Consider the following 70,632-nt stretch of genomic DNA (forward strand, 5'->3'; position numbering starts at 1 on the left):
TCATCACCTGCTAGACCTACCATAACCGAAACTGAATTTAGTGTTCATGAGCCAGGAGAATGTATTTTCTAAGACTCAAAACACCAACCTGATTGTTCATTACTTGTACATCTTCTGTATACAACTTCCCCCTTGCTGATTGCCACCACATCTGTGCTTGGAGGCAATTTCTTAGCACAGTATTTCGCCGTAGAATCCTTAAACCTACAAATGTCATATGTTTAGAGTAATCAGAGAAAAATAAAAACAAATCACATGCACTAAAAACCAATGCAACTTCATTCCTCCGGAGTTTCACATCTCTCCCTTACCCTTGGCTTGGCTTGCTTGTGCCTACAACTACAGCCATAGTTTCATGGTTCTTTGCCTCTTTCACTAGCGCCTTTCGGATTGAGCTTCCTGTCAATACCTGACTGATGAGGTCTACCTGAAATTTAAGTGTGACAATTTATAATCAAAGCTCAAATTTCAACTATATTACAGGAATAGTGAAAGAGTAGTGAAGATGAACAAACCTTTTTTATATTACATAACCCTTCAAAAGCCTCTACATAACTATCCACTATTGGCTTGTCCTTCACGGATTGATCTATACATATTAACACAAGGAGTATGTTATCTTACCAAATAGTCTGGCATGTTACGTTGCGGAACTGTTAATCTACACCACGAAAATCCTCAGAATATAACTAATTACTTAATAAAGATTTCAAGACTGGCTAAAGCATAGCAATCTTATAAACAGTATAACTAGATAAAACATAAGAGTATATCTGCAAAACTTACCAGAACTTCGGCAGACATGAACCGCAATAACGCAGTCTCCGGCTTCAGCAGCTTTCGCGAGAGCCCATCCAAGAAGCTCTCTGCTTTGGTCATCAATTTTAATCCCAACCAAGACCACATTCTTCTTATTATTATTCTTCTTGTTCTTCTTGAAATCCTTGAATACCTCCTCAAGTATCATTTTAGTTTATGCCTCTAATCTCTCTCTGTTTCAAAATCTCCAAATGTAAGTCTATAACTTCAAATCTTTGCTCAACTTGTTGTGCAAATCTCTTCTGATTTTGGACCTTCTCACTTCTTGAACTTAACATTCCAATTCCTGAAACTGAAATCCGTCATGATCACTCAGGCTAGAAGAAGAAGAAGGATGAATGAATGAATGAAACGCCAGTATATATGGAGCTGCCACTTGTGGACATACATGGCGCCCATCAACGAGTTTCAATTAAATATTGCAGTTTTATATATTCAAACAAAACCCATTTGACCCAAAGGAGAGAGAACTAAACCCAAATGGAAAATTCAAATACTATAAGCAAATCCACAAGATCAAAAGGAAAAGAATAAAAGAATAAAAAAATAAAGAAAACCTGATCAAAAAGGAAAAGATAAATATGAGGAGACAAATAACATGTACCTAAATCTTGTACCCACTCGTGTCTCGATTCAACTCCAACTTGTTATTAAAAGGAAAAGTCGCCAAATAACATGAGCCTACCAACTGCAACTAAATTCAACACCCAGAAATTGTATTCAACATTGAAAAGCATCTTACTTTGTTCAAACAGAAAAACTATGTTCAAATATGGGTGTTTTGTGAAGAAGAATATCAGAAATGATAAAGAAAGATGCTTTTCTTTTTGCTGGGTTTGAGAATTGTGTCGGCGAGAAGAGTGAAATTCCCGCCAAAAGAGGACGAAGTGTGTCTGGTATTTTTATGTTGCTCTCTTTAGGCTTTTTTTTTGTTTTGGTTGCAAACAGTAAAAGTAGAAATTAATTTGTTTCATTTAAGGCCGTTAAAAACCGGCAAATTTCGCGGGAAATCTCAGGAACCCGGTAATTTTGCTTCGGCCGATAAAACAGGGCAGGCATACGACTTTCGACCGGCTATAAAGGGTTAACAAACAGGAGGCTCTAGACGGCCGTGGCCTAAAAATCTAAAATTATATAGGGTGGTAAATAGTAAATAAAATCAATATATAGAAAAAAATGTAGTTGTGCACATTCATTCGCTTTTAACTTGTAATGTGGTTGTTGATCAATGCTAGAGAGTTACATATACCATAATTTACAATCCCCTAAACGAAAAATATGGATTGTCTGAATGTTATCATAAAACTTTCACACGCATATTTTTCCTTCGTGCAACGTTATATAGAATTCATGAGATAAATGTGCTTCCTCAATTTAGGAGCTGAAGTTTTTACCATCTAAAACCAGACACGGTTTTTTACTCACACTTCTTATATTTTTAGGGATAGTCAAAGTGGTGAGAAAATGAGAAACTAAGATTGGACTAGATAAGATTGAACTACTTAATAGCAAAAAAAAATATGTGGCCTATGATACATTTATACTTTTTCAAAGATAGCCATATATAGGATTAGTTGATAGTTGAGAGTCTCATATTAGAAAAGCGTCAAATTAAATTATAATTTGGTGGGTGGTCTATCGCTAATTGCCCGGGATACTTTTTGGATGAATCTCATACTTAATTAGTTTATTAGTGTAGTGTCAATCAATAATGGAAATTCATATAAAGTAATGTTTGTCAATTGTTTAGCATTATATCATGACGGATTATCATTTCCAATCACATTGGTAGCCCTATCTATTGAGTTCAAACTTCGTTCCTTAAATTAGGCTATCAAAAAGGGCCCTAGTTTGAATTCGAGGGTATTAAATGAATAATGAAAGTAATTTTGTAAAGATATGTTCGCTCCAATGAACAAATGATGCACGAGAAGAACAAGTTTTAAAGGTGGAGATTGATGGGAGATCGCGTGTCCTCTTGCATAAAATTCTACATTTGATGGGTGGTTTAGTTGAGTACAATAATCATGCAAATTCTACATTTGATGGGTGGTTAAGTTGAGTACAGTAATCCTCTTGCATAAATTCCTACATTTGATGGGTGGTTTAGTTGAGTACAGTAATCCTCTTGCATAAATTCCTACATTTGATGGGTGGTTTAGTTGAGTACAATAATCAATTATACTACAATTGGCACTAAATTACAAGTGATCGAATATGAGCAATACTTGTAATACATTTTGCATGTTAATTAGTAGAGAAATTTTAAATACATGTCCCAAACTACTTAATACACATCCCTATTATTTACAAATCAAATTTTATAAGTAGATTAAATGACCAACATAGACATTTATGTATTAAAAGAAAAAAAATAATAATAATCATATGTTCCTTATATTATTCTATAATTATAAACACAATGAATTTCTATACATGGCATCCTCATTTAAAACAAGAATAAAGTTAGAAACCATCTAATTTAAATTTTTCTTAAATGAATTGTAATTAAATGGGGTAAGATACCAAGTAATTTAGAATTTCGAAATCAATAGCATTAAATGTTTTTAAAACATATCGCTTTACTCCCGCTTTTTAGTTCTTCTTTTTTTTTTATCTAAAAGTGATGATTAGACAATTTCTTATCTAATATAAAACATCACATGTATAAAACTTTGTAATTGTTAATGTGTTTGACCATCCAATGACAACTTTGTAGTTTCGTCATTGTGGAGAAAGTACTTATACAGTTTTGGTTGAATATTCGACTCAAAATTTTATACTTGATCAATATGGTGTTTGGTGGATGAGAACTCAAATAATACAAAACCTGTTTCTAAGCATCTATTTGAACTTTGAATGGAACAATAATGAATCCTTACGGATTTCCCAATAACTAACACAAGTAATTAATATGGTCAATTATATATACTAATCAAATCTTAAATAATAGTGTATTTCATGATTTTAAGTTTAAGGATATTTTAGGTTATTTGGGTTGTGTATTTAGTAAAATGTTAGAATGAGAAATTAAATGGTATGTGTATTGAGTAAGGAGTGTGTATTAAGTTATTAGGGGTTTGTATTTAATAATTTAAATCTTCTCGTTAGTATAGGTCTTACGATTTCAAAAAGAAAATAGAATGTGATCCGAATATCACAAGAGAAGAGAGAGTATGTAGAAAAGTAGAGAAGATAAATATTTTATTTTTTAATTCTCATTCTTTGTTTTTTTTTTTTTTGAAAAGAAGAGGTCAACTTTTATTAAGAATAATAAGAATTACATATGGTCTTGCTCAGCTGCAATAACAGCAAGCAGAAAGGGAGGAGGAGAAAAATAAAAACATTCTCGAGATAACGAACTAATAGATGCAGCCATCAGATGAGCTGCTTTATTAGCACCTCTTCTGGTATAAACGACCTTCAAATTAGAGTGAGCTCTCAAAATGGAGCCCAAATCATCATAAAGCCGCCCAAGCTGTGAGAAATTACTCCCCCCAGACCTGCACAATTGCTGCTGCACAAGCTGAGAGTCAGTCTCCACTATGGCCGGTACCAAAACCTGATCCAAGACAAAGTGAAAAGCTAGTTTACATGCCAATGCTTCTGCATGTTCAGCTGAAAGCAACCCACTCAGCGGTTTCCCTCCTCCTGCTATCATGGTGCCATTGCAATCACGCACCACAAAGCCAGCGCTACCTTTTCTTGAAACATGATCAAAACTGCCATCCACATTAATTTTATAGAACCCCACTGATGGAGCCCGCCACCGAGCCAATCTTGAGCTGCTAGGCTCCCTCAATGTCGGCCTAGTATTATGAAAACGAAAATCCTGTAATCTTGTAGTAGCCTTAAGTAGAACATCCCAAGGCTGACCTTTCTTATCATCCCATACTCTACTATTTCTTTCCTTCCACACACTCCACAAAAGAAACAGAAGATCCCCCAAATCCTTTAACGATAAATCCTGAACACAGATGCTCAACCACCCTAGCAAGTCACAATTCAAAGCTCGTGGACTGAAACAAGTGTGAACCAACACACCATTACCCTGTAAAACCTGTTTTGTAAAAGGACAATCACGACAAATGTGCAAAGATGTCTCAGTTTCACTTTCACAAAGAACACAAACCTGTGTTTCCAAAGGCACTCTTCTAGACAGTAACCTTTCCTTTGAAGGGAGAATGTTATGACAAACCCTCCAAATATGAATCTTCGCTGAACTAGGCATCACAACCTTCCATAATTTCTTCCAAAAATCGACACCAACGAAGAGTTCAAATGGACTTCTAGAATTAGAATGAGAAAGAGAGAATCGATAAGCAGTTTTTACCGAATACTTACCATCCCTCTCTAACCTCCATACCAATCTATCTTCTACATTCCTTGAGCTTAGTGGTATGCTCAATATCGCTTCTGCTTCCTCCACAGAAAAAAGCCTATTTATTAGCTCAACATTCCAACTTCCAGTAGTGGAGATCAGATCTTGTACCCCGGCCACCTCCTCCAAGGCCGTTACATTCACATTGGGTTTCCCACTTGGTAAACTAGGCACCCACGAGTCTGACCAAATGTTTACCTGCGTCCCATTACCAATTTGCCAATAAACACTTTCTTGTAACAGTTCCCTTATATAGAAGATATTTCTCCATGAATAAGAAGGAGAGGTATGTAATTCTGCTGTCCAAAAGGACTCTGTAGGGTAGTACTTTGCTTTATAAAGACGAGCAATAAGAGAGTTGGGGTTAGAAATCACCCTCCACGCCTGCTTAGCAAGCATTGCTGAATTGAAGTTCGAAAGGCTACGAAAGCCAAGACCCCCCTCTTCCTTCGGATTACACAATGCATTCCATGTTTTCCAATGTATTTTCCTCTTGTCATTAGTGCTTCCCCACCAAAATCGGGCACACATCTGCTCAAGATCCAGACAAAAGTTCTGTGTTAACTGGAAAACACTCATTGCATAGGTAGGTAAAGCTTGCGCCACTACTCTGATCAATATATCTTTTCCTGCTCCGCTCAACATCTTCCCTTGCCAACAAGAAAGCTTCTTAGCTAGATTGTCCTTAATAAACTGAAAGGTAGCTGTTTTCTTCCTCCCCACATAAGTAGGCAGCCCTAGATATCGTTCATGAGATTCAACCACCTCAACACCTAATAGACTCGACACTTCATCTTGCATAAAGCCTGACACATTCTTACTGAAAACCACTAAACTCTTATCGAAATTAACAAGTTGTCCAGAAGCTCTCCCATAAGTTTCAATAACATCCTGAATCTGGTAACAGTCCTCCAATGAAGCCTGAGCATATAACATACTATCATCCGCGAACAAAAGATGATTTACGGCAGGAGCATCATGACATACCTCAATACCTGGAAGTAAACCCATCTCCTGTTTCTGTCTTAGCAAAGCAGAAAAACCTTCAACGCCAAGCAGAAATAGATAAGGGGATAATGGATCTCCTTGTCTCAATCCTCTACTTGGAATAACTAAACCTCGGGGTTTTCCACGCACCAAAAAAGAGTATCTCACTGAACTAATGCACTGCATCACCATCTCAATCCAATCAGGATTAAAACCAAACCGGTCCAGAACCTTTCTTAGAAAAGTCCATTCGATTCGATCATATGCTTTACTTAGATCGAGCTTCAATGCCATAAAACCTTCCCCTCCCTCTCTCTTATTATGAACAAAGTGGGCAATCTCATTAGCTACCAGAATGTTATCAGTGATCAACCTTCCAGGAACAAAAGCACTTTGATAAGGGGAAATCAGAGAGGGTAGAACCTGCTTCAACCTATTAGCAATTACCTTTGAACAAATTTTGTAAATCACGTTACAGAGAGCAATTGGCCTCAAATCCGACATGTGTTCCGGATTATTTACTTTGGGAATCAAACAAATATGAGTAAAATTGATTTGAGGAAGTAGTTGACCTGAATGCAGAAAATCCTGAACTGCCTCTGTAACGTCTGCTCCAATAGTTTCCCAATAGTGTTGGAAAAAAATGGGAGGCATTCCATCCGGTCCCGGAGATTTAGTAGGATACATCTAGAATAATGCATCCTTCACTTCCTCTTGAGAATACGACGCACAAAGTTGCGCATTCATACCATGCGTGACACAAGGCTGTATAGCTGCAAGAGTAGTCGCTACAGCGTCCAGATCAATGTTTGATGCAGTAAACATTTTTGTGAAGTAGTCAGTGACAACCTTTTCCATTCCATCATCATCATCACACCATTGACCTTGTTCATCATACAAACCCTGAATCGAATTCTTCCTCCTTCGATTTGAAGCTTTTCGGTGGAAATAGCTAGTATTCCTATCCCCCTCCGTTAACCAAGAGACCTTTGATCTTTGTCTCCAAAACAACTCTTCTTGTGACAGAAGTGACTGTAGACGACCCATCAAATCTTTCTTCTCATTTTGAGCACCCATCGAAAAAGGTACCCCTAATAGCTCCTCCAGACGTTCCCTTATGCCTAGCATCTCCTGCTGACGAGCCTTAAAAGTCTGTCTCTGCCAGACATTAAGTCACAGACGAGTGTGCTCAATTTTCTTAACAACAGAATACATAGGGCTGCCAGCAATGTCAGTAGCCCATGCACTCTTCACTACCCCATCACACTCACCATGCTGAAGCCAAAACGCTTCGAATTTGAAGCGATGCCGACGTGCTTTATGTGGCAACTGAACTGCACTAGCCTGCAGCAATATTGGGACATGATCTGAATCACTCGGAGACAAATGTCAGACTCGAGCACACCAAAGATATCGTACCAACAAGGGGTGCAGACCGCACGATCCAGCCTGAGTCTTGTCTCAGAATTCCACCATGTAGACATCACTCCTTGAAACCCTAGATCAAGAAGATCCCCATATCCTAGGGCTTCACGAAACCCACGCATTTGTCTCTCTGCTCTTGGAGGTCCATCCAACTTCTCGCTATTATTAAGAATTTCATTGAAATCCCCAATAACAACCCAAGGCAAAGAATCCAGATCACGGAGGTCTCTGAGCAATTGCCAAGACTTATCTCTCTCCGCCGTTGTAGGATACCCGTAAAACCCAGTAAGCCTCCACCTCGGATCTCCCGGACCACCACCAATCTCCAGATCAATATGGTGGGCCGAAAAAGTTCGAACCTGCACATTAACTTCATCATTCCAGAACATCCCTAACCCTCCTGATTGCCCAACACTCAACACCTCCTTTGAGTGTGGAAATCCTAGCGCACGATGCAGATCACGGAAGCCAGCAACGCTACTAATTTTTGTCTCACAAAGAAAGACGATCTGAGTACGATTCTGAACGATTAAATCCTTCAAAGCCCTCCTTGTTATAATAGGAAAGAAACATGGGAAGTTTTGAAGACAATGACGATTTCACTTTGAAGAAAAAAAAAATTGAGAACACTTTTATATATCACAAGGTCAAACAACATAGGAACATCATACACCAAATATATCTCCTTCACAAAAAAAGCTCCTGAAAACTCGGAGCTCCGTATACCGAAACCTAGGGTTTCGTGCAGCAGAGTGTCAGGGTCGATTTCGATCACTGCCTACTAGAGAACATCTTCTGACGTCGGTCTCGTCTGGTGTGCGTTGGGCGTGTGCAGCGGCAAGGGTTCTTCCGGTGTCGGTTTTAAGGTAAGGCGGGTCAGATCTGGAACTGCGGATCCGGGGCAGAGATTTGACACGCGGTGTTTCGTGGTGTGCGTGCAGTCGTCGCAGATGTGGGTTGGCGGTGGTGATCGGATCCGTGCAACGGCTTTGGGAGTGAATCGGGTCGAGGCTTGGAGGCGGACTTGCTTTCCGGTGAGGTTTGGGGACACCCACACCAGGCTCCGTCGCGTTTTTCCAATGGTTGAAGGGAGAGGCCGACCGCCGGAAGTGCTGGAATGGCAGAGGTCGGTTGTGTCGGGATAGTAGCTTATCCGGCAAGCCTACCAGGGATCCGGTGCTCTCCGGTCCAAACTTCAGAGTGAGGGCAATGGGAGTTGGGCTGGGCTTTTAGACTTAAGCCCACTTTCCCTCCTCTTTCTGATTTGGGCAGAAGATGGGTCGAGCCTTTTGATAGGTTTGCTGCGGGCTGGGCTCAACATGACCCTATATCAAGGCTGTTCGCTACATTGACGGGTGGAAGGGTACACCAAAATGGTCTTAGGCCCCAAACTAATCAAGGCAGATGTGGAGAAACTTGGGTTATGTTAGAATAAATTTAGTTAGTCTTGGCATTTTCTTTTTGGTTTTTAGTTTTGCATTTTCCTTCTGGGTTGTTAGTTCTTGCATTCCCTTTCGGGTTTTAGTCTGACTGCTTATGCAGTTAGTTGAGCAATAAATGTAATGGGTGATCTTCGGATCCCCTAAATTGACCATGTACGGTTGTTATGATCTTTTCGATCATTGGAATATATTCCATTTTCCTCGGAAAAAAAAAAAAAAAAAACATAGGAACATCATTTTCTATCTATTTGCGCTCAATGTCTCGAGTCTTGATGTTCCTTCCAATCAACCTCTTATTATGCAAGCATGGTACCTGCAGATCAGGCAACAACTTTTTAAATGTTATTTGGTCTAAACTTGCATTATTCCCTTTGGCAACCTGCAGAAGGCAACACTTTCTTATTATTTCTTTCTTGATTCGACAGCACTAATTATCTTATACGTATATAGGTGATATAATTATATAAACATTCCTACTAATCGTAATGGAAAAAACATTCCTACTAGTAACAATGGTAAATTGTTAAATTAAATAACGGAAATCTATCCCTCACATTCTCCTGCAACATACAAGGGTAAAATTATCTAATTACTATTTATTTAATAAATAAATTATGGGGTGCTAGGGTTCTTCCCCTCATCTCGTTTCATCAAAAAAAAAAAAACTATTTATTTAATAGTAATGAATGATGGTTTAGAATTTGCCTTTTAGTATAGAGTATAATATATAATTCATTCCTATCAAAAAAGAAAAACAAAATTTGTTAAATTACCCTTAAGTTTGTATGGTAATTGTTTACCGAGTGAAATTATGTCTTAAAAGCAACTAATCAGAACTATAGTGGGTGGAAGAACTATAGTGGGTTGGAATGGAAGAACTATAGTGGGTGGAAGAACTATAGTGGGTTGGAATGGAAGAACTATAGTGGGTGGAAGAACTATAGTGGGTTGGAATGGAAGAACTATAGTGGGTGGAAGAACTATAGTGGGTTGGAATGGAAGAACTATAGTGGGTTGGAAGAGTGGTACATTGGCATTTGGCAGGTCATAATTTATATTAAAAAGAAAATAAAAAGAACAAAAACGCAAAAAATTGGGTTTGAATATACGGTCAATTTGATTGGTCCGATGTCTTCTTCATCCACGTGGCACCACAATATACCATCCGACAAAATGATGGTATAGGGTACGGGTCTAGAAGTTAGCTGATACGACACATTGAGAGAGAGAGAGAGAGAGAGAGAGAGAGAGAGCAATCAATCAACTAATTGATTCACAGAATTTGGAATGAGTTTTTCTGTGGATCAATTTCAAATTTGAGTAACACAAACCTAATCCCATTTAAGTGAATTAATCTCATCTTGAAGCTTAATTTGCATCGATCCTCTATGGTTGTAGACCTGTAGTGAGATTTTTAACTATCAAATTGTTATATTGTTCATGATTTTGTTCGATAATCTCAATCTCCGATAAATTAAGATATTAAAAGTAGGGTTAGTTTCTGCTCTCCACCGACGGTTTATGGGTCACTTACGATGGACCATGGTGCCTGCAATCAACTTTTTCTTGTTTTGGAGCAATGCATGGAAATTATTTGTAAGGAGAATCAATGGTATGTCAAGTTATGCCCCACTAATCTTCTTTTTTAATGATTATAATGTCAACGTACCATACTACCATATATATGCTTATAAACAACTAATCAACTATATACTAATTACACTTTGTCCAAAAAAAAAAAACTATACACTAATTACAAACACGTACACATGTACATAATTAAACACTTCTTATGGCATGAATGACATCATTTAGATTTCGTGTCAAATGTGCGCAATTAGTAAAATGCATTATCAGGTTGTTTATATATAGTATATTGCAAAGACCTAGCTACTAATGTGATTCGATTAGTAAGTGACAAGCTAATGGGTGCTAATGAAGAATGACGACTTTGATTCTTAGTGGAACAGGTAGTGACAGTGAATGGTAGCTGGCATTTTTGGAAAATTAAGGGCTTAATTAGGTGATGTTGCTGAGTTAGACGCAATTCATGTATTAAATAAGTAATTAACTGTTCATTCTCTTTGTATGATAGGCCTTGGAATTAGGTTAACAGAAGCTCCTAATTAGATGCACTGGTAATTTTGTTCAGTACACCCAAAAGCCTTGAGGTTTCTTGGGGATGGATATATTAACTTGATTCCGATCCAATGTTGAATGTCCCAGGAAAACAAGCCCACTCTCAGAGTGATTACAACTCATGGTTAAGAGATCTTATGAGATAATTAGGCCATAACATTGTACTATTACAACTTTGATGAAGTCCCAACCATTTAAAGGGTTTGGTCATTTAGTTAGGGTTCTGAGTTCTGACCGACTCTATGAGTTCTGAACTTCTATAGGGTTTTGGGCCTTTTGGCCATATGCTTGAACAATTTATTTATTTGGGTAACTCAACTTCATCATGTTGATGAGATGATTAAAGTACGAGTACTGGGATTGTATTCTCTGGAACCATATATCAGGGCCTTCTGGAGTAGCCATGGTGTTCTTGGCATATTAAAACAAGAATTAAGAATGCTGATGGGATATTAATTCATTCACCAGACAGAGAATTTATTTCCAGTAGATATGTCTATATGATCATAATTCATAAAAGGTACAAGACGGAGCAGGATTTGCCATTTCTCATCCATAAAAAATTCTTTCTTGCAAGCAAGAAAGCAACACTCATGTTGAAATTTTACTCCAAAAGGAGTTCCCAGCCATTTATTTAGAAAAAGAGAAGCTGGGTGTATTAATAATAATGGTAATTAAGAAAGGAGTCACTTATATAAATGAGTCACTTATCCCATGGCATACTTATGGGTCCAGCTCCGAGCCGTTGACTCATATTTGACTTTGTCACTCTTGCACATATGAGCAATCTCAGGAACAAGTGGGTCATCAGGGTTCGGATCTGTCAGAAGTGAACATATCGACAGCAAAACCTGCAGTTGCATGCACTCCAAATTATAAGTTTCAATTGGTTTTACTCATCATTTGGCTATGAGTCCGGAACTCCGGATCATGTATTTTGTGTTAGTGTCTAAAAGAACGTAATTTTAAGCTTCTTGTTAACTTTTGACAATACAAAACTCAAATGTATTTCACCTTGGATATGGTGAGTGCTGGACTCCATTGCTCCTTGAGAATGTCCAAGCAGATGTTACCATTGCTGTTTATATTTGGGTGGAACACTTTGGTCCTGAAGGCAACCTGAAAACAAACATTTTTGTTAGTATCCCAAAAGAAAGCAACATGCCAGAACATATTAAAAATGGAATTAGATGGTAGAAGAGATTAATTTGCTCTATATACCTTTGGAGGTTTGAAGGGATAATCAGGTGGAAAATGGATAGTCACAACAAATACACCACCTGAGTAAGGACTATCATTTGGACCAATGATTGTTGCTTGCCAATGAAACATATCCTCGGCCACAGGACCTGAATAATTACTGTTAGCAATCACTTGCAAAATAACACAAAAATAACAATAAGTAGCAAATCAATTACCAAAAACATAATTCTAATTTCTTCAATACCTGCACTACATGAAGTTGGTGGATCTCTCTGCAAATCCCTGAGCTCCTTCAATATTCTCTTCGAAGCCATTCGAGCAAATCCGAAATCAAGTTTCTAGGGTTCAGTAAAAATTGAAGAGAATTAGAATGGATTTCCAAAAGGATTACAATCTATTGACACCCTGCAAAATGGAATGTGGTGGTGGGTGTATTTAAAGAGTTGATGAAGATGCAGAGAGGTGTATGAATTGAACTCATGATTTGGGCTGATGAAAGTGGGCATAGTATCAAATTCCCAGAACAAAGTTTGCTGTCACATTTAGTACCCATCTCCTTCTCTTTTATGTAAACAGCTGTTGACCAGATATGTATTCCATTACAAATTTGATTACTACTTAAACAAAAATTGATGCTATAACAAAGTGCTGGAAGTGATCATTTTGGCAATAACAAGCTGAGTTAACAGATTCTAATTTTGATGGCATGCTTTAGTTTCACTAAAAGGTCAGAATTTTTAGTGAAAAAGATCTTTTAGGCCAATCATATGTCATGAGAACGACTCCTATACCAACCAGTGGGTGCTACAACTTCCCCACCTTCCAAAAGAAAAGATATTCGTGTTCAGCTCAAATGGGTCGGTTCTTGATAATCTGGGATAGTTTTGAAGTCGATGGGTGTATAAGAAGATATAGAAAATCTTCTCAAACGAAACACAAACACATCTTTTGGTTCACCGGAAAGATGTTTCCACACGAAGTATATTCACGACTACTCTTGAACCATTCAAAATACACACGTCACTAGCTAGTTACAGAGATGTTATGTCGTTCAACTATTATTCATAAGCACACTACTGAACATGATCAACCTAATTAGCAATTTTTTTAAATAATTTTGCAGCAAAACATGTCAAATTGATTGATAAGAGAGTTGTTCTTTCTAAATTCTGACAACATACGATTGACAATAGTAGGAGTCAATAATGAGAACTTTTAAAATGAGGACTGCAATAGTATATTACCATTTATATAGAATCTTGAATTTGATTAAAAAAAAATGTATCAGTACTATATATAGAGTACATTAGGGAAATCTAATCCAAAGAAAATAAAGAATTCACCAAACAGGTAGTTCAAATCACTAATATACAATCAGAACACAGCCAGATAGCGCAAACGAACTTGATGTGAAAAAGGAGCTCCTACATCTATCAGTCGAAACTACCATGCTCAGCTGCTGCTTCCTTGAGGTGGAAAAGATAACACTCATAACAGTGACTGCAGTCTGTAAGAGATTAATGGATAAATGACTAATTAGTCACACTGTTCTGAACACAGCAATTACAATATGGCGCAGGCATTATTTGCCTTTCTCTTCTTTTTCTTCTTCTGCTTTGGTGGCTGCAGAACCACTTTGATGGCGGCATCAAAGACTGCTTTCACATTCTGCATTCACACAAGGGGGTATTCAGCACAAACATCATTAGTGATGAGACCATGGCATAATTCCCAAGTAGGTTTAAAGCAATTTGATTTATAGATACAAAGTACAAACCTGCTGTGTTTTCGAGCTACATTCTATGTAAATCGGAGCTCCAATCAGCTTTTTTAATTCCTCTCCCTTCAAAAAGAACCCAACAAATAAATGGAGAAAATTAGGACTTCATCCTACTAGTGGGGCTGACTCTATGAGACTAGATTCACGACAAAGTAACAATGTAATTATAAACTTAGGTTGAACTAGAAAATACCTGCGCTGTGGTAATTGGCACTGCACCAGGGTGATCAGTTAAGAACTGCTTGTCATCGCGAAGATCTATATGAAACAAATTTAGCGGTCATTAAAAGCGAAGGACAGACAGATACAGGTGAACATTTCTTTGAGTATGTACAAGCAAATCCAACACAGAAACTTCTAGAATGCTATCCATATGGTTGAACAGTTATCTATCCAACTCCAACAAAGATGTACACTGAAAGAATATCATGCCTATGCATCCTTTAGGCACAAAACAGGTATTACAATGCCTTGAATCACACAGCAAGTGCTTCAATCAGATAAAGCTTATACGCACACTGTTTCACAAAATCCAATGTGAAGTTTATTACAAGTTCTGCTAATCTTTACCATAATAATCAATATGAACCATTGCAGTTTGCAAAAGCTGATTGGCAAGTACAAGAGAAAGCAACCCAGAAAGCCAAATAACTAATAGGTGGAAGTGAACAGTACTACATTATGGAGCAATTGGACCATGCAACTAATGGGTTCCAACCAACCTTCTTAGATAAGCATAACGAGACAGGAAGCAACAAGCCAAGAAAATAAAATCATAATGGAAACGAAAGTACTACAATTTGGAGCAATTAAAGTATAAACAACTATTGGTAATCACAAGTAACTTAATACGAAGCAAAAGTAAAGCAAGGGAGTGGAGATCTAACCAAGCTTCGTTCCAACAAGAATAATTGGAACACCAGGTGCATAATGCTTCAATTCAGGAATCCACTGAACATTGAAACATAGAAAGAAGTAAGTAAAATAATACACAATGAAAAACTTGATCCTAGGTATCAAACTCTAAACACTAGCAGAAACACTGCAGATGGAGGTAGAGAGGCAATAGATTCTCTGTGATTGATGCCAGTTTTACCTTCTTGGCAACATTTTCATAGCTGGCCTTGCTGATTAGAGAGAATGCAAGTAAGAACACATCTGCCCCACGGTAGCTCAATGGTCTTAGTCTATTGTAATCCTCCTGCCCTGTTCCATAAACATAAGACATCAAGCCTAGGTTTAGAAAAGACAATAAATAGCTATGAGGATGGAATATATTGGGGTTTTGAACTTGCCAGCAGTATCCCACAACCCCAAGTTCACTGTGCTCCCATCCACAACCACATTTGCACTGAAATTGTCAAACACAGTCGGCACATAATCCTGCTCACATGTGGCAACAAAAGAAAGACAATCACAATCATTCTCTATAAATTCAACCTCGTATATCAACAAACTTACAAAAACAAACAGACAGCTTTTGATTAGAAAATGGTCAAAGTTAAAGACATAATTTTTTGAAATTGCAATAAGTTCATCATGTCGAATAACCACATAGTCTAGGTACTATCCAGAAAAGTTTACTATTGAGCACATATGATCTGTTAAGGACTTCTGTACACTGGAGCCAAAGGTTAAAACGAAAATGTAAAAGAAAAAAATGTAAAAGTAATATTTTCTGAGTTTAATGTCTTAGTTGAGACACAAATCAGCACAAGATCAGGAACAGAATGGGTCAAAGTCAAATGAACAAACCCAAATAATTTTTTTTTTTTTTAAAAAAAAACCCTTTTAATAAATTGTCCACTAGATTAAAATTAAAGGGCTCTGATAAACGCAATTCAAACATAAAGGATCAAATTTCATCAAGAACTGAAGGTTTGCTTATTCTATCTATTCGCCAATTGAAGGGTATATTCAAATTGTACAAGTTTTGAAAAGACATGATCTAATAAAAACAAATCTTTAAACTGCTCATGTCAAAATCAAAGTTCAAATTTAGCATCAATTACACACACAATATCCCTCCCCACAGTCCCACCCCTACAATTGTCATTTCCAGAATTTGTTTCTTTCCTCAAAGCATGAAGCATAATCGAAAATAGCAAGCCATTTCTTTCTCCAAATTTTCTTGACAACCAAACAAAAGCAAGTAAATTGCAACAAGAACCGTCACACTAAACCCATATTGAGCAAAACCCAATTACAGAAAAACCTCAAAGACTCAAACTTTCACAGTTTCTTTCCTCAAAGACTCAAACTTTCACAGTTGCTAATACTAAAGAACAAGAAGGAAAAAAGAAGAGGCCTTTACCGTTGGGAAAGTGTTGCTGGTGTAAGAGATGAGCATACAAGTCTTGCCCACCGCTCCATCCCCAACAGTGACACACTTTATGAACCTGGACGCACTCATCTCCTCCACCCAATTTTGCCTCTTCCTTCTTCAACTACAAAAACCCTTTTTCAGATTGGAAGGGTTTCTTAACCCCCACAACCCAACCACGTTTAGAGAGAACTAGAGAGAGAGAGAGAGAGAGAAATGGACAGAGAGAAACAGAGGGATTTGAAAGGAAAGAATGGGGAGGCTAGGCCTAAAAAAAGCCAGCTCTTGCCAGCTATAATAATAGAGTATTATGATACATTGCTACACCGTGTGACCAAAATGACTCAATTCAAGGCCCCATACCAAAGTTTTTCAAACCTTTTTCTTTCTGCAATAAAAACCCTTTTTGGGTTTCTTTTATTTCAAGATATCCTTCTAAAAATTCAAAGATCACAGCCAGTGGTCCTTTTTAATTTGAATTTCTTTTACTGTCTTGGGAATAAAATTCTACCCTATTGGGGGATGGAGAGGGGATATTTTGGGCAATTAAATTTGGTGCCATGCTGCGTTTTAATGTGGGGGGTGTCTTACACGTCCCTATCAATGTGCAAAATGCAACGTAATTGGAGGGTAGCTGTACTATAGGTTGCGGGCGTATGATGCAAACTGGTGACAGATTTTGCATGTGAGTTTGTAAATCATAAAAAGCTGTTCTTGGTGTATTCCTAAATTGGCAACTTACGCTTTTGTGTTTTCTCTTCAGATTTTTACCCTGTAACACCGTCCACCATTTGCTAGTTGGTTTGTTTCTCACTTTGTCTTCTTCCTTATTGTCTAAAGAACTAATTTTACTTCAATCCTAAGGTAATGCACCATAAAAAAAATGAAATGTATTCACAAATACTGGGTTCTCACTAAATATCTAATATGTAATATTTAAAATATATATATATATATATATATATATTTCTGTGTATTACATTTCATATTGTAAATGATTCAATGTATAATAAAATAATATGTTAAAACATATGTTTGACGGATGTCAAATAGTGAATATAGCAGACTATATGACAGGAGAATTTTTGATTGCATCGTGAATATATGGTAACTTAATATAGTAAATTGTTTCAGAAGATAAATTTTTTGATAAACAAAGAATCAGGACCACAACTCCAAATGTGGTAACATATATGGCCCGTTATTCAAGAGATATATTTTTGCGCATAGAAATATTCTTTTGCTCGATAATATGGTATGTTCCAGTAATTCTTCACAGCCATCTCATGCCTATGAGGTTGCGTTGCTAGGTTCATGTTATAGAGAGAAGCTTGCGTAGGGCACCCGCACGGGACACGTGGTGGGGAGGACCAATCACTGCCCAGCAGGGGGGGTGTTTTGAGTATTACACTTTAGGGAGCAGGCGCAGTTTCGGAAAAAATGGAAAATTTGCTTTCTTTTGATTGGGTGGCCGTAAGGCCACGTGGTGGGGAAACCCTCACCTAAGTATTTTTTCCATTATTCCCATGTCACTGTGACTCATCAATTTTCAATATGAGTTGAACGATTAAAAATTTGAATGCTACGAAAATATTTGGATGGACAAATTTTGAGTTGTACTAATTTGAATGCTACGAAAATATTTGGATGGACAAAACCAGCTGGAGTTTTTTTTTTTTTTTGAAACTAATGAGGAATAGGCAATATTAGCTCTTCTACAATAGTCTGAAAGAGGTGTCGAAGCACCCACACAACCTCGAAGGGGACCACTACAACCGGAGGCCCACCGCTAGTCCCTCACTAATTAATAAAGTACATGAGGTAGGGGATTAGACCAAAACCACCTCCGAAAGGAAAAGATACATCATGTAAGGTACTGCACTAGTGGACTCGCTAGCTTGAACACAAAAGTAACAAACCTTTTAAGCAAACCGGTAATCTGTTCTAGTAGAAAAATCATGACCAAAAGAACTAATTAAAAATTGTGGGATTAAATTCCACCAATGTGTACCAATATTCATGGCACCATAATTTGCTAGCTTGTCAGCCACGCGATTTCCTTCCCTATATATTTGAAAGATATGAACCTACAGCTGGTGAAGGGACTTCATGCAATTCTTCCAATGGGTGCGAAGACGCCACGGGATCCTGCTAGGATGCGTGCAATAATGCACTACACATCAAATCTGTCTCAATCCACAAAGGAAACCAATTCTTCTCACGAGCCACCTTAATTACCTCAATAACTGTCAGTATCTCAGCATCAATAGCCCAAGAGATAGCTGCCTTACAAAAGAAGGCACCCAAACCAGCTGGAGGTTAATTAAACTCCGATTAGATAGATGTTGACAAGTTTTAGTACAAGTTTATTGCATAAATTTTTTTTTTTTTTTTTTTTACATATATCAGAAGTCAACTAACGTCCTCTAGCAGCCAGGCACATGCATGATAAATCAATGACTAATAACCCAAATTTATGAGTTGAAACTTAAGCTCAAATCCATTTAATGGATTGATTTTCAACCTTGAACTTGCTAGCTAGTGAACCTAATTGCCTAAATAAATCATAATTTGTACACCATTCTAGGCAAATATGATGGGGATCTGAATGCATCTGGTCAAATTGCATGTTCAGTTAATAGTGAGCCCAAGTTAGTTAAACCCCAATGAAAGATAGATAGATGTTGACAATGAGTTTAAGAATGGTGGGATCTGCGATGTTAATTTTATCGATCATGAACATTATTTGCATGGGATCCTACATGAAGATTTGGTGCACCATATATATAAGCAAATGCTTGCTCTGGAAGCAATGCTTGGGGTAGGGAACCTTGGCTTTCAAGGCGACCCCAACATAATGAAAGAATAACAAGCGCAAGATTTGAAAAGAAACTTGGCTTTTTGTGTATTGACCTAATGACCTGTCATGGTCACTCACTCTGGAACCTTGTATATCCTTCAACAAATTCTTGGTGGTTGAGCGGTTGATGGCCACTCCATCCACCTCGATCGATCAGTTTGTTTTTGTTTCTTCTTTCGATCAGATTTTCATTCAGATAAAACAAAGCTATGGGGGGAGTTGAACTCTTACTATAGATACATATATAACTTGAATAAGATCTTTTAATCACCTCGATCCTTAATTATAAATTTACTTTTCCAACTCTATTAACCTCTCAAAAGATGCAAATATTCTCATCGAGAGTATGAAGACATAGATAAAGCACAAGTGAGCAATCTACCATAGCTAAAACGAGCTAGCCATTGTGAGAATGTAGTGTTGTCTCATATTAGAAGACTAAAAGCTCGATCATACAGATAACGGTCATGCATTTCTCTAGCATATATTCGATTTGTTGGTCATTTTATCTAACAAACATATTGATCCTATGCTCGACAGTTAGGCAATCAAACATATTGATCCTGTGCTCACTAATGAGGGCATTTGGCCCCTTTCATAAGCTAAATTGGAATTAAAATCAAGTGTAATTGGGATTAGCCATGTGGTGATCGAGAGAGATGGAGAAAAAAAAAACTGAATTTGAATTTATTAGCTTAAGTCAAGAACTTCATTCTCTTCAAAGTACTAAAAAGGGATTAAAACGGTCATTTGATGAGTACTTTTCGAGTACTCCACGTTGAAGTTATAAACTCATAGTCCATACTATCCGTCACATAGTTATTGAAAAATGCAGGCAGAAAAGTAAGGCACTAATTAGAGTATTCATTCTGGGGCAGTCGACTATCCGTAATCTGTTGCAGGCCCGTCGTGGCATTTGATAGATTAAGCCTTTTCTTTTCTTAATGAAATAGAAGAAATGATGAACAGTACCTGGTGAGATGTGAAAACATAATCAAACACAACGTGGGGAAGGTGAAGAAGTAGATGAGCATTCTTTATCAATATAACGTGATTAATCAACTGAATGCATATTCTGGTTATCAAATTTCAAATGGTTTGAACTTGAGCGAGGATGGATCACCTGTTTTTGTTGTTAGGTAGCTAATGTCTCTTGTTTTTTTCTGTGTTAATCTATTGGTTTTGTTTTGTTTGTTCCTGACTTCAGTGTCAAGAAAAAGAAATACGGATGAATCTTTGAATTAAATACTGCTCTGTGATGATGCAGTTACAACCCTATTAACGTTTTGGTGGCCAAATTCGTAGGTCCTACTTAGTCCCTATCAATTTTTCAGTTATATGAATTCATGACCTATATTAATCCTAATTTAGTTTTCTATTCGATTTTACCAATTAAACGAACCGGCCTATAATCCCTATCGATTTAGTAAAGGAATGTTGTAATACTCTAGTTAATTAAAATGGAAAAGAGATTTTAAGTGAACTTCAATAGCAGAACTTTGTGGAAAATCCCAATTCCCCAACTATTTTATGCCTATGAAAATTGATATGGAAATGAATACAAATTGAGGAGCACATGGAAGATTTATACCAACTTCAGGAGTCCATGTGCCATGAGTGACCAACCATCCTCAAATCAACATCTTTACATCTGGCTCCTTGTCAAGAATTCAAGATACCTTGGTCCCCTACCCCATAATAAAACTAAAATCAATTCCAAACAACATGATGGTGTTGTTTTATCCAAGCAATTAGCACAAAATTAGTATTCCAGTTTACTAGCATGTGCTGACTTAGAGCCCTACAGCGTTTTGGTTTTAAGTACTAGCACTGTCATACCTATAATGTAGACATCGATGGTTAACCGATATTCTTGGAATTGGGTCCCTTGTACTACTGTCAGGCATTTACGTCATGAGATTTTGAATAATTATTGAAGAACAATTCTCCTTGTACTACTATATGTGAAAAATTATTGGCATGAATACCATATTAGCTAATACAACATGAACAATGTAAATTATCTGAGTTTAAACCAACAATCAATCAACTGTGATACACTGCACAATCTTATCTGATGCACAGAAGTCCCAGTTAAGAAAAGGTCACTACAGAAAATCAGATTTTCATTCCTTCTCAAAGTTTTGAAGATAATCCCAAAGATAATCACATGAAAGGTAGAAGACAATAGGAATTAGTTCTGATAAGAAAAATCTGCCTTCATAGGCAAAACGGATAAAACGGAGCAACTTTTCCATTAATGTGACATTATCTGACCAGAAAATGTAACAACAAATAACAAAAAAGAAATGACAGCTTACAGCACGTACTCTACAATTTTTAAGTTAAATAATTGGAAGTTTAACACTTTGGGAAGAATCTTACAAAATTGTTTCAGTGGCAAAGCCAGACATCTCTAAGAGTCTGCTTTGCTCAACTCTGTCATGATGGAGTAAGTAGTTGGCTGTGAGACATCAGAAACTCAGGATTTTAAGTTACTTGGTCTGCTGAGTCTTCTGGAACTTTAAACTAGGAGGAGGGTCGTCCGATAGGAGCTCCGGTTACTCAACTATTAGACCCAGTTTAGGATAGGAAGAGGCTATAAGCTCAGTCATATCACTCCAGAATCAGAATTCAACTTTGATTTGGCTAAGATGTTCAGAAATAATGTATACAAGGCTCACAACTCTTCATCCGAGCTAATATAGTAATCTAATTCAATCATCTTTCCAGTGCCCTGCTTTGATTTGTCTGCCAGACTATTGTCCTTTCCGGTTTTCATTCTTTTTGCATCTACTTGCTGGTTTTTGATGACTGCAGATGAACCCACGCTTGTGGTAGACGATTTCCTGAGGAACAGTAAATAAATCTTTAGTAACAAGGACGATCTTTATTTGGTACATGAAGATTAGAGATACCATAGGACAATTTTATGTATTATTCACCTCTTGTCTAAGCTGGATATTTGTTTCTTTTGCATTGTTGTCTCTTTAATCACATCATTTGGATCTGTTGTCCCTGCATTGCAAAGGAGTTTAATGAGGAAATTGCAGACATCACCCCCAGTAAGAGAATAGAGGGATCAGAGTCTTAACCTGTGACCTTGGCCAAAAACCTTATTCCTTGTGAATGTGTATTTGTAGTCACTTTATCTGCTTTACTGTTCACATTGATCAATAACTGAATCAGTTTATATGATTCTATAAACTTGCTAGTTACAGAACTGCATGAGTTTCATGACCATGTAATGCAAGAATGTGAATAGAAATGCCAGGTATCAATATATATCAGCTAACTTATAGTCTGCTCAATATTGATTATCATTTGGCATTGCACTTCTGGTAGCACCGTAGCACATCTTGCTAGGTATAAACATAAGAATAATTGTGTTCTCTGAAGATGGTAGATTACAAAATTTAAGATGAGAAGGCATAGTAGTATGTCTGGCAACCAAAGACAATAAGTTAATTAGTGAGTTGCTTCATAATCAAATGATGCTTAAATAGCTATCCTAAATATGCCATCTATGACAAACCTTAATGCCTTCTTAAGCCCTTCCACAGACAATAACTTCACCGGCTGCTTACGCTTGTTCGAGTTTGTTCTGTCACCTAGAGGATCGACCATAAAAACTCCTTCTGGCTGGTACGGGTTCCGAAATCCTGTTCTCAAATTCCTGATGCATCAAAATAATAGTCAAGCAAACTATAGCACCAATGCGAGGAAACGGTTTCTTTCACTACACAATTATGAATTTCTAGTCTCTAGATTAAACATAATCACACAATGTTAGCAGTTATCACTTACCCTCCCTTGAGCTCAGTTCGCATAGTGGAATATTTCTGTGATTCTTTCTGAAAAAAATTTGGAATAGAGGAAATATAGGTTAGTTAGTTTGCCTTAAAAGTTAAAACATATCAAGTCAGACAAAAAGGATAAGGAATTAAGATTTACATTCGTACCGATCTATGAAATTTACAATATATTCCTTGGCGCCTGAAATAAGAGGAGAGAAATGTTGTTACAAATATTAATAAATAAAAGGTACAAAAACCTCTACAGATAGAGATGCACAAACTGACAGCACTTGTAGTTTTAACTATATGTCTTTGAAATAAGGCGATCGAAGAAAAGCATGTTGCATACTTATTTATGACTAAACTACAAGCCATTCCATCCTTCCTTTTCCCTCTGCAAACTCCATAATCAACTGAAGTTCCTATCTTCACAATTTGATTGGCTGAAAACACGCTCAAAGAAAAACCAGCACCCTGCATATTCAGACAAACTAGTTATCTTTGGTGATAAAATAAGAACAGGTTACTTATAATGCAGTATAGAAAACAATACCTTAGCATCCTTGCGTACGCTACAATTAAACAGTGCAAACACCATTCCAGCCTGCTCATTGCAGTTCCTCTCATAAGCATCACCAAACAAGAAAACAGAAACGGTATCTTCATCCAAACACCCGAATTTGAATATCGAATAGCTCTTCCCCGTAGAACTAGTTCTTTTAGTCCCCTTCTCAGTCAACACTCCAACAGTTGCCCAGCATCCTGAAAGAGTTTCCCCAACCAGATAGTTCCTACAAAACCCCAACATCACAACCCAATTCAACCATCATTTTTGGATACAAACTTGTAAAGTAAACCACTATCCTCACAAATGCAAAATCAAATTTATGTTGATTTCTAAAAGCAAGAAGATTACTTTATATTGGGTAACCGAACAAAACGGATGTCTGAAAACCGATCCTTAAGCTCTGAAGGAGTTAACAACTGCTTCCTGTACCAATACAGAAAAGGATACCAAAAATTAAACCCAACTCCAAGGTTTCCCATTTTAAGTCTACAACGCTAAGTACGATACAGTCGAGCCTTGTATATGAAAATCATACATTTTCCAATGTCAGATTGGCAGGCATTGAGCAACAAGAATGTGAATTTGATCAATGTATTATTTTACCTTATTCGCAAACCCGAATATTTCTCAACCTCTGAATCATTGGAGGAACTGATTTGCTTGGATTTGATGGTCTTCTGTGCCGATTTGTGATCGTAATCGAGGCAGTCCTGAACAGCATCCCTGAACACGGACATGTCCGGCGGCCCTCTCCGGCGGGACAACTCATCCTCGTCGGAAAGATACCCTGCAACACAAAAAGTAAACATTTTGAGAGACACCCATTGTACTTTTCAAGAAATTGAGCGAAACCCATGTCGATTTTCCAAGATCCATAGTGAAAAATGACCAACCCAAGAAAAAAATTATGAGAAAAGAGAAGGAAAGGAGGTGGGTACTTGAGTCTGGGGAACGTGAAGGAGAGGCAGGAGGGGTTTCCAAAACCCTGTCTTGCAGGGAGAGAAGGAGGTCAAGGTCGTCGTCTTCGCGGTTTGACATTGTTGGCTCTCTGATTTTGGGGTAGACTGCACTGATAGACTGAGAGGGTTTTGGGTGTGTTGTGAGGGATGTGGAGGGCAATTTTCAGTTTGTTTGGCGGGAACGCAAATCGGAATTTGGCGGGGTCTTTAATCTTTTGTTGGAGGAGGAAAAAAAAAAAAAAAAACTATTTTTTGTTTTTAGTGATGTCTCGGAGTTTTTGCTGCTAGCTCAATTAGAAATCTCTTTTTCTTTGTGGTGGTATGATCATCTGCGAATCGTCAATTATCGGGTAGGAAATTGAGTCAACATTCAAGCGTTAATAAACAAAGTCAAATTTTCTTTAGAAAGAGAGAGAGCATGCATACACAAGATGTATAGTGGTTCACCTCCCACATGAGGGGATGCGACGTCCACTTGGAGAATATTTCACTATGAGTGAGGTAATCTTATGTAGTTATGTACGAGAGATGTAAGTAGGAAGGGATCAAGGATCAAGCCTCCTTTTCAAGTGGGAGAAGATTCTCATTTATAGGTAATAGAGCCTCCTCTCCTTTTACACATTTTTGATGTGGAATGCTAGTGTGATGTTGCTTGGTTTGAAGGCTTTTGGAGACATAGGAGGAGACCGACAAGATATCTGCATATGTACCTCCACCATAGTGAGGTAGCTCAGATTTCAGTCTAGGTAATGCATGTCGTGGACGGGGTCCACCATATCATGTAGGTCATCTAAGAAAACGTTGCTTATGTTTGGCAACATGTGATATAGGTAGTATGTACATCCATGTATATAACCCAATGTTGTTGGCCTAGATTTTCACACAGCAGTGTCATGTGGTAGTCTGAGAACGCAAAATAATCACTCAATTCATTGTTTCAGTTGATTTTGGAAAATATTATTTTGGGCCTTCCTTAAATCCTCTATCAACTTTCAAGACCTTCCACCAGTCCTGATGATCGAATCTAGATCTCCTTGAAATAGCAATAGTTCTAATATGGGTGGAGCCGGTAGTAGTCATGACTGACAACACCATTACATAGAGATCTAATGTGATATTTCATTTGGATGCATTCATGAGACTAATAAAAATTTTTTTAACCAGATTCAATATTTTTGTCATATGATTGCAAAAGCTATGAGTGATTGATGTTCATTAGTCATTTGATAATTAAAATAGGATTTTAGTTTTATAAATTATCTTCTTGATCTTACATCGTCAATCTAGTATTTCTCCATTTAATTGGATGATTATGCCATTTAGTTTAATTTGCTTAATCTTCTTTCAAGAATGTCTACTAGCTAGTTCCTTTCCTTTCTCTTTTAATAGGCTAATTTATTTTCTTTATTTGGATCTCTTTGCCTCAAGGAAACTTTCAATATAAGAGTAAAAGAGTTATATGTAAGAGTATTATTGTAGATAATTATCTCAACAATCGTTTATCCTTTACTGTTATGAATAACATTTGTAATGCAACGCCAACATATGCCTCAAAACTTAGAAATCAATTCAAAGATAAGTAGGTAAGTACAATAGGTGTTTATTGACCGATTATTGTCAAGCTCATACCAATTCATGTGACGGTTATGCATATCAGAAGATTGAGACTATGGATGACTTGAAATCATATAAGTTTGCACTGTAAAATACAAGTGAGTACATACTCTAGACATATAGCCAATTATCAAGTATAAGGGGTATAAGTAATAATATAGGAATATTTAAGAAATGTTATTGAACCACAAGGATTTGGTTCCTTTCACTAGTTAGGCTATTAACCTAATGGAAAGCCAGAAAGTATATATGTATAATTACACACGTAAGCACATAAGGGATCTAGACTTATAGTGAATATGTGTAATATAGAGTAATGAAAATGCTTGTTTGAGTGATTGGTGTTTCAACTTAACATAGATGCGATCAAAGTATATAGTACATTAAACTAAACTAAGTTGTCATAGATGGATAAGAGTTAAGCTTAAGTTGTCCACCTCTAGTCTCTCTTGTATGTATTGAAATTCAAAAATTTGAATCATGCTTTCCAATTTAATCAATTCTCATTGTGACCGGAAAAACCATTACATCATCATGAATAGTGGTCAGCCGCCAGTCTTGGAGATGAGTTTAGAAATAAGTACTACAAGTGTGTCGTTCACTGATGATTATGAAGTTCAAACATTTCATTCGACGGTTATGTATGTCAGAACGTTGAGATTATTGTTACAGGTATTTTTATTTTTTGATGTGTTTATACTTTATGCTAAGTTTAGAGCATACCAAGGTTATAAGAAGCTTCACTTGATACAGTATTTGCTCACAATTCTGCTTACAAGAGCCCAACTCCATCTTTCAGCATTCCTTCCACATTTGCTAGGACGAGAAGTGAGTATGTATTGTGGGATGATGAAAAAGTTTCTCTCTCACATTACTTGTAATAAGAGGTAGCGAAGACATCTTGCATAACTCCATCTTTCGTTTGAATAACAACAAGATCAAAGTATGCATCCGTGACAACCCATTGTTCACTGATTTCATGGAGCAATTGAAAACATGTGACACTATGACACAACTGATTGACACAACAAAACAGCAATTTAAGCTACTATTTCCTTAGTTCAAGGCTCGAGCAAGGAGATTAAGGATGATTTTATAGCAAAAGTCAGGTTAATTAAAAACTGGTAAATCTTTCATCTCACATCACATCCTTTGATGCATGCTCTGGGGATAAGGACTAGTGTTTTATGCAAAGATATCAAATGGCAAGAATATCCTACATATTATTCTCACTGGAAGGAGGATTACAATATACTGGTTACGAAATAGGCTCTAAATCGACTATCGTCTATGGTGCTTCCATTACAGGAGCATCAATTCACTAATAGTCAAATGACAGTAGTTTTGAACTACATTTCATAAAGACTCGTTGAGGTGTGAAGACAGAGCAGACCTCCTACTTTTCAGGCATGCCGCAGAGCATATCAATCACAATTTGCAATCTAGAAGTTTCAATCTTACTGTTGGTTTAATCACCCTTGATGTCAATGACTTCAACATTCACCACAAATACAAAGAGAATTTCGAGGTTGATATGTTACAAAACCTACCCAAGAAGATGCAGAACATTACCACAACCATTTGAGATGTATTGTGATTCTAAACATATTATAATCTTGATATGGATTATGTATGCGTACTCTATTTATATAGATTGATCTGGCTATTTTTCTATGCGATATGAGTTTATATTGGACTTCTCTTCGTTGTCATCCATAGTATTGATGTAATTGAATTAGAGGATGGAGAAAAACGAGAAAACCAACATTAGAAAGCAAATGTTATTCAAGTTGCCTGTTGCCTATACAAACTTCAGAAATTTTTCAATCTATGATGTCAAGGAACATGAATTCTTAAGTTTTTGTAGGGATGATATTGAGCATGCAAGTCAAATAAGTATAATCATCATATATGAATTATTAATTGTCTGTTATTGATACTAACTATGTAATCTTAATGTATTGCCATAGAATATCAGCATTATCAAGAGTTATCAGACATCTAATAAGGAATTTACATGCCATCAACTGGTAAGCCAGTACAATAGTACACATCTTCCAAGAAAAACCCTAATAATTTAATACCATTGACAAGAAAATATCCCAAGAAAGAATCATAACATTTAGTCAAAGACGATAGAAGAGGCAAACAATGCTTAATATCACTCAGCAATTTTTGGAAAAAAACCGATATTAAAGCCTGTCTTAGCCAATCGTTCACGCATTCATGGATCTGGCAGCCAATTTTAAATTATTCAGATGGTCAGGTGCCTTCGACTACAAAAACACCAATGTGATTAAAAAAATGAAAAAAAAAGATTAAGTTTACATCCAAATGTGGCTTGATCTCATGTGTTTGTTGTTTGATGGTTTGTATCGATCATATGTTAGAAAGCAAATGTTATTGAAGTTGCCTAACAAACTTGCGAAATTTTTCAATCTATGATGTTACTAGATATGAATTCTTTCGTTCTTGTAGAGAAGACATTTAAATCAAGTAATTATAATTATAAATTATGAATTATTAAATTGTCTGTTATTGATACTAACTACGTATCTTAATGTAGTGTCATAGAATATTTGCATCATCAAGAGCTATCAGACATCTGATCAAGATTTTACATATCTCACGTTTGTTATTTGAAAACATTGATTATAGAAAAAATAAACATAAACCCCTTCCACTCATTCTCGTCTCTCCCACACTCCCACAGCCCCATTCTCCCTTCTCTTCTTTGTGCAAAGAACGATTGATTCGTAACTATCCAAACATTGGAATTCTTGATTAGAAAAACTATACAAAAGGTTCTTGATTAGAAAACCTAAACAAAAGAAAAATAGGTTATGGGCTAATCTGATGTAGGAGAATGACCCTTGCAATGAGTTTTAGAACTTGTAGGATTTATTGTTTTCCTGGAGCAAATACTTTTGGATATATTAGAAATCACAAGGATTAGAAATCACGAGTATAAACTAATTATGTGGCATGTAAAACTAGTGACATGGCATATGCCACATCATTTGGTATTCCAATTTGGTATAAAACTTTTGTGTCTCTACCATTATTCTAAGAGGACTTTATCCATTAAAGTTAATCTTATATTACCAGATATTGGCAAAATGATGATAATTTATAAGGCGTCCAATTTGGAAACGTTTTCCATATAATTGAATAGCTGTCAAATGTAATAATGTGTCATAACAAAATAGTATGGAGTGTGGAAAAATAGAATGACTGTACGGAATAAAGTCAAAAAGAAAATTTTTTGTAATGGTAATGACCATAAACACGAGCAAATTTATCTTGATCGATGGTGGAGAACAATTTACTGTCATCATATAAATCAGATGTATAGGCATTAATGATTGTTGTGGTCTTGTTTTTCCTTTCGAGGTCTTTATCATAAAACAAAATTAGACATAAACAACGCATATGCAATAACCTTTTTCATTGTGTGGTAATAGTACGGATATCATTACAATCATATAGGGAATGATTTTGGAAAGGAATCGAAATTTCGATTCATGACAATGCATCACAAAGATCTAGTCCAAATATGGAAGCAAAAAAGTAGTGGAAAACATGGCTAATTAGATCAATGTTAATGCCCTTGCATATTTCATGGAAATCTGGCTATTTGGCCGTCCGTATCGGATTGACTGTTACATCACTAGTGTAATTACCAAGGCCATGCATATGTTTTAGTCCATATTCAAACCCCAAAAACTCGGATTTGCATCTGCTCTTTTCTATCTATAGCAAATTATGACCTTGATATTCAAAGAGACACCCAAGAAACACAGCTAAACATCAATTTTGATTAAGCACTCGAAGATTGAATCACAAAAGTTTGATCTTCGATCAAAAAGTCTTAAGTATTGCAGAACCCGAGTTTGATTTCGTCTCTCAGAAAATACCTACATCACATTTTGATGAACCAGGTAGAAGTTTCACTTGTTCGAGTTTAGTTTATAGGAATAGATTAGTAGCACAATGGTGGTACCAAGCCAAAGGGTGCTCTTGATATCTTTTCTACTTTTGTTGGTCTCGACCACATTAATCCATGCCAAAGGTGACAAGCCGAAACCAGAAGGTGGTGGCGTGGCTGCTGGGGACGGTGGGGATGGCGGTGACGGAGAGGTTGCTGGGGACGCTACAGATGACGGGGCAGTACAGGGAGGAAAGAAGCAGCTTGCACACGGTCCCGTGACGTATGATGCCAGGTCTTTGATCATTAATGGGAAACATGAGCTTCTATTTTCTGGTTCAATTCATTATCCACGTAGCCCGGTGGAAGTAAGTTTTTAGGATCCTGATCCTCTTCTTGGTTTTGTTTTTCTGCTTGGTTTTTCTCGACTTTTGATCGTAGTTGTATATTACAAAACCTAATGGCTCGTGTTGGCAAGCATGGTGGATTCATAATACTTTCATATGTGGAGACCAAATATGAACTCTCTCGGATTGGTTAGAGAACCTGTTATCATCTCAAAGTTGTTGATATGTATCTTCTATTTTACAATGTGTTTCCTTTCCCTGTTTTTCTAGTTGTGTATTATGCATCTACTGAACTGTTATATTTGTAATGCAATCCAATCAGGAAAACCCATTTCTAAGCGTTTTCTGTCTATCCTCTCTACTTTAGTGGAATGTTTGTGTTCATATGTTTTTTGTTGCCTTTCAGATGTGGCCTGATATTCTGAAGAAGGCTAAACAAGGAGGTTTGAATGTGATTCAAACTTATGTGTTTTGGAACATTCATGAGCCTGTGCAAGGCAAGGTAATATATCCAAGTTAGAATTACATGGAGAATGTAAATTAATTTGTGGACTGCATTAATCTGGTTCTAATAATTTTGCAGTGGGAGTTCGAGGGAAACTATGATTTGGTGAAGTTTATTAGGTTGATCCAGGAGAATGGAATGTATGCTACCCTCAGGGTTGGACCATTCATCCAAGCAGAATGGAACCATGGGTATAACACATAAAACTTCATCATGAAAGAAAAGTTTTGATATTTCTGATATTGATTCTCTTTAATTTCTATTGCGAATTATTGAATCTGGTTCAAACGTTATATTATTAGAGGTCTTCCATATTGGCTGAGAGAGGTCCCAGGAATCACTTTCCGATCAGATAATGAACCATACAAGGTACTAATAGATCAATTGATTCAATTTCAAATCTTATTAGTACAATCATGTGCACAATTACATGATGCTTTGAATATAAATATGCTTTGCAGAAACACATGGAGCAATATGTGAACAAGATAATGAAGATGATGAAGGATGAAAAGCTATTTGCTCCACAAGGAGGTCCAATCATCTTAGCTCAGGTTTATAGACCCTTATTAATCTTCCCTGATCTTTTATTTTGGCTAAACGATCAAGCTTTGATTTATATTTGATTGAAACAGATTGAGAATGAGTACAATCAAATCCAACTTGCATATAGAGAGTTGGGAGATACATATGTGCAGTGGGCAGCAAAGCTGGCAGTTGGGCAGAATATTGGAGTGCCATGGATCATGTGCAAGCAAAAGGATGCTCCTGATCCAGTGGTAAGTAATTGAGTAGCAAGTTTGTTGTAGTCAAACAAAGAATGAAGAGTAATACTAGGTAGACCACATCTATAGACCAGATCTTCAATAAGTGTAGGACTATAATGAGATTACAATGTGGTCCATTTACTCGTTTTATTATTGTTATTGTCGGGACCTTCGATCTGAAAAAATTTGATTCCTGTACAGATTAATACTTGCAACGGAAGGCATTGTGGAGATACTTTTTCAGGACCTAACAAACCCAACAAGCCTGCTTTATGGACTGAGAATTGGACAGCTCAGTGAGTACATAAATTCCTTAGCAACGTCTATCAATCCCTTTCAATATCTTCTGCTGAACGTAAATCTTTCTCCTTCTTTTCATCAATACAGGTACCGAGTATTTGGTGACCCTCCTTCACAAAGAGCAGCAGAAGACATTGCATTTTCAGTTGCTCGGTTTTTCTCCAAGGGTGGGGCTCTAACCAACTACTATATGGTAACAACTAACGAGCCACAGCTACAACTTTTTAGAAAACCATCAATGGCATAGACACATAATGGTATATAGATTAAGCACACGTTATGTTGTTACTCTACTTGCAGTACCATGGTGGAACGAATTTTGGAAGAACAAGTGCTGTTTTCACAACAACTCGTTACTACGATGAGGCTCCTCTTGATGAATATGGTAATTAAGGATCTTAATTAAATTCATTCTTTAATCTGTACTGTGACCCAACATTTGGTTATTGATTTGATTATATATGATACAGCTTTGCAAAGGGACCCGAAATGGAGTCACCTCAAGGACTTGCACAAGGCTATAAATCTATGCAAGAAAACTTTGCTTACTGGAACTCCCGGAGACCAAAGGTTGGGGGAAGAAACTGAGGTGAAGTATCTGAAACACCCCATTATAAATTGTAGAAAGGAAGGAAGAACAAGAAGAAATTTGTCACTGATAGGTTCCAGCTTTTCTTCTTCTTTTTAACTTGTAGGTTCGTTTCTATGAGAAGCCAGGGACAGAGTGTGCTGCTTTCATAGCAAATAATCACTCGACCATGGAAGCAACCGTTAATTGGAGGGGACAGAAGTTTCTCCTGCCACCAGCTTCCATTAGCATCCTCCCCGACTGCAAGACTGTGGTCTTCAATACTCAACAAATTGTATCCCAACATAATTCAAGGAACTTTGTTACAGCTAGTAAAAAAATGAACTGGGAAATGTCTCCCGAACCCGTTGCAACCGTCGCGCAAATCCCATCCAATAGTAGGGAAATGCAGGAGCTCTATGGCTTGCTAAAAGATACCACAGACTATGCATGGTACACAACTAGGTGAGTATGCATTTTATCTGAAGCCACCAAACCAAGATCGATCTTAGTGGAAGAGAGCATATATCATGACATGATTGTGTACTACTCTGATTGCAGCATTGACCTAAGTCCGTATGACTTGCCGATGAAGGAGACTATCAGGCCAGTTGTACGAATTCCTAGTCTTGGTCATGCAATGGCTGTATTTGTCAATGATGAATATATTGGTAAGGAGTAGCTAATTTGTAAGCTTTACTGGTAGAAAGCATCCATCATCCCCATGTTCCGTAAACTAAGGCGCATAAGTTTTTCAGGATCTCAACACGGCAGCCACGCAGAGAAAGGTTTCGTGTTCGAGGCACCTGCTAAAATGAAGCTAGGGGCGAACCATATCTCTCTGCTTTGCATGGTAGTGGGACTCCCAGTAAGTTTCATCCATGCTTGATGATGTTTTTACTGAAATAGAATTTGTAAACAGGCACTGACTATTTGCTTTTTGGCAATGAAGGATAGTGGAGCGTACATGGAGCACAGGTATGCAGGGCCTCGTTCTGTAACAATCCTAGGATTGAACACCGGAACAATCGACCTGTCCGCAAATGGCTGGGGACATAGGGTAGGTGTCATCAAATTTTCAATCTTTAGAAACATAATTATGAACCACTAACAAGTAATGCAAGTATATTTTTTACCATGTTTCAGGCTGGCCTGAATGGTGAAAAGCTCGAAGTTTACACTGAGAAGGGAGCTCAGAAAGTGAAATGGACTAAGGCAACAGGTAAAGGAAGGGCTCTCACATGGTACAAGGTAACATGTCCAACTTGATCACATTTCATTCCAACAAATTCTGAACTATGGGGTTTTCCAAGTTGGAACTTTGCTTTTTGTCATTGCAGACAAGTTTTGATGCTCCTTCAGGAAGAGACCCTTGTGCTATTCGAATGAACGGTATGGGCAAGGGAATGGTATGGGTGAATGGTATAAGCATCGGCCGTCATTGGATGTCCTTCCTCTCTCCTCTTGGACAACCTACTCAAACCGAGTAAGTAAACTTGATACATTTGACCAAATGTAACACTGTCACGTCATTTCATGAGAAAATTTGATGATCTTATAATTGAGCAGGTACCACATCCCAAGAGCCTTCATTAAGCCTAAGAATTTCCTTGTTGTATTGGAGGAGGAGCCAGCAGACCCAAAAGACATTGAGATCGTAACAGTCAACAGAGACACCATCTGCAGCCTTATTAAACAGGACTATCCGGGACATGTTAAGTACTGGGATAGAAAAGGCGGCAAGCTCACAACAGCTCCTGGAAAAAGTCTCCAACCATCAGCTCTCCTCAACTGTCCAAACTACAAAAAGATCAGTGCTATTGAATTCGCGGGCTATGGCAATCCTGACGGCTTCTGTGGAACCTTTAAATTGGGACAATGCAATGCTCCTGAAGCCAAGAAGGTCGTCGAAGATGTAAGCAAAGATCTCTCTAGATATATAGCAAACATGTCAAAGCATAGTGCTTGATATAATATCTGATAAGTGACCTAACCAATGAATTCATTTTTCGTTTCTGTTTGAGCAGCATTGCTTGGGAAAGATTTCATGCACGGTCCCAAATGACCCCAGCCTCTTCTTCAAGTCTGGTGATCCTTGCCCTGGTATCAAGAAGACACTAGCTATCCAAGCAGCGTGCAGCTTTTAAAGCTCCAAGTGAACATACTAGTGTGTTGATGAGATAACAGTTTCTGGTTTAAGTAAAGATCCCCTAGCTAGCTTATTGTATGGTTAAAAGTGCATGGACAAGTAGAATTGGGATCCTTGGAGCTCATCTTTATTTTCTTTGTAGTAATTAATCAGTACTCAGGCCTATTTATCCAGGTTTTTCGTGCTTTATTCATAAATGTACACGATGGCTTAGTCAGTCATCGATTTTGTGCATGTTTTTGCCAAGTGCTGATCTTCAGGAAAGCACTGAATTGAACTGTTCAGTTCTTCAAACGTCTCAGAAACCAGCAAAGTTTCAAGTACTGTCTACGACTTTTAACTTCGGCGGTTTCCCCTGTGCTAATATATGTACAAGTGATTTAATGAACAATGTAGTAAGTAATTTTGTCATTGAATTAAAATCCACCAAGTTAGTAATAGTTCTTGGGTATAAATGAAAAACGACTAAACAAAGAAACGGCAAAGCCTTGACTAAACATCGTAGAACCTAGAAACATCAGCAGAATCATTAGGCTTCAAACAGCATCAGGAATAAGCGAATGGCACCAGTTCAGATAAGCAATCAAACAAATGTATTCTGTTCACGAAAGATGTGCATGATGCTGCAATTCCAAGCTTCATATAGTCAATTATACAAATGTTCAGTAAACGGAAAAGAAGGGTTTCAGAATTGCCAATGCCATTAACTTTGGTGGTTTCCCCAGTGATAATACATGTACAAGTGATTCAATGAACAATTTTAGCAGTTAAAGATACATAATTTACAGTTGACAAGTACCTTTTTATTTTTATTTTTTTTATTTTTTATTTTACAAAGTCCAGATTTGAAGGGGTAAATGAAAAAGGCTTTGCTCGAGGGAATCCAAGTATTATGTCTGAGAAATTAACTAGTAACACACTCAAATCTCCGAGGCTAAAAAATTAGTCTCAACAACATCACAAGGCATGACTTGAACATAACGTTACCATCAGTGTCAGACCCTAAATTAACTCCTTGAAAAATTCATGACCAAGAAAACAGGCAATTTTCCAACTTGTTCTAGAGCGTTTCTATAAGATAGCTTCATGACTGCTAGAAATAGAAGGGGCATTTCTGGTTTGCATGAGAATATACCTACTACTTTGTTAGGATAACTAGCTGCTTTGCTAAAAACATAATGTACCATGTCATGAATTAGAATCCAATTCGAATTCCAACAACAACGATGAAACATTAAAAGGACATGTTTTAGACCGATAGAGAAGGGCAAAAGTAGGTAGACATCATTCTTTGTACCGAGTATTTCGACAAACAAGTTCTCATTTTCCTTTCTGGCTAGATGTTAAGCATTCCTCTTTTGCCAACTATATCTATGATTTTCTTAACAGAACACAAATGAGTGGAGGCAATTACTATCTAATAAGACATGCTGGCATCTGCTGACAGAAAACATATTCTATTTTTAAGTGGCTTCAGAATATTCAGGACCAGACACCCATTAAAAACTAAGGAAATGATAACCTAATTCTGGAAAACATATATATATATATATATATATATATATATATATATATATATATACACACTTTCGAAGTTCCAATTCATTTCTCCAATTGTACAATTTACATTTTTGTTTCCTGCAGCATACATTATAACATAAAATCGGCTCTGTTATTGCAGGGAAAGTAAGAAGAAGCTTTAATGAATAGCATAAGATCTAGATTGTTTAGTTGTGACAGTTACAAATTACACACGTCAGTAGAATCAATAATGAAATAACAGATGATGAGTAGCATTGAAGTTCTTACAAACATGGCATTAAGCCAAGTTGGTAAGCTAATCAAATTCTCTTATTTACTAGATGTTTGGTCAGGATTTTATACCAGGCTAATGCAGGAAAGTAATGCAGTATACCAAGCTTATGAATCGGAGCAGATAGCACCCATGAAGGTCCTTGGATCAGCGCAGCCCCCATTGAACTGAGCTTGCGAGAAGTCAAAACCAGGGTTCGGCAGATAACCAAAACAAAAACATTTAAGCAAGGGGAAAGATTGGTTATCGTTTTGATCCTTATATATCAGAAATATTACTATTCTCAGCAGTTTGATGACTACATTGTCACAAATGACATTTTTTTATTTAAAAGAGATGAAAATCAAAATGAAACAAATTTAAAGGCCACCAGCAATGCAAATGCCATAACCAAATAATCACATCTAAGGTAAACATCATGGCCTTTAAGAACCTGCATTAACATTTCATTTAGATAAAAAGTCAAAAGGCTTCATACACTAACACACACAGACATACTGAATTACACTTAATTACAGATACCTGTTACTCATGGAACATATTGGCCAACTATATGTTTATCTTTGTACCCACCAATAGTTATCTCACAATAACTATGTTGTCCATTCTAAATAGTATCTTTGGCTATTGCCTTTGGCTGAAACTGGAGAACTATTACCAATAGAGTCCTCGACTTCCCCATAAGCAATTTTACACACATTTCTCAGAATCCCCATCCACTATCCACCTTGACATGAAAAGGAACACTCTCAAGTGCATCCGACAGCATGAGTAACACTAGAATAACACATTCATTTCAGTAGTCCAAACTGTTGTAAATACAATCAGAATAAGATTCACAAGTTGAATTCACCTCTTCTTGAAACCTCTGGAGCATAAGACGCTTCTGTTCAAGATTAGTGGAGTAGGGATCCAGCTGACCCTCGCCCACTATAGGTGAAGCCCATGTCTGAGCTTTGTCCCTCTTTTGCAGTGTTATGTGCATTATATCATCCTCTACCCTATATTCGAAACCAAAATCAGCATAACATAGAAAAACAACAAAAATGGGAATTGTTAAGAAACAAACAGTAATCACCTAGTGACTAGTGTCCAGAAAGAACAGTCCATCTTCACGGGGCTAGTGAGATAATGCAAAAGTGGGAATGTACATCTTCACCTCCTCTAGGGTTTGCTCCCGTTCGAATACCTTTTGACCTCAATTACGGTCATTGCAGATCAAAATCAAATCAAAATCAGTGAAAGGAGAGAGACTTTTCGTCGTGAAATAGCTTATGGCGCTTCTCTGGGGCCATTTGATATATTGAGATTTAAGTACCTGTTTCCTTGAATAGGAAGGAGAGATGGATGTTGAAAGGGGACGCCTGAAGATTCATTTCAACAAGGCTGTGATTGATTGTGATCATCGGCAACCGATGAGCAAGGCCATGAAAGGGATTTTAATGTTGATGGTTTTGGCAGGAAAGCTTATGATGATAGGCCAGCCTTATGCTCCACTGGGATGAAAACTAAATCTACTTTCTCCCTTTTCGTTCAGTCTGAAACATGCCCTCTTCCGACTTCATCGCTGTTGTTGGAACTAGATTCGGATTCTAATTTTTAGTGACATAATAGGCCATTTGGAAGTAACAATGCCTTTCCACGTTCTGTTATGAATTCATGTAACAACTTTTGGTCTAAAAGCTAAACTTCGTGACTTGGCTACGTAAATACTGCTTCGAAATCATTCCCTATTTGTCGCGCTTTGTTCCGAAAACCCGAATGATTTTCAAAGGGAATGATTTCCAAATTTCAAAATCTTTGAATAGACCAAGTTTTGGGGCTTGATACAAAAAAGAAGGTTCAAGACTAGAAGCTCAACTTCCAGACTAATCTTTGGGATATCAGTTTTAACAGTGGGATTGACCCCGGAAATAAATTATTAAAAAGGCAGACGATAAAATCACAATTGAAAAAGGCAGACGATAAAATCACAATTGAAGCTATATCAGAATTAGAAATAAAATCAAAGGCATGAAAGTATACCAAATATTTGCCAGACGTGTATTCTACAATATACCCTATAAGACCAAAAAGAAAGAAGAACAAAAAACAAAATCAACAATTTCTATTTATTTACAGTCCCCTGGCGGCTGACCCTCTGGGAACACTCTTTACAGCTTAAAATTGCGTCGAGGCAACCTGAAAAGAAAGGAATCCACCTTTAAGAACCATAAATAAACAAATTTACAAAACCACAAGCAAAGCAGAGTGTGTAAAGCGGAACAACACTGATAGAAAACATAAGGAGCACCAATGGCACAAATCAAAGGCACATTGAACCGAAAACAGATGGTGATAACAACTGACCTTTTCCCCAATCTCGACATTTTTAGAACCGCACCAATGAGAATCCATTATTTGAGTAAGAGAACAAATGCCACTTCCCACATCAAAATCACCATCCTACTTGCAAGATAAATTAAACAGTCCTAGTTGTTTGATGTAATATACACGGATCAATGGCTAGTCCCAAAATCTCATGACAAATCAAAGGATCCCTGCCCTTCATTGATTGCATAGAGTAGTTTCTTGTACATAATATCCTGTTTAAACAAGAAACACCAACCCATCACCCACAGTTATAGTCAGCAATCAGCATGCATTATTGCTTGACCAAAATACAAAATGCAAATACCTTGGTAGAGTAAGGAGGAAGCTTTAGGTAATTAGCGCATGTCATAACACTTGGCAGATCATCATCTGCCAATTCTGAAGCCCCAGTCCCATTGGCTGCTGCATTATTTGCAGTTGAAGAATGCTGCACCAGACAAGGAAACATCAATATTTCAAGTACACACTTTACAGCAAGTGTACAAGTAAACAATTACAAGTTTGAGGGAAGTTAGCAGCTGAAAAAAGAGGCAGGAACAGCCTATAGAAATCTCACTGTACCTTTCTCACAATAGTCAGCTTTGGATTCAGCACTGCCAAACCACCAGGGGGAAGCCTAGGTGCACCAGTAACAAACTGGCAAAAGGCACGCTGCTGCTCAGGCGTGAACTCACCCATGATCTCAAGCAACTAAAAAGGTTACAAAACACCATAAGACAAAAAGAACAGAACATTCATCTTCAAAGTACTCGCACATAGAACATGGACACAACTTACATTGAGTATTGCAGGGCTCTTCGCAGTGTATCCATGATCAAACTTTATGTGATCAGCAAGAGTCTCGGTCTGCATAGAGTTGCATGAAAATTATAAGAATAAGAATCATAGAAATCGAAAAATGACTTCGAAAAGAAAACACGAATTACCTCCCACAGCTCTCTACGGCCACAAAGCAGATAGTCCAATTCATGTGGGGTGAATATTTGTAAAGATGATATATCAAACACCTGGTTTCATCACAAGTATAAGAGTTAAAAGGGGGAAAAGGCAGCTCTCTAAAACACATAAGAAAAAGAGGAAGCTCTCAAAATCAGAAACTAAATCGGGTAGGAAGCTAAAAGAGACATAATTCAGGAAGAAAAAAAAAATTCACTATAGCAAGCACTAAACTGCAGAAGAATTATCTCAGTAGAGGCCTAGTCCTGCTACCTCAGGCAAGATTATTCTACACTGATTGTCTAATCAATGTCCCCCTTGGTCAATGTCTCCCTTTGTACCAAAAAACTCATTTGCAGAATAACGCATCATTATTAAAATGGCAACAGAACACTGGAAAGATAAATAATGCTATTAAATGGCAGAGGTCTCATGCACAACTTTGCCTCACAGAAGGTAGATTATGCAAAAATTTTAAGAAAGAATTTACCTGATTGAACCCCGCTCTAAATGCTTCTGTCTGCCGCATTATTCCAGTCTTAACTGTTGCATCAACGACTAAAGATATATATTCTTCCAAGTTATTGATATCAACCTGGAGTTTTAATAGTTTTATGTTAAACATCTCAGAACAATAGCAAAAAGTTTAAATTTAAAAAGAGCTACGAGAAAATAGAAACAGAAGGTCTTATTCTTACATTTTCATCTCCGGGTTTCAACACGTACTCCGGATAACCAGGAAGCGTAAAATCTAAGCAGAGATCATCAATTGAAGCCCCACGAAAACGCAATTCAGCAATTGCATCGCGATTGTCACCATTTGATTCTAGATATAGTTTCCGGCTAACAAGGTTATGTAATTCTTGCAAAGTCTTCCCAAGCTCGGCATCAAAGGAAAGAACATCATGTAAATCAAGCTCCTGAGAAAATTAAAACAATTTGTGGATTACAAACATTTGACTAGCGATCAAGTTAAAATAACAAAATATGACTCTAAACCCAACAGATTAGCTTACTTGGCCAAGCAATAGTTTATAAAATGCTGTTGATAGTGGTAAGTCTAATAGCCTCCCATCTTGAAGAGCCTTCGCCATTACACGCCCGACCAACCGGAAATACTCAATAACTTTAGAAAATTGGTTACCATCAGAAGAAGCAGCATTCGGAGGCCAGGGACGAGGAAACAACCCAAGAGGAGCTTGGACAATGTCAACATTGCTTTTCTCATCTTTCTGATCATCTCCATCAATATCCATTGGTGCTTTCTCCAATGAAGAATTTGACCTCCACATACCAAGTCTAACTTTCTGTAAGTCATGACTTAGAAGTGTATAGAACTCAAGTGTAGGACCCAACCCAGTGCCCACCTCACCAAAATATTCTACTTCAAGTACAGACTTCTGGCTCGAATACATCTCCATTACTTTTGCAGCGGAGTCCAAAATCCGGTTACGAGAGACACGGACTTTTTGACGTTGCAATCTTCCAACTCTCACCTCTCGTTCGTTTGATCCATGACCATCAGCACCCTGCTGCTGCTGAAGACGATACAGTGCACGAGATAATCCAAAAGCGGTCGAGTAGAAATACTGTCTTCGAGTCTCAAAAGGAAACAAAAAGGGGCATGCTTTCGTCAACTGATAGCACCACGAAGGAAGACTGCCACTGCACAATGCAAGAGCATCTTGTATTTGTCGGGCTAATTTGGGAGTGAGTTTGCTGTTAATAAATTCCTCAGAAACAACCCTAGCACCAGTTGTACTCAAGTCATCCAAATTTGAGATTTTCCCCTCAGCAAAACTGTCAGAAACTATCTGAGTTCTCAAACGGGGTGCGAGCTGATTCAAGCCCTCCAGTACTCGCAGTAGTGCCAGTATATTATATGTAGGATTAGATTTTTCCAAATCACAAGGAAGTTCTCCCTGCAAAATGCTATCAAGAAGTGACATCCGATGCAGTTGGGAATCGGAATTAGAATTGGAAGAACCTGATTTGCTAGATTTCGACGGAGGCGTTGAACTTGCCCCTCCAACAGATGCCCTCTCAGCTTGACTGTCTGCCCTCTGGTAGGTGATAGTGTAAATATCACTCCACAGCCTGCTACCATCACTTGACATTAGATCACTGCCAGCATATCTCTCATCATCATCCTCATCCAACACTAGCTGTCTCTGAATGGCCTGATAGATAGTCAAATGCCGATTCAGCTGCTTTCCCCCAGATGTAAAGGTCAACTTGGGAGGATCACTCGAACCACCAAAAAGAGGGCGTCCTTGTCGGTCTCTACCTCCCCTGATACCGCGGCTACCCGACCCAAGCCCAGCCATTGCTGCAGCAGCAAACGACATTGCACCTTTAGAACCATAAGAATTACTACTCCTGTGTTCAACAGAATCTGATCCTCTAACTGCAGCAGCTCTGCTACTAGATCCAGAAGCAGGGTTAGTCTGGCTGTCACTTGTTGCAGAAGCTACAGTAGTATCCTCAGCAGAGTCTCCCAATTTCACATCATGTACTTTGTCTGGCGTGCAAACAGGAAGAGAGTCATCTCTGAGAACCTGCATGGCACATATGGATAAAAATAGTTAAAGCATGGCACGTACTAACTCCTATACTGCATAATACAAATAAAAGATTCAGTTAGCATACATCATCCTGGTCATCATCTTCTTCATCTGAGATATCATCATCTTCAATAACCAATGCATCATCGATCTCAGCAGGAGATACATCCAATTCCTCTTCCTACAAAATAAAGAAACACAAATGACGTTTCAGAAAAGGGAGATTTATGACATAACCAATCAGGACAAAGTATGAAAATAAAAGGGAGAGATTACACGATCTAAAAAAACAGATCTACAAAAGATAACGTACAACAGACATTGACCAATTATCTGACATCCAATTCCCGCAAAACAAATGAAGAAATTATGTCATTGAAAAGGAACATGGAAGGGGGAGGCTAAACCAAAAGGACACCCAAACGAATATAACATGTAGTGCAGAAGTAATATCTAAGATGCCTGTCATAATGAACTACAAAAAAAAAAAAAAAAAATCCAACACCAGTATCAGTTAAAACAACAATTACGGATAATGTTTTGGAAGCAGTAACACACCTCAGAAGTTGTGTCCCCATTCACAGGTTTCATTTGAACATCTTTATCAAGAGCTGCTCTTCTGCGAGCTGCGTTCCTTGTTTGAGGGCCTCTTGCTTCCTCCTGAGAAGGTTTCAAAACCGCTTTACCCTTTCCTTTAGATGAGCTCGTGCTCTTCTCTTGTGAAGGTTCCCTCTTAGCAGCATCGCCTATATTTACAGATGTTCTGGAACGAGTTGAATGGCGACGATTGGTAGAAGCAGGATTTGAAGTAGACAGAGATGAAGCACCAGCTCCTGTAGGAGTATTTCCAGATTCAGAATTTCCAGCAGATGCAGCAGCCTTCTGACCAGAATCACTTCGCTGAATTCGAGGCCAAAGAAACTCTTCAACAGCAGCTAAGCTTGCTAATGGGTCAATCAGTACAACATTCGATGAATAATCTCGGAGAGCCTTTTCTCCTTGTGCTCGACATAGACGCAACTTAAAGGGCTGGGATAATGCACTAAGTCCAGAGGAGAGGCGTGCACTTCCAGTAGATGACCTAGATGAATGACTCAGCACAACAGGGAACCGCTCTAAAGAGGACAAAGCACCTTGTAGTTTCTGAACTATGATAGTCATTGGGGCTACTCTTCCTTCATCAATACTGAAAGGAAGAGCAACAGCAACAAACGACTTAAACCTCTTGAGGGCTTGTTGACGAAGCTTGGGCAAATTAGCTTCTGAAATTCTCTCCTTTGAGAAGTGACCACAAGAAAAATAGTTCAGCAAAGCTGCGACAACACCACTACCTATGAACTCAAAGGTAGACACACCATCCCCTTTGCTTAGTTCGGCTACCATCTCGGCTACGACACCAATCAAATACTCTTCCTTATTTGCAGAACTATCAACTAAGCGAGACCCAGAAGCTTTTGATTTTCCCTTTGCTTTTGTTTTTGGGTCATCCACACCAGCATTCAACCTCACACACAGATTTTTTAAATGTAATAGATCATCAGTGACACCAACTTCACCCGCCCCAGGGTCTGAAGGGAAGTACTTGTCCTTAAACGCTTTTGCACATGTACTCACAGCTACACGAAGGCTGGAGTTGACAGTTGGAATCTCCACTGAACTTGGAGGCGAACCAACGGTTACCGAAGCAGGAATCTTCGATTCTTCCAATGAATTTCCATCTGGATTTGAGTTACTGTTGCGACGTCTATAACGCCTAGAACGTGATGATCCCGGCACACAATCATTGTCCTTTTCAGCAGAAGAGACTTGTGAAGTAACTGAATTCGGAGTACCAGCTAAAATAAGTTGGTCAACAGCATGAACCACACCTTCTCTGACAAACACCTTGGAGAAAGTCTTGGGAAGCTTCTCCATGAGTATCTCGGCAATTTGGAGAGCAGGAACCAAGACATGCGGATCTTTCCATGCTAAAACACCGGCTAAGAAACTAATGAATCCATTTAAAACAGAAAAATTAGTAGCTGCAAGTCTAAAATAACCCAGTATCAGCATATCAAGAGATATATGGATAACATATAAGATTACCTTGCAATATTTGTCATACTTAACAAAGACTCAATCATCTCTGCAGGGCTGAAGTACATTAACTTCCCGATGACCGATAGACATTTGTGGCGAACAGGGCCATTTACACTAGAGCCATAAATCTGCTTGACAGATGTCCACACATCATTTACCATCTATATCAATTAATAAACTAGACATTAGCTTTGAAAATAAACCAACCTGTATTAAAACAGGAAGGAGATCCATTCCAAATTGCTGAAGAAGACCAGGCTGTTCGTTCAATAATTTCTCACGAGCTGAAACCTCAGGAGTGCTTCCACTGGTATCTTCTGGCTTCCCAGAACTACTACCAGATGACTTTTTCACAATAGGTCCTTTCATAAACAAATTGAAACTGGACGGCATGGAGATGGTTCCTTGTGGAAGTGGAGGAAGCAGCTCATTTGCAAGATTGACAATCTCAAAAATCTAGGCGGTAAGGAGAAAAAAAGAAAAAATGTCAATGATAGATAAATTGCAATATCTGATGACATGCCTAACACATAGAAGGAATGAAGTGCAACCAAATTATACATGTATTAAAACCAAGCCACAATTAAGACCGAACAACAAACTTTAATAGTGGAGACGAAATCAGACACCTCATAATTCACAATTTCAAATCACATAAAACCCTATAACATTCTATTTTGCTGCTTTCAGTTGTCCACAAAACTAAGACATACAATCACTAGACCACAAGCTCTCATTCAAATATAAACTGACGTGGAACAAATGGAATAAATATCTAAACAGGAATGCACCAGTAGGGGTCTGGGAATCACAGCTAGAGAAAAAAATATAAAAAAGTTCCTAATTCACAACAGTTTTTGCATCAATCCAAAGTGGTTTGAGCCATTTATTGAAAGCAGAGTGAAGTTAATACCTTGAACTTCATAGCATGGAGATATTTAAAACACAATAACCTGGAAAAAAATGTGTAATTGCATTTACATACTAGTTCTTAGTAATTAGATGAACTTATTTTAATATAATATGAAGTATGCTCCCGAAGTAATTGCAGAAGCAAACCACTCATATTATTACTTGATGTGGATCAAGATGTCCAGGACATAGGGGTTGGCAATAAACTTATGGTGACAGCAAAAAACTAGTTTACACAATCAAAAAGCAAAACTACTCGCCAATTCCAAATATTAACTAATACAAGAAAGTCAATAAAATGTAAAATATCTGAAAAACTTCATTCTGCCCATGCAAAAACCGTTTTGTTTAACTTACTTGCATGTGGTCACACGCATACAATTATTGGCTTTCATGTGTGCACAATTCTTGTTATAGGCATATACATATTTAAATATACACACAACCACATATGATCATCTCTGAAAAACTTCACTCATGAACGAAAGGTCTACAAGAGTTTGACGCGGATCTAGATGTAGGCTATGTTACAACACTGTTCTTCTGTTCTCTAGGACAACAAACTGATCTTTGAGAAAGATCTAGAAAAGAAAGCTGATACAGGAAACAGATCCTATTCAATCCAACTCAAACGCACCCAATTCCTACAAAATTTGGCATGGATCTAGATGAGCACTAGGTTACGACCTTGTTGATATGCTCTCTAGGACAATGAACTGCTCTTGACGAGAAAGAACTAGAAAAGGAAATCCATAAATTACTTATATAATATATATATATATATATATATCTGAGAATCTCTTATCATGCATAAAGAACTACTTTTGCATGAGATATACCTATTAACTATAAACTAGATAAGCTGAATTTCATATTAGAAGAAAATTCATCAAAAGCACTGTAAACACAAGCTGTTCCAATCCAACTCAAGAGTCAAAACCAAGAGATTACTACAACATAAGTTCAGAGAGACAAAATAAAGACATTTAAGTTTCAGATCTAGTCAATAATATGGGTTGCGAGGTACGATATTTAGTATTGATATTGTAACACTGATTACAACAATTGAAGAATGTCAGTCTGACAACTACTATTTACCGTTAATGGGGTTAATTAGGAGCTAATAATATGGTTTTTTGGGGCGCCTTTACTGTAACACATACTTCTCAATCAACATATGCATTTGAAATAGTTAGACTGAGAACCTAGAATTTAACTTAAAAGGAAGCAAGAATCACCTGTTCTGCTGGTCTGCTTAGAGCAGGAGAAACTGTAGTGTTGGAAGAACTGCCTGAACCCGAAAGTACATCTTTGAGAATGCCACTTATCCCTAGAGAAAGCAAAGTTTTAGCTCCTAATGGAGAACCACTTGCGCAGGTTGAAAGTAGCCGGATTAAGCCCTGGATGGTTTGCAAGTCAAAATTGAAACCCTCATACACGTATCATGCATGTGTACTGTGTTTATCCAAATTTCAAAAGAAAATGCAAACAAACAAATTAGACATACCGTATAAGTAGGTGTACTGAGAGATGACTGACCACCTCCAGAATTGCTGGTAGAAATAAGGGATGCAGATTGAGCAACTAGTCCATGGTTGCATAGTTCATCAAGTTTGTCAGGCAATGATGCAAATGATTCAGCAATTCGAGTCAGACATACAGAAGCATGCTCCAAAACCTACAGCGATAACAATGCGCACATCCTCAATGCAGAGAAAAGGGAAAAATAAAAATTTACTCGTGATGGCTGTTAACATTGAAACTCAGAAAAGTAGAAATACCTTAGCATCATGATATTGCAGAAGATTAGTCAGTAATGGGACAGCTTCCATCACAAAGTCAGCTGCATCTGAAGGAAGTTTCTTGCACATATTCGCAGCAGTTGATAATGCCACACGCTGAAACATAGATACAGTTAATGAAGATCCCAAGTGAAAAGAGGACATCCTTTCAGCTACCAAAAAACAGGTGCAAAATAATATAAATGGATTACCTGGACTCCTGTGGAAAAGAAATCCAGATAAGAAAGCACTGCCATAAGAGCACCAGCTCGTAGACAGGCAGTTGGGTGTTCCTGAGATATTTTCTTCAGAGCTTGCAGTGACTGTTCACATCATAATAACTCACAAATATTAGAATGCAGGATTCCAGAAGTACATCTCAAAAAAATTTAGCATTTAGCACAATAAGTAGTACTGAATCATCTCAGTTTATATCATTATCTGCATTTTCTTTTCATTTAGATACCCAGCAAATTATTTACCTGTTCAGCCAAGTCCATGTACTCTATGGTCAACAACCTTGCACAGAAGATAGAAACGGCACCATAATGCACAACTGCAGCGCATGATGACGGAAGCACATCACAAAGATGAGTAAGTGCTCTGGCTGCGAGAAGCATAATATCAGGATTGCTCTCATGATTAAGCAACCCCACAAGCACAGGCACAAATGAATCCACTGAAAAAGTACTGAGCGATTCCTCAGTACCAATCGAAAGCATTTCACACAGCTGCGTCAAAGCCTCCACCTGCTTTCCTTCTTCTCCATCAGCTCGCAACCCAGACAGAATCTTCTTCAGCCTTCCGCTCTGGTGGGATGACGAAGCAGAGCCCATCGCCGAAGATGGAAGCAGGTCATCCAATCCGGCGCCGATCTTCCTAAGAAGCCCCTGAAGGGCACTACTAGCCGAAGTCAAATTCTGATGCAAAATCCCAACCCCACCTTCGCTATCATTATCATTATCATCGTCGTCACCATTTCCTCCGCCGTCCATGTTCAACCCCAGGTTCCTCTCCGTTTCTCTATCCAACACCCTCTCTCTCTCTCTCTCCCTCTCCCTCTCTCTCTCCCTATCCCTGACTCTAACCTCGTGCTCCTTCTCCTTCCCCTTATCATCCTTATCGGAATTCCTACTGCGGCGGCCGCGCGAGCCGGACGATTCATTGGTGGAGTCCATCGCGGTGGTGGCCGATGCTGCAACGGCGAAGGCGGCGGTGTCTTGATTGTTGGCCCTAGAGGCCCGAGAGCGAGTGGAGATTGGTGAGGGGTTAACAGAAGAAGAAAGCGAAGAGGAGGAGAGACGAGAGCGCTTGGTGGAACGAGTGGTGCGACCAGACGAAGTTGATGATGAAGGGGCTGATGAGGTGGCCTCCGCCCGCTTCCGGCTCCGAGTTTCCATACAAGAACCCCAACCCCCTCAATTCGATTCCTCGCTCGCCACCACGAGCGGCGATCACGATCCGATTATCTCCTCCATCACAATACAGATCCTAATTCCACCTGAAATTAACCAAAAACCCCCAATCTGAAACCCTAGATTCTTATCAATTTCAAACCCTACAAACCCCAATTGAACGCAGACCTAGACCTGCAGAGCCTTTCGGATACAAAATTGAAGAGATTACAGAGTAAATTGAAGTTCAAGTTCCGTTTCGATTGGAGTGAGAGAGAGGAGTGAAGGGGATTGAAAACCCTAAAAAGTGACGGGAAGAATAAAAGAGAGGGGAAGAAGACCTTTTATACAAACACATATTCGGTTTTGATTTTATATATTAAGTTGAGGTAATTAATTAATTACTGTACGTCTGTCGAGGTTTACTAGTTTTAATTAGACTTTTCCACCGCTTTGACCCAATTACGGATCCTTTTTTGATTGGGCTTTGTTGTTTTCTTCCAGACCTAATCTGATTTGTGTAGAGTGAAGGCCCAACCTTAATGCTCGACGTCTCCGATTTGAATTCATGGAGTTCGACAAATTTTCTAGCTATATTTAATTAGAGAAGACAGTTAAACTCACTTTAAGGTTTGAATTAATTTAACTTGGGATTTAGCTTTACTAAGCAGAACTTAAAAACTGACTAGTTATATTTCACTTTTAGTCGATTTAGCAATAGCTGTTACTATTGGAATGCTCTAAGCGTGGTATTTTTATAATAGTCAAACAGCATCAAAAAACGACAATCTCATTAGTCCTTTTTTCTGTAATCAAAAGAACAAAAATAATCAAGTCTAAGTTTGATATTTTGGCTTAATGCGGGAGAAATGACCATAATTCATTCAAATTCACAATATTACATTAACAAACCCAAAACCTAAACTCTAGAAAATTGCTTTGTTGGTCACTCCTAGCTTCACTATGCAATTGGTCAACTGATCTCAACAAAAGAAGAAAATTGATGCAATACAAAGTCCATCGTTTCACTATGGTTTTGCTTGCACTAATCCCTTACAACGGCCTCTCCAACGTGAAGTCAGTCCCTTACAAGGTCCCTAATACTTCCGTTCCACCAGTAAAAGATTACATTAACATCAGTAAAAGATTACATTAACATCAACATTAGTGAACAAAGCAAAGCTAATATAGACTCTTGTTTTTGGTTACGAAAGAAACCAAAAGGCCTAAAGCAAAAGAGAAGCAACAAACTTTGCCATCAGGCCCCAAACGAACTTTTCTAGACTTTGGGATGTCACAAAGATCATCCAAAAAGAACCAGCAGCATGTGGAAGAGGCATAACAAGGATGACAGTTCGAAGATAATTTCCGTACGAAGAAGTGTATGGAGTCGGTGAAAAAGTGTATACGAGTCATCCAACTGATCTCAACGAAAGAAGAAAATTGATGCAATACGAAGTCCATCGTTTCACTATGCTTTTTGTTAGGGGCCGCACTTGTAATGCTGCAAGCAACCTTGTCCAAGGTCATTAGTCAAGCCTTTGGTTGGTTTGCTTGTGTGCTAGGGATGTTTTGGTAATTTACAAATTATGTAATTTATTTTATTTTTAGCATTAGTCTCTTTGGCCTTTTTCATGTTTCCTCCTGTCATTTTCATGTAAGGCCGATATGCTCTTTGGGGAGGAGTTCCTAGTCGGCATAGTTTGGACTAGTGAACCAGTATAGGTAAGCACATGTACTTTTGCCTCCCTTGCCGTCTTACCATCAATAAAAGAGGAATTATTCAATCACTTGTGTCTTGTGAGATTGCCCTTTGATCTTTCCTTTCGATTATCCATTGTTCTTCGTAGTTGCCCCACGTTTATATAATTGTGTTCTTGCTTGTTGCTAGCACTATTTTAATATCGTGTGGCTTTCATTGTTCCTTGCAAGGTACTCACTTGGCTGACTTGCTTACTAGTAAGTGACGCACGGTCCGCTTTGTGCACTGCAAAGTTCGGCCTGTGACAGTTGGTATCAGAGCCAACTCGGCTCAAGAAGCTCACTACGATGACAGGCAAGATGACAAACCAACAAAGATTCGATTGGTATGACCGGCAACTCGGAGAACTTGCGGTGGTGCCCGATAGGTTGATTGATATCACTAATGTGTTGGACCGCGTCGACCTAGATGAGTTGGCGGCGCGGATGATAGAGGTGGAGAGCCTAAAGGACCGAGTTATGGCCCTTGAAAAATGTAAAGCTCGAGGAAGCAGAAGGGAGAGAAATGAGGAAGAAACTCTCGTTCCGAACGAGCAGATGGGGGCAATGAGTGATGCCCTCGACACACTCCAGGTGACGGTGGACAATATGGCAGAAGATGTCTGAGCCACCATTGATGCATTCAGGAACGAGTTGGTGGAAATGAGTACCAAGCTTAACCTGACCATCCGTGCGATGGGAAACCAACCTGTGACGGACTACAGGAAGGTGAAGATACCAGAACCTCAAGCATTCGGAGGGGCGGGAGATGCCAAGGAGCTTGAGAATTACTTATTTGATATGAAGCAATACTTCCGAGCAGTGAAGCCAGACTCGGAAGAGGTGAAGGTGAACATGGCAACAATGTATTTGTCAGGAGATGCAAAACTATGGTGGAGAACCAAGTATAATGACATCCAAAGGGGAGTATGCACCATCGAGACTTGGGAAGACCTTAAGAAGGAGCTCAAAGCTCAGTTCTTCCCCGAGAATGTTGAATACATTGCCAGACGGCAACTAAGGGAGCTCAAGCACACCAACAACATCCGAGACTTTGTGAACAAGTTCTCTGTGCTCATGCTTGACATCCCGGATATGTCAGAGAAGGATCGACTGTTCTATTTCCTTGAAGGCTTAAATCCATGGGCAAGGACAGAACTTCAGCGGCAGAGGGTCCAAGATTTGGCCTCCGCACAAGCTGCTGCTGAAAGGTTGACGGACTACACATTCGAAGAGAACTCTTCTAAGAAGACTCAACCGTTTTCGAATGCGAATGTCAACAGAAATGTAAGGCCCGGACCGAGTAGAAGTAGGGGAGCGGAGTCCAAATTTTCCGACTCAGGAGGAGGGGACAGGAGAACAGTGAACGCGAGGGACACGGCAACGTCCAAGCCTGTTGCCTCGACAGGGGTCTTCACCCCTCGACCTTTTAATCCCTCAGGCTATGCTCCAAAGCCTTTAGCATGCTTCTTATGTAGAGGACCTCATAGAGTGAATGAGTGCCCTTATAAGACTGCTCTCTCTGCTCTACAGGCTCATATTCAATTAAAGGAAATAGAGGATCAACAAGAGCCTGAGGAGGAACCTGGTCACATGGGAGCTTTGAGATTCTTAGGTGCGGTAGAGAAACAACCACGATCACCTAAGAAGTCCCAAGCTAAGGGCTTGATGTTCGTAGATGGTAATATTAATGGGAAAGGAGCCAAGAGCGTGATGGTTGACACAGGGGCCACTCACAACTTTGTGTCAGAAGTTGAAGCTCGGAGGTTGGGGTTGAAGTTGGAGAAGGATGTGGGCCGCATGAAAGCTGTAAACTCAAAGGCCTCACCCACAACGGGCCTATCTCGAGGGGTATCACTCAAATTGGGTCACTGGCAAGGGAAGACTGACCTCATAGTTGTTCAGATGGACGACTTTGATGTCATATTAGGAATGGAGTTCTTGTTGGCGAACAAAGCCATTCCCATTCCTAGTGCCCAACACTTGCTCATTATGGGAGAAAGACCGTGTGTAGTTCCCGCAAGAATCAAACAACCAAGTGAACCCCGCCTCTTGTCAGCCCTCCAGTTCAAGAAAGGCGTGAAGCGTGATAAGCCTACCTATGTAGCAGTTCCCCTGATAAGGAATGAGATTAAAGAAGAAGTGATTCCGAAGGAGATCGAGGGGTTATTGGAGAGCTATATGGATGTGATGCCTCCCGAACTTCCCAAGGAATTACCTCCGAAAAGAAGTGTGGACCATCAGATTGAACTGCTTTCGGGGGCCAAACCGCCTGCAAAGGCGCCTTACAGAATGGTTCCCCCAGAACTGGCGGAACTTCGAAAGCAGCTTGAGGACCTGCTCAAGGCAGGATTCATTAGGCCATCTAAAGCTCCCTTTGGTGCGCCCGTGTTGTTTCAAAAGAAGCACGATGGAAGTTGGAGATTGTGTGTGAACTATCGGGCTCTTAACAAAGTCACTGTGCGCAACAAGTACCCTATCCCTCTAATTGCATATCTGTTTGACCAACTCAGTGGTGCCAAGTATTTCACAAAGCTAGATCTTCGCTCGGGGTACAATCAAGTTCGCATTACAGAAGGTGATGAACACAAGACCGCGTGCGTCACCTGTTATGGTGCCTTCGAGTTCCTGGTGATGCCGTTCAGGTTGACCAACACGCCAGCCACATTCTGCACCTTGATAAACCAAGTCTTCCATGAGTACTTGGATAAGTTTGTGGTAGTCTATCTGGATGACATTGTGGTATACAGCTCCACCTTGGAAGAACATGTAGAACACCTAAAGCTGGTGTTCCAACGGCTGCGAGACAATCAGCTGTATGTCAAGCGCGAGAAGTGCTCCTTCGCGCAAGTGACCATTAAGTTTCTAGGTCACGTTATTGAAAGGGGTCAAATCAGGATGGATATGGAGAAAGTAGAAGCCATAAAGGAGTGGCAAAACCCCAAGAATGTGAAAGAGCTACGTTCTTTTCTTGGGTTGGCTAATTACTACCGACGTTTCATTGAGAACTACTCAAAGAAGACCACCCCCTTAACTGATCTCTTGAAGAAGGGAGTGACATGGGACGGGAGTGACATGGGACTGGAGTAGTGATTGTGAGAAGGCCTTTTGAGATTTGAAGAAGGCCGTGATGGAAGATCCGGTCCTTGCCTTACCTGACCTGAATCAGCCATTTGAAGTTCAGACAGATGCTTCTGACTTTGCCTTAGGAGGTGTTCTGCTGCAACGGGGGCATCCTGTTGCGTATGAAAGTCATAAACTCTCGGAAGCTGAGAGGAAGTACACGGCTCAAGAGAAAGAGTTGCTAGCCGTGATTCACTGTTTGAGGACGTGGCGACACTATTTGTTGGGATCAAAGTTCCTTGTGAAGACAGACAATTCTGCCGTCAGCCACTTCCTGACCCAGCCAAAGTTAATTCCAAAGCAGGCTCGATGGCAGGAATTCCTTGCAGAGTTTGACTTCCAGTTCGAACATAAGGCTGGGCACACAAACCAAGGTGTTGGCCACTTTGTCGAGCAGTATCATTGCCACAGACATCAAGCAACGTATCAAGGAGAGTTTGGGGAAGGATCCCATGACACAATCCCTCATAAAAATAGTGAAAAAAGGGAAGAGCCGTCGGTTTTGGATGGAGGATGACATATTGGTGGCCAAAGGAGGACGAGTGTTTGTTCCACGAGCTGACGGACTACGAAGAATGCTCATGAGGGAGTGTCACGACACCCTATGGGCCGGTCACCCAGGATGGCAGAGAACCCACGTACTCCTCAAGCAGGGTTACTATTGGCCCCAGATGCGGGACGATGTCACAGAATACACCAAGACTTGCTTAACATGCTAGCAAGACAAGATTGAGCGTCAAAAGACTCCAGGGCTATTGGAACCACTATCGATTTCGAGTCGCCCATGGGAGAGTGTCTCCCTTGACTTTATTACTAATCTCCCGAAGGTGGGAGACTTATCAGGCATCCTGGTGGTGGTTGACAGGTTTTCAAAGTATGCCACCTTTGTGCCAACTCCAAAGTATTATTCGGCGGAAGACATAGCAAGCCTCTTCTTCAAACATGTGGTGAAGTATTGGGGTGTGCCTCAGAACATTGTCAGTGATTGGGACACTAGGTTTACGGGCACATTCTGGACCGAGCTATTCAAGTTGCTCGGGTCTGAGCTCAACATATCTTCAAGTTATCATCCACAAACTGATGGGCAAACAAAAGGTTCAATGGAATGTTGGAGGAATACTTACGCCATTTCGTTCATGCCAATCAGTAGAATTGGGCGCAATTGCTAGATGTTGCACAATTTTGTTTCAACTCGAAGAAGAGCTCATCCACCAACAAGAGTGCCTTTGAAATTGTCACTGGCCAACAGCCTCTCTTGCCTCATACTGTGCAAGAAGTCTACAAAGGGGCGAATCCGCGTGCTTTCAACTTCACAAAAGAGTGGAAGACCAACGCCGAGATTGCTCAAGCCTACCTAAAGAAAGCGGAGGGGAGAATGAAAAAGTGGGCAAATGAAGGCCGCAAGCCCAGGGAGTTTAAAGCAGGAGACATGGTCCTTGTCAAGCTGCTCCCGGAACAACTCAGGTTCCTGCGCTCCAGAGACAAGCGGCTATTTCGGAAGTATGAAGGACCGCTCCCCATCGTTTCTAAAGTGGGGAAATGATCCTACAAAGTCGATATTCCCGCCTGGATGAGAGTCCACCCCGTCTTCCATGTCAGCAACCTCAAGCCGCACCAGCCAGACCATGAAGATCAAGCACGCAACCAGCCTATTCGAGAACACGTCGACATCAGACCACCCAAGCCGAAAGAAGTGGAGGAGATCCTAGCAGAGAGAGTGACCAGAGTGTCAAGGCGCCCATGCCAGCAGTTCCTAGTCAAGTGGAAGGGTCTTGGAGATGAAGAAACCAGTTGGGAGAATGTTGAAGACCTGAAGCAGAAGTTCCAGCAGAAGATTGAAGACTTCTAGGCCAACGCCGTCGTCGAGAGCGCCGACAGCTTAAGTGGGGTAGGATGTTAGGGGCCGCACTTGTAATGCTGCAAGCAACCTTGTCCAAGGTCATTAGTCAAGCCTTTGATTGGTTTGCTTGTGTGCTAGGGATGTTTTGGTAATTTACAAATTATGTAATTTATTTTATTTTTAGCATTAGTCTCCTCGGCCTTTTTCATGTTTCCTCCTGTCATGTTCATGTAAGGCCGATATGCTCTTTGGGGAGGAGTTCCTAGTCGGCATAGTTTGGACTAGTGAACTAGTATAGGTAAGCACATGTACTTTTGCCTTCCTTGCCGTCTTACCATCAATAAAAGAGGAATTATTCAATCATTTGTGTCTTGTGGGATTGCCCTTCGATCTTTCCTTTCGATCATTCATTGTTCTTCGTAGTTGCCCCACGTTTATATAATTGTGTTCTTGCTTGTTGCTAGCACTATTTTAATATCGTGTGGCTTTCATTGTTCCTTGCAAGGTACTCACTTGGCTGACTTGCTTACTAGCAAGTGTCGCACGGTCCGCTTTGCGCACTGCAAAGTTCGGCCCGTGACACTTTTGCTTGCACTGATCCCTTACAACGGCCTCTCCAACGTGAAGTCGATCCCTTACAAGGTCCCTAATACTTCCGTTCCACTAGATATAGACTACAGATAAAGCAAAGCAAAGATTACCATTAACATTAGTGAAAGATTGCATTAACATCAACATTAGTGAACAAAGCAAAGCTAATATAAACTCTTGTTTTTGGTTACGAAAGAGACCAAAAGGCCAAACACAAAAAAGAAGCAACAAACTTTGCCATCAGGCCTCAAACGAACTTTTCTAGACCAAAGGATGTCACAAAGATCATCCAAAAAGAACCAGCAGCATGTGGAACAGGCATAACAAGGATGACAGTTCCAAGATAATCTCAAGCACTTCCAAAGGCATACGAGTAATACTATCATCTTCTGAAATAATATATTAACTTTCAAAGATACTATTATATATGCAGGGCTAATTATAATCGTTATGAATATAATGGATAAGGTTATATGTTATATATGATAGTTAGAAGGTGATCATATTGGCACTCTACTTTGTGTGTAGTGCAAAGTGGAGTACAAGTGGTAAAGTGGAGTGTCAAAATCACTTCCCTAGTTATGATACAATATAATGGGTGTTATATATTATATTAGTAATTTACATTCGAAGCAAGAAGGAAATTTTTTTTACTGTAGTTACACTAGAAGCATAAGCATTAGACATTGAGTTGCTACAAATACTATAAGATTTCAGCAAAAATGAGACTCAAGAAGATAAAAAAGTACACCAAAACCTAAAACACTTCAAACAGTTTTAAACTAAATTTCAAAGCTACTGCCTACTGGACAACAGAGCAAGATAATTTGTATTAAATTACAAAAGTACAGCATAACTATCACTTCTTTGCATAAGAGCATCTCCAACCATTTAGCTATAAGTCATATAAGTCATTTTGACTTTGGCTTTTTGGTAGAGAGATCTCCAACCATACTCTTGCTTTAGCTATTTTGACTCTTGAACCATAACTGGAGTCGTTTTGACTCAAGTTTGTAGAACGAAAGCCAAATTTCTTTGGCTGAAAAAATGGTGGGCCCCGCTGCATGTGCTGCAATTGTAGTTAATTAATTCACGAAAGTGATTAATTTATTAAATGAATTTGGCTTTTGACTAAAGATGGTTGAAGATGCAAAAATTGAATGAATAGTGATGACATTAGCGGAGTCATATTTTGCATATGGTTTTGGCTTTTGACTAAATGGTTGGAGATGCTCTAATAACATTGCATTTCCAAATAAATACACGGAAATATGCGGTATCAAGTATCCAATTGACCCTAATACCATATATGGACAGATAAGATGCAGTCAAATGGGCAAGATGCATCTCAAGTTCTAACCTAAGCGCTAAGTCCTCAATAAAATGTTGTCACATAAAAAGTTAAATTCTCCTAAAAAGAAATAAATATAAGTACTACACCTATCCTAAAGACAATGGAACTAGCACCTCTAGAAATCTTACTTGCACTGATGGTAAAATTCCCATATGTGAATCCTTTCTCATAACAAGTATTCATGGCACTCGAAACTTCAAAACGTAGGATTCAAATTGAGTATCCCTTTCCTTTCAGAAAATAAAATAAAATAATTTAATTGAGCTTTCTTCCAAGATCCACCAACCTCTACAAATATGTGCACATAATTTCGGCCTTAATCTATAACTCACACACCATTTGAATGGTGTGTTTGCAGTTTCTAGTAAATACAAAATCTGAACTCTAGAAAATTGCTTTTGTTGGTGACTCCCAGCTTCACTGTGCAATTGGTCAACTAATCTCAACAAAGTAGAAAATTGATGCAAAAGCTCGGATGGGTACAAAGTCCATCATTTCTCTATCCCATAACATGATGATCATTTTGTGCTCAAATCCTAAGTTAAGATACAAGTCATGCGACGCAATGCTACATTTCGTTTCTTTATATACTTGTTTTGTTTTTTTCGGTTCAATGAAAAGTCTTTGCACACAAGCATAAGTATAAACTTTTTTTTTTTGAGATAAGAAACTATATGTATAATTTGTAATTTTTTTTATGAAATAACACTGATACAACTACGCAAAAGCCTCATAGATATACGAGTCATCTGACGCAATGCTTCCTTTCGTTTTTTTTTATATACTTTTTTTTTCGGTTCAATAGAAAGTCTTTGCACACAAGCATAAGTATAGACTTTCTTTTTATATAAGAAACTATAAGTATAAACTTATAATGTTAAATTTTATGAATTAACATTGACATAACTAACAAAAGCTAGCCTCAGAGGTATACGAGTCATCCGAAACAATGATTTATTTCGTTTCTTTATTTACTCATTTTGTTTTTCTAGTTCAATGGAAAATCTTTGCACACAAGCATAAGTGTGAACTTGTAATTTGAAATTTTATGAAATGACAGTGATACAACTACACAAAACCTAGCCTCACTGGTATACGAGTCATCCAACGCAATGCTTCCTTTCATTTCTTTATATACTCGTTTTGTTTTTCCGTTTCTTATTTTTGAGTCGGTCCCCGAACCCTTTTTGCCTTCCCTTTCGTGAAGAAGTTGAATATGCATTTTCCTCTACCTACAGATTTCCGATATTTCATATACCTAAATAAATAAATTTACAAAACAGAATGAAAGAACTAAATAGGAATTGAATTTTAAATCTCATACACTTTTTTTATTTGTTTGAATAGTCGGGACAACGATCAGGACAATGGGACGTGAGAGTGCATAAATTCAATCGATAATGAAGACCCAAGGGAGCATATTCATGACTGAGAATTGATCTTGACCTGCCCTTGCTCTACCTTTACGTAGTAGTAATCATATCCTTTCTTAATAGGAAGAGTCGCGTGCTCTTTATATAGTAGTAATCCATTCTTATTAGCAAGTTTTTATGTACAACTAATCCTATCCCTTTGTTTTAATCTTACTAGCCTTCCTACACACGCTTTGCGCATGCGGAAGGACTGGTCAATTGTTCATTTATGTCAATGGTTAATAATCAGGCATCTTCAACCTCAATCACAAAAAGCTACCATTTCCATAAATAACTGAAGAATTAGATTGGAAATGTATCCGATAACGACCTATTAACATTGATTTGCAAGAAGAAACACAAAGTTAGAACTTTGCATTAGGAAAAGATGAAATCATTATCTCTCTTGAAAACCTTGTAGAGAACATAATAATTTTGAAAGAAATATAAGTCAAAAGTACTTCATAATATCCCCAGGAGAATGAGAAGGAAATATGACCTGAATGTCTACTTAAAATATGTAACCTATCAGAAACTTAACCATGCCATTTTGACATCTTTTGACGTTACGATTTCTACTTCTCTCGTTCACTGCCATGAAAGAACACAATTTTATTAAGATCACAAAGAAAGAGCATCTCAGCTTCAATAATTTCCAGGTCTAATCAAGTTCTCCATCACACATTAAAATTCTATATAACAACATTTTGAGGAACAAAAATGCAAATACTATTTCCAACTCTTTCAAAATCTTAGCAGTTACCACCCCATTATTTTAAAAAGATTACAATACCTATTTCAAATGTCTCCTGGTGTAAACAAAAGTCAACCATTACCAATAAGATTACATCACTACTAAAAGACAATGCCACTTTTGGTTCACAACATATAAAAAAGAGATATACCCAACTCAGCATCAATAATTTCCAGGTCTGATCAAGTTCTCCATCACACATTAAAATTCTGTATAACAACATTTTGAGAACAAAAATGCAAATATTTCCAACTCTTTCAAAATCTTACCAGTTACCACCCCATCATTTCCAAAAAATTACAATACCTATTTCAAATGTCTCCTGGTGTAAATAAAAGCCAAACATTACCAATAAGAAGATTGCATCACATCACTATCGAAATACAATGCCACTTTTAGTTCAGAACGTACATACAAAAAAGAGTTCCAAACTGAAACTCACTTAAGAACAGACACAAAGTTTTTCCTTTTCAACTTACGATGCACTTTGTACCAGCACATAAATAATTAACCTTTATAGGCAGCCAAAACACATACCCTTTGAATTACAAATCCCCAAATAAGCCAAAGAACAACAAATCCAAAATCTTCAACACAAATCACCCAATTTTAATTTAGAAGTGCTCACATTGAATTTTCAAAACCACATCCATTGTTTAACAGATTCTAAATGGTAAATTCCAAACCAATCCACAGACAATTAATTTAAAAATATATATACTTCTCAATGCAACCACAAATAACCACAGACCTAGAAGCAGAACTCGTATGCTTTTTGGTTTCTTATCTTCTTATATCACTCCAACCACACATTGATACCATTCAGATTCAAAGATATCTCCCAAAGGGGGAAGTTTCAGACTTAAGGCAAAACAACAGTAAGCTCTATCGAGCAAAGTAAAAAGAGCCAGTCAATAGCCACCATTAGCAAAACAGAGATATACCCATTAAAGAAAAACGTAAGAACAACAACAAAGAGAGCAAGAAACATCCTCAGATGAAGGATCGATCCTCGACTTGGTCTCAGACAATATAATTCGTATAATTAGCATTAAGCATCAATTCCATAGATCATGAATCAATGACAGGGGATTATATGAATTTGTCATTGTAAAAATTGTACCTTTCTCTTCTCTGCCTTTTCCCATCTCCCTCTTCTTCTTCTTCATTTCTTTTCTTCTGTTTCTTCCTTTCTCCTAATTTCTTTCTTCCTCTGAAAGAATTGCATGCACCGAAATTCAAAACCCGATCAATCACACCCAAAATTCAAGCTTACCTTGTCTTTTCTGTCTTCTCCCGAATGTCTTCTTCGGACTAGAGGCCTCGAACCTCCAACACCTGGCATGTACTCCAACGCCTGGCATTCAAGATTCCAATTGCATCTAGTCCGAAGGAGACACTTCAAAGCCAACAATCAATCGATCCACCAATAAATAGACTCAGAATCTGAGTTGCTATCACCTAATACTAGAATGGGTGCAGAAAATGCATATGGAAAACAAATAGTTCAGATAAAAAATGCGATCATCATTCATTTCACACTACTAGAACACAGCAAGGATTAGAACTCTTGAAACCAAAACAACCTGGCATGTACTCCACTTACACAAAGTTTGTAAATACTCTCTGAAATAAAACATGCAACCACTTCAATCATTAGTACACAACACACACTACCAGAACAGATCAAGGATTTGAACTACTGAAACCAAAACAAACATACCCTCCACTTACACAAAGTATATAAATACTCTATTCCTGAATGTACCTAAAGTACCGACATACCCCAACTAATATAGGGCAGCTTAATACAATAACCAACGAAATAAAAGAAGGTATGGGGACTACACAACCATTTTGCTAGCAAGACTTTCTATAGGTTTCTTAGTTGGTAAATCAACGTTCATGATAGTAACTCTGCTCATATGATTTTGCAAAGGAATTGCTCAATATGTTACACAAGACTCAATTCAGGATACAATTGGGCCTTTCACATAACCAATTACAAAATATTAATGTACAAAAGCTTTGATAAAAAATTTAAACACAAAAACGAATACTTGGGATTCAAATCAGCAGTAAAGCATCAAAATTTATATGTTCTCCATCACCTCCCATGGAGTAAGACACCAACAAAGAACAACAAACAGGGAGCACGAAAAACCTATAAAACCCCAAGGGACTTGGAACATCACTATTTGGCTACGCCAATTACTAGGTCGCATAGAGAACGACTAGTATAATTGAAGATATATTCTTCAACTTCTATAATTGCAGCCAGTGGCGGACGCACATAGGGACTGCCCCCACTGAGTTTTAACTTTTGTTGAACCGGTCTCTGTTTTGCCCCCACAATCAACATCCAAATACTTGTTCTCCTTCTTCCTCCTCCTTCCTCCGATCTAATTGCCTCTGCATGCTGGCTTTTCTGGCATCCCTTGCTTAAGTGACCCCCTGGTCGAGACTTAGCGTCTCTGGTGTCCTACAGGTTCAGGTAATGGGTTATGGTTGGATTGCTTATTTGGGATGGCATGGTTTCCTTTTCAGCTTGCTTTCTTTCCTTGTGGGTGTCCTTATCATATCCACCTGTTGGTGGAGATGGTGAAGTTGGCCTCTGAGGTTCAAGGGAGTGAGGCGAAAGGGTGCCTGCTGCGTTGGGTGCATATGTGAGGTGTAGATGGGAGGGGTTGCTGTCAAGCCTGTCATGATGCCCTGGGAGATGTAGTGATGCGCTGCGCTGCTGGCCTCCGACGCTGGGCAAGGATGGCAGCTGCTTGCGAGTTTGGGGCGTGGCTTTGGTCCTTGCCCCTCTTTGGTTTGTCTTTGTGCATCTGAAAATGACCTTTCCCTACTTAAAGATCATTATGGATAAGCTTGAAGGCAAACTAGTGAGATTAGTTAATTCTAACTCCCCAAATCGTGAAAGAACCTTCCAGTCGACCTCCACCACAAGTTTTTGACGCATTTCTTTCATCAATGGAACCTTTATAAAATACAATAACTTGGGGCCTATACTGGCTCAAAAGGAAAAGCACAGCTGCACAGGGACAAGGTGATAGCCCAATTTTTGTTTAATTCTAGCAAGGGTCCAAGGAAGTGAAAGCAAAAAGTTACAAAGGCTATCTGGCTGTACGCCTGGCTTTGGTGGCTATTTGGGTGCCCTTCACTCTCTTATGGGTGTCCTGAGTAGACACCGGTCAGTTTTTGCTTTTCACAGTTGGTTTTTAGCTTGTATTTTAAACCATGTAATGGTGAACATCATTCATAAAAAAAAAATAAAAATAAAAAAACTTACTGATAGCCTGATACTAAGATCTTTTGGGTTGCTTGGGTTATTAAATAGACCCAATTGAAAAATTAGAACTTCCATTTGCATCTTCCTCTCTCTGATCTACCCCTCTATGTACATTTTACGATCATTTCCACTTCTATAGTGAGAAAGATGCAAATTTTTCCAATAACTATCGCCCAAGACTCCAAATATTTCTGCGTCCGCCACTGATTGCAGCCTACTCGCAAATGAGATTAAATAATTTAACTGATGACCACATTTTGCAATACACAGATGACCATTTAAAGTATCAAACAAACCTAACAATAGCACCAATTGGATCTACCAAGTCAAATATCAACAACCGACCAAAAAAAAAAAAAAACATCAACCTAACCCTCAAGCAATGAATGCCATAGCATCACATCATGTCAACATTAGGTCAATAAACGACCTATAGAGGCATAAAATGAGGTGGCACTCCTAGGAGGATATTGTCTATAAAAAGTGTAACACAAACAAATTAATTGACAGGACCTGCCTCGGATTTCACCCTGAAATCCGAAGTGGCCCTGTGGGGCCCACCTTAGAAGAAATTCTACCAAAAATTTGGCGGAACTTCCCCTAAAATGGGCTACCCAAAACCTGTAGAAAGCATTTACACTTCTAAATCAAATCATCCTTATACTTCTGGAGCCACCCTGCTCCCCAACTCAACATCAATCTCCAATTCACAAAACACAAACCTCAACTTGAAAAACATAAATCTCATAGGTAATCAGAGCAATTCTAATAGAAAGGTAAATAAGGACAGCCTAACTCAAAGGCAAACGCGGAAGCCATGTTGTTGACTATGCCTCAACTCCGTGTACGCCCGACCTCACTAATTCGCCTGCAAACTGGGCATTTGAAACCGAAGGGCCCAGGGGAAGGTATTGAAAACACGTTAGTGTGAGTAGACAAAAATAAGCAATTTTAAACAAAAGAGATTTTATACTTTCCCACATTTAATTTATTAAAAAAAATCTTCCGATGCATGCACTAATTTAGGAAAACGAAACAAAAGGAGTTCCGCTCAAGAAAACCGACTAGCCCCGCTAGTCCCAAACAACTGAAAGGAAGGATGGAAACTCCGATACTCAACAGAATAAGACCAGCCCCACTGGTTAAACGGAAATCAGACTAGGCCCCGCTAGTCAAGTAATGATAGGATATGGGGAAGAGATATCACCATACGGGAAATGGAGCCTCCCAGGCTCTATCTAACCTCAACTGCCACTCACACATAGATTGTGAGAGGAGGAGAACTAATAACCTCAACTTCCACTCACACATAGATTGTGCGAGGAGGAGAATATGACCTCGACTGCCACCCACGTGAGGAGGAGAATAAATCACCTCGACTGCCACTCACATACACTGTAACGCCCCAAGCTGCACCTCACCAGCTTAAGCACGTCACAGTGCCGCGAGCCTCTAAAATATAAACCGAACGCTCGATTTATATTCTAGAGAACCGCTAGGCTTTTTGTTTGAAAATTTTTCGTAAAACACAGCGGAAGCTACAATTATTTTTGAGGTGAAAACTTGAATTGCTAGCAACTATTTTGTTTGTTCAGAACTTGGATAATGACGTACACGGGGTACGGATTTCAATGCAAGAGAATCCAACTGAGTTTAACCTGAGGCTAGAGAAATAAAAATTAGCGCAACTCCAGAGAAGGGTTTACCGAACTTGTTATGCACACCCAGCTCCGTCCGCTAATGTCCCGTCACCAGTGCACAGTACCTGCATTCATACTGTTGTAGGGGTGAGCTTTCGTCCTCGCTGCTCAACAGGAACTCTAACTCGACTAGGTTTGAAAATCAACAGATAAGGGTTTGGAGCTCCAGTATGAAAACATGCTTAAACCAAATATTTAAAGGAACGACAAACTTTAAAAACCCGATGCATGATTAGAAAACTACGTGCACTTTACCTGATGGCCTGGTTCCGTAGAACCAACATCTGACCTTACCAGTCACAGAGCGCCAAACTTAACACACTAGCTACACACACGGAACCGTGTCACCATTGCGATTGCGCACCATCCGACCGGTGTAGCTAACCCTCCGGAGGTTTAGGGGTGGCTAATCCCCAAGGTAGTCATTGACCACCTTTCCGCTCTCACACACCGCCATCAAAATCTTATACGCACGTTAACTTAAAAACATATTAAATTTGAACTAACAACATACTTTCATCATGCATCACGTAGATAAGAAAATATATAAGAAAATCACCAACCGAGGAGAGTCCTGAATCCCTACCTGGATTCCGATGCTTTCTCTCACGTACTTCGAGAGTTGCGAACCTTCTGTTCCTCGGGTAACTGGAATCCTAAATTCCGACATTTCGATAGTCAATATCTTTTGAACAACTAAACGAAATCTCGACGATTAATAAATCGTCTAAATCTACTTTTCCTGGTTTGACCAGGAGTTGACCAAGGGTTGACCACCTTGACCATTTGACCATTTGACCAATCGATGTAGACTCGATAATTACCTGAATTATCGAGCATTGACTTGAAGTTACGTTATCGACCAAACATATATTGAGTGTATCCGATTACCAAGGCCACCCAATACATGTATAAACATTAAATTTCTTTCTTTACTTTTTATCACACCACGAAATACACAAACAAACCAATAACGACGTCACTAACGAAAGATCTCAAATTTACTTAACCGTTTAGCCACATAGTAACTCCATGGAATTTACTATGGACACCCAAGCTTTATAGCTTCACCAAAATTTTGATTTTTTTCCACAACCCATTCCTAAATTCTAAACTGTTATCACCGTAACAACAACAACCACAATTAGACATGATAGTCATAATCCATTCACAATTTCTTGACAACAGCCACAAATTCAAATATGCATCACAATACCCAACCACTAACAAGTCAAAATGTGTTCCAACTTGTCAACTACAACAACTTAACAAGCTAGACACCCAAACCAGACAAACCCGAACTCCACCACAACCCCACAGTTCCTTTCACACACAAACAATCGATTCCAAAGTTTCAATACCAGCAACAGATTCTGATTTACACAACAAGAATCAAATTCCCACTCAAGAAGTCAAATTATACCTTCAGAAGTCTTCTGCAACCAAGCCCAACTCACTGCCGGAAATGGAAAGGAGATGAATCGAGGGTTCCTCGTGCTACAGCCTAGAAGGCTTCACAATACGTCTCCTAGACTTGAAATCGAACAAGAAACGAAGGCCGGAGAAATCGCCGGCAGCAAGAAAACGCAACGGAGGCAGAAACACCCAGAAACCAAAACCATCAAAACTCGATCCAAATGGAAAACAAATTGCAGAAACATGTATAACATGACGAGGAAGTAAGGTTTTGTACCACTGGTGGCCCAAACGGTGGCCGTAATCGCCGGAATTTGCAGAGGTTGGCGGTAACGACTCGGGCTTCCCGTCGTCGGGTTTTCTTCTCCGTTCAGTGCATGGACGATCAGAGGCTACGTGGAGGTAGGCGACGCAGAGACGAAGAAGATAATGGTCGTCCGTCGTCGATCGGTGGCCGGACGAAGTAGCGCCGGTCAGACTCTGTTGCTGGTTGCTGTCTCGGGTCAGAGAGCACCAGGTTCTATTCTCTCTCTCTCTCGATCCTTCTGGCTCTCCCAACAGAGCACACATGGATATATAGACTGATCTAATTAAGGATGAAAGGCTAGGATCAAGAGGTGGAGTCGGTGGATGGCTAGGATCACGCCATCTGTTTCCTAATTTCTTAGTTTAATTTCTAAAATTTCTCAATTTCAGAAAATAGTTAAAAATAGCTCGGGTATCCGGAAAATTCCCCGAAAATTTCCACGAACTCGTCGTGCCGTATACTTTACCATCCACCTCCTAAATTGAGGATTTCACCTTATGTAAAATTCTGAAATTATTCTCGAACACTTGACAATTACCGAGATCGTAAATAACTAATTTGTCGAACGATCTCAAATTAAGCTTAATAAATTTTCCGGGGCTCACATACACAAAGTAAGTGAGGAGGAGAATAAGCTACCTCAACTGCCACTCACAAACACAAAGTCTGCGAGGAGGAGACCAAATCACATGACCCGCATATGGTGAGGAAAAATCATCGAAAACCAGTAAATCCATGTAGCTTCCCCACATTTCTCACGAGATAGAAACCATGTATTCAACGACGTGACCCCGCACGCCAAGATTACTCTCAATCTCAAAATAAATAAGTGAGAAATAGAAATAAATCGACGCCCAAAATATTCTCAAATCGGTAACCGAAACCGGAAATTAGTATAAGCAAATCTCATTTCCAAAAATCTCTCAAAATCTCCAAGAAACCAACCAAATCCAAAATCCTTAATTAGGCATTCCCAATGCCAAAACCGACAGTCAATAAATAAATGAGAAAATCCAACTCCATCGAAACTCATCTCGAGAATCTTCCAGGAACTTAAATCGGCAATTAGAAATATACTTAATTCCAGAAAATTACCTCGGAAATAAGCAATTTGTCAAATAATATTATAAATCATAATCAACCTTTGAAACTCATTATCGAGAGCAAAGCCACGAGATAAACCGAGATCGAATTTCCGAAAATCAAATCATTTGCTCAATAAGTAATATGATTAAAACTAGAGCATTATTTAAGAAAATAAATGCATGCATCAATATTTAAAAATAAAAGTCCACTCACAGTACTATTCTGACGTTCACGCATTCGTTTTCCGTCATCGAGCAATAGCTCGGTACGTCGTCCTGTACACAATTATATTCCGTGAATAGTTATTCAACAAATTAATACGATTCCTAAAATCAATTCCTCATAATTACATCTCCACTTCTCCTCGGATGCAACCCAAATTATACCACTAATACCAATACGTTAATTTAAAGGTTCCAAGGCAGAACCGAGAGATATCCGACTGCCGGATTCTCCTAATTCGATAATCGAAACCCTAAACTTCAAAAATTCATAATTAATTCCAAGCTTCTCCAAAATTCACCAAATTTCACATACAAGCTCCATAATACTTATAGGATTTAATGGGCTAAAAACTGGAATTACAACACAGCCCAACACGCCTCCACGCGCCACCCACAGTGGCGGCGCGTGGGACCCACGCGCCGGTGGCCACCACCTCCGATGGCCACCAAAAATTGACAGTAGCTGCAAAACAACAAATCCAACAAACTTCCCAACTGCAACAAGTCCCAATTTTACCTTTAAGAGCTCGGATTAAGTCGATGAAGAAAACCCAGAAATCAAGCTTCGGCCCCTAGGATGTTCTTCGTCGATTCGACCTCCACGATGCAAATCGGAGCAAGAGGCCTTAGGGGAAACGTTCGCCGGCTCAAGGTGCTCCTACGGTCCCAATTTGGTGGTCAGAAACGGCCGAAAATGGAAGATTTGCCAGAAAAAGCCAAACTGCACCTATGAGGAACTTTGCTTCGATTCAAGGTTTCTCGGCCAAATCGCCACAACCTAAGGCTACTAGGGTGCAGAGGGGAGGGAGGAGCTCTTGTGGTGGCCGGCTGCACGCCGATTGGTGGCCGGAATGCACAGAATCGAAGGGAGGAAGAAGGATCCGAAAGGGAAAGAAGAGAGGTCGGGGGAGAGGAGAGAGAAGGTAGATTTCCGGAAATGGAAATCTACCACAGTAACTTTCTATATATATAGAAAGTTATCATGAACAGTAACATTCACATTTTCGCTTATAACTTTCGCATACGAGCTCCGATTTTACGTACCACATATGCACACGCTCGGTTTAACGTTCTCTACAACTTTCATGAAGAACATTTTCTCAAATTTTGACCCGAACAAAAAGTCAACTTTTAGGGCCACTAAAAGTATCGAAACAAAGTAAAAAGTGAAAGTAATTGTCGTTTACCCTCCAAATGACTAGTAAACTGATAAATTAAGGTACGGGACGTTACATTAATGTAATTTGAACACAATGAAAGTAGATGATGAAGACAATTTCTTACACGACTTGAATTGCTTTTCTGGTATATATATTGTTTTCGGATCAATCACACAAGAAGAAGAAAAAAAATAACAGAAAAAGAAGAAAGAAAATAGTTGTCTTCATAGTTTTAGGAATCAAACTTGATGTACCCCAAATTAAACTCCAAACATTTGGGTTAAATGAAGGAAACAGTAATGTCATGATAACAAAAATGATACAAAAAGGCATACACAATACGTGAGCAACAGAAAGTTGGTCTATCTACCTAAAAAGACCAACACATGTGCTTTCCTTCCTACAACAACAAACAAATTAATGCTAATTAATCAAAATGGCTTTAACGAAAAGATCAATTAATTGAGACTGGTTATTAGTTAGCTCACACATGGTCGTAGAAAGAACTAAAGAATACCTCGTGGTTCTTGTCTTGGTGTTGATCGTAACCCCTTTCTTGTTGCCAGTGGACTTTTCTTCCGCAGGGACATTAAGGATGTCGTTGGCATCGAAATTAAAGCAGTAATCAAACTTAGGAACAAGTGTGGGAGCTGGAGGACGGTCGTTTTCACCCATCAAGATATTATATGAGGTTTCTTCACTCTCATCTCCACTCCCCTAAACACCTTTATATGATCAGGAGGTCCTTGTCTTGGTGTTTATTGTAATCCCTCTCTTGTTGCCAGTGGACTTGACTTCAGCAGAGACGTTGAGGATACCGTCGGCATCAATATTAAAGCAAATATCAATCGTAGGAACACCTTTGGGAGCTGGAGGAATGTCGCAGAGCTCAAATTCACCCATAAAGTTATTATACAAGACTTTCTTACTCTCACCTTCAAATACACTGATCAACATGCTATCTTGGTTGTCAGATTTGGTAGTAAAGTACTTGTTCATCTTGAAGGGAACTTTGCTGTTTCTTGGAATCAAAACTGACATCTCATTACATTCTGGAAGATCATGATTATGATCATGATCATAATGAACCCGACAAACTGCTGTGCCAAGTGAGAAAGGTGTGACGTCCGAGAGAGTGAAGTTTTTAAGCCTATTCCCATTTGGTATTCCACACCCATTTAAGACTGCATCTTGAAGCCTATTCCCATTTTGATTTCCACACCCGTTTAAGACTGCAGCTTGAACAGCTGCTCCATATGCAATCGCCTCATCAGGATTGATGCCCTTACACAATTCCTTCCCGTTGAACACATCCTGCAATAGCTCTTGCACCTTCGGAATTCTGGAAGAGCCACCAGCAAGAACAACATCATCCACATTCCCAGCGTCCATGCAAGCATCACTCAAACACTTTTTCACAGGCTCCATACACTTTTTGAAGAAATTCATGTTCAATTGTTCAAATTTGGCTCGAGTAATAGTTGCATTGAAGTCAATACCCTGATCCAAACAATCGATGTCGATGTCAACTGATGATGTGAATGACAGTCTCCTCTTTGCCTTCTCACATGCATTTTTCAACCTCGTAAGAGCTCTCGAGTTCCCGCTAACGTCCAAATCGTGCTTCCTCTTGAATTGCTCGGCACAGTAGTTCACCATTTTGTTATCAAAGTCTTCACCTCCAAGGTGAGTGTCTCCAGCGGTGGCCATCACATCAAAGACGCCATCACCTATTACCAGTAGTGATACATCTATAGTACCACCACCAAAATCAAATATCATAACTGTTCTTTTGCTCTCCGAACCGGCTTTCTTGTCGAGGCCGTAAGCAATGGCTGCAGCAGTCGGTTCATTTATAATACGAATCACATTCAGGCCAGCCATTTTAGCAGCATTTTTGGTAGCCTGACGTTGTGA

At 38.8% G+C, this 70,632-nt stretch overlaps 6 protein-coding genes, 1 long non-coding RNA gene and 2 pseudogenes across 10 annotated transcripts in view; 2 read left to right on the plus strand and 7 right to left on the minus strand.

The window, feature by feature from the left end:
- The window catches only part of LOC112172573 (receptor-like serine/threonine-protein kinase At3g01300), a 4,006-nt gene extending 2,241 nt beyond the window's left edge, over positions 1 to 1,765 (minus strand). For 2 of the 4 annotated variants that reach the window (XM_024309974.2, XM_040507913.1), the window contains exons 1-6: positions 1,424 to 1,764; positions 787 to 1,105; positions 516 to 589; positions 312 to 427; positions 89 to 204; positions 1 to 16 (exon numbers count right to left, since the gene is read on the minus strand). The exon at positions 1 to 16 is cut by the window's left edge and continues 509 nt beyond it. In XM_024309974.2, coding sequence (XP_024165742.1) covers positions 1 to 16; positions 89 to 204; positions 312 to 427; positions 516 to 589; positions 787 to 967 — 503 coding nt within the window. In that variant the 5' untranslated portion in view covers positions 968 to 1,105; positions 1,424 to 1,764. Of the gene's footprint in view, positions 17 to 88; positions 205 to 311; positions 428 to 515; positions 590 to 786; positions 1,112 to 1,423 lie in introns of all 4 variants that reach the window. The other 2 variants (XM_040507914.1, XM_024309973.2) reach the window with 2 other exon arrangements.
- Positions 1,766 to 11,633: 9,868 nt separating this feature from the next.
- On the minus strand, positions 11,634 to 12,914 carry LOC112172303 (ubiquitin-conjugating enzyme E2 28). The gene is made up of 4 exons (XM_024309589.2): positions 12,641 to 12,914; positions 12,415 to 12,542; positions 12,208 to 12,312; positions 11,634 to 12,044 (listed from the first exon to the last, which is right to left on the minus strand). Exons 1-4 carry the CDS (start codon positions 12,708 to 12,710, stop codon positions 11,901 to 11,903), a joined length of 447 nt encoding a protein of 148 aa, XP_024165357.1. The 5' UTR covers positions 12,711 to 12,914; the 3' UTR covers positions 11,634 to 11,900.
- Positions 12,915 to 13,617: 703 nt separating this feature from the next.
- On the minus strand, positions 13,618 to 16,799 carry LOC112172302 (rac-like GTP-binding protein RAC1). Its single transcript, XM_024309588.2, has 7 exons — positions 16,491 to 16,799; positions 15,472 to 15,559; positions 15,273 to 15,382; positions 15,064 to 15,127; positions 14,370 to 14,434; positions 14,174 to 14,239; positions 13,618 to 14,064 (listed from the first exon to the last, which is right to left on the minus strand). The coding sequence occupies exons 1-7, from the start codon at positions 16,587 to 16,589 to the stop codon at positions 13,960 to 13,962; spliced, it is 597 nt and encodes a 198-aa protein (XP_024165356.1). The 5' UTR covers positions 16,590 to 16,799; the 3' UTR covers positions 13,618 to 13,959.
- Positions 16,800 to 21,607: 4,808 nt separating this feature from the next.
- Positions 21,608 to 24,885, minus strand: LOC112174006 (protein MCM10 homolog). The gene is made up of 11 exons (XM_024311690.2): positions 24,663 to 24,885; positions 24,328 to 24,511; positions 24,073 to 24,147; positions 23,710 to 23,947; positions 23,506 to 23,630; positions 23,322 to 23,355; positions 23,167 to 23,213; positions 22,895 to 23,035; positions 22,455 to 22,519; positions 22,305 to 22,377; positions 21,608 to 22,208 (listed from the first exon to the last, which is right to left on the minus strand). The coding sequence occupies exons 1-11, from the start codon at positions 24,760 to 24,762 to the stop codon at positions 22,040 to 22,042; spliced, it is 1,251 nt and encodes a 416-aa protein (XP_024167458.1). The 5' UTR covers positions 24,763 to 24,885; the 3' UTR covers positions 21,608 to 22,039.
- A 5,161-nt stretch (positions 24,886 to 30,046) lies between these two features.
- On the plus strand, positions 30,047 to 34,881 carry LOC112169828 (beta-galactosidase 13). The gene is made up of 18 exons (XM_024306886.2): positions 30,047 to 30,593; positions 30,979 to 31,074; positions 31,156 to 31,268; positions 31,380 to 31,446; positions 31,539 to 31,631; positions 31,713 to 31,856; positions 32,046 to 32,140; positions 32,232 to 32,337; positions 32,445 to 32,529; positions 32,615 to 32,733; positions 32,840 to 33,177; positions 33,274 to 33,383; positions 33,471 to 33,580; positions 33,665 to 33,772; positions 33,859 to 33,963; positions 34,053 to 34,198; positions 34,282 to 34,627; positions 34,740 to 34,881. Exons 1-18 carry the CDS (start codon positions 30,291 to 30,293, stop codon positions 34,857 to 34,859), a joined length of 2,604 nt encoding a protein of 867 aa, XP_024162654.2. The 5' UTR covers positions 30,047 to 30,290; the 3' UTR covers positions 34,860 to 34,881.
- LOC121050073 lies at positions 34,710 to 37,965 on the minus strand. The gene is made up of 3 exons (XR_005801678.1): positions 37,753 to 37,965; positions 36,445 to 37,675; positions 34,710 to 35,999 (listed from the first exon to the last, which is right to left on the minus strand). It is a non-coding gene; the product is annotated as an uncharacterized LOC121050073 (long non-coding RNA).
- Positions 37,966 to 38,639: 674 nt separating this feature from the next.
- LOC112172678 (E3 ubiquitin-protein ligase UPL3) lies at positions 38,640 to 49,055 on the minus strand. Its single transcript, XM_024310117.2, has 18 exons — positions 47,802 to 49,055; positions 47,532 to 47,642; positions 47,320 to 47,436; positions 47,046 to 47,216; positions 46,777 to 46,938; positions 44,834 to 45,082; positions 44,633 to 44,754; positions 43,106 to 44,534; positions 42,633 to 42,728; positions 41,000 to 42,541; positions 40,682 to 40,903; positions 40,474 to 40,578; positions 39,974 to 40,054; positions 39,825 to 39,893; positions 39,609 to 39,737; positions 39,352 to 39,474; positions 39,024 to 39,259; positions 38,640 to 38,855 (listed from the first exon to the last, which is right to left on the minus strand). The coding sequence occupies exons 1-17, from the start codon at positions 48,717 to 48,719 to the stop codon at positions 39,194 to 39,196; spliced, it is 5,712 nt and encodes a 1,903-aa protein (XP_024165885.1). The 5' UTR covers positions 48,720 to 49,055; the 3' UTR covers positions 38,640 to 38,855; positions 39,024 to 39,193.
- Positions 49,056 to 51,149: 2,094 nt separating this feature from the next.
- On the plus strand, positions 51,150 to 55,119 carry LOC112170719 (annotated as a pseudogene).
- A 14,331-nt stretch (positions 55,120 to 69,450) lies between these two features.
- Positions 69,451 to 70,632, minus strand: part of LOC112170720 — a 2,239-nt pseudogene continuing 1,057 nt past the window's right edge.

Source organism: Rosa chinensis, chromosome 6, assembly GCF_002994745.2.
Source record: "Rosa chinensis cultivar Old Blush chromosome 6, RchiOBHm-V2, whole genome shotgun sequence".
Taxonomy (NCBI): domain Eukaryota; kingdom Viridiplantae; phylum Streptophyta; class Magnoliopsida; order Rosales; family Rosaceae; genus Rosa; species Rosa chinensis.

Excerpts from the sequence above, each read along its gene's own strand:
- LOC112172303 (XM_024309589.2), bottom strand. The coding sequence starts at position 12,710 with ATGGCTTCGAAGAGAATATTGAAGGAGCTCAGGGATTTGCAGAGAGAT. Across the intron at positions 12,313-12,414 it reads ATCCCTTCAAACCTCCAAAG|GTTGCCTTCAGGACCAAAGT; the intron begins GTATATAGAGCA and ends GTTTGTTTTCAG. Across the intron at positions 12,045-12,207 it reads CAGCACTCACCATATCCAAG|GTTTTGCTGTCGATATGTTC; the intron begins GTGAAATACATT and ends ATGCAACTGCAG.
- LOC112172302 (XM_024309588.2), bottom strand. The coding sequence starts at position 16,589 with ATGAGTGCGTCCAGGTTCATAAAGTGTGTCACTGTTGGGGATGGAGCG. Across the intron at positions 14,435-15,063 it reads TCTTGTTGGAACGAAGCTTG|ATCTTCGCGATGACAAGCAG; the intron begins GTTAGATCTCCA and ends TGTTTCATATAG. Across the intron at positions 14,065-14,173 it reads GTAGCTCGAAAACACAGCAG|AATGTGAAAGCAGTCTTTGA; the intron begins GTTTGTACTTTG and ends GTGTGAATGCAG.
- LOC112174006 (XM_024311690.2), bottom strand. The coding sequence starts at position 24,762 with ATGTCAAACCGCGAAGACGACGACCTTGACCTCCTTCTCTCCCTGCAA. Across the intron at positions 24,148-24,327 it reads TATTCGGGTTTGCGAATAAG|GAAGCAGTTGTTAACTCCTT; the intron begins GTAAAATAATAC and ends GTATTGGTACAG. Across the intron at positions 22,520-22,894 it reads GGGCTTAAGAAGGCATTAAG|TAAAGCAGATAAAGTGACTA; the intron begins GTTTGTCATAGA and ends CAATGTGAACAG.
- LOC112169828 (XM_024306886.2), top strand. The coding sequence starts at position 30,291 with ATGGTGGTACCAAGCCAAAGGGTGCTCTTGATATCTTTTCTACTTTTG. Across the intron at positions 31,632-31,712 it reads GTCCAATCATCTTAGCTCAG|ATTGAGAATGAGTACAATCA; the intron begins GTTTATAGACCC and ends TGATTGAAACAG. Across the intron at positions 32,141-32,231 it reads ACTGAGAATTGGACAGCTCA|GTACCGAGTATTTGGTGACC; the intron begins GTGAGTACATAA and ends TCATCAATACAG.
- LOC112172678 (XM_024310117.2), bottom strand. The coding sequence starts at position 48,719 with ATGGAAACTCGGAGCCGGAAGCGGGCGGAGGCCACCTCATCAGCCCCT. Across the intron at positions 47,437-47,531 it reads TCTTTTCCACAGGAGTCCAG|CGTGTGGCATTATCAACTGC; the intron begins GTAATCCATTTA and ends TCTATGTTTCAG. Across the intron at positions 44,755-44,833 it reads TCCTTCCTGTTTTAATACAG|ATTTATGGCTCTAGTGTAAA; the intron begins GTTGGTTTATTT and ends TCTGTCAAGCAG.